We start from the raw sequence: 72,089 nt of genomic DNA, 5'->3' as shown, positions 1-72,089 counted from the left end.
AAATAATATCTCTGCTTGACCAAATGAAATTAAATATTTTGGTCTTTTATTTTTTCAATACGTTAACTATTATTAAATAAGTATATATTCTTAGATATTGATAAGTAAGAAAAAAAGAAAAAAAAGTATATAGAATATAACTATACTATAAGTATTGTTCAATAACAAGTTATTAAAATAATTTTAGTTACTTAAAGTCTCTGTCTTAACTTGTTAAGATTTGAAAACACTTCGAATCAAAAATTTATACGAGATTCATTAAAAAATGTTATATTTAGAAAAGGTTGCAATGACTTATAGAGAGAAAAATATCCCGATTTTTTTTCTCTAAGGTTGAATATCAAAAGTAAACTAAAGTTGAGAGATCTATAGGTTAAAGATAAATATGTTTTATAAATAATGGTTAAAAAAATTAAGCTGACTTCGTTTTTCTATGCTAAACGAATAATACATTTTTACAGAAGTTTTAAATATATAACTACAAAAAAAACTTAAAACTGTTTTAAGCACTAATCAAAGTTAGTTTATCCTTACTATAAACAAAATAAAAATACCTTGAAATCATTAACTAGTGTAAAGTTTTTGTATTAGAGTAAAAATAAAGCGATGTTAGTTATCAAAATAAAATTCTTAAAACATTTTTTTTTTCTTATTTTAAGAATTGATAAAAATTGTTTGTTTTTAAGTTAGTTTATCAATAACATAAATCTCTAAGTGACGTCATTAAATTTTTAAACAAAATACTCTTTATTTTTAAAGCATAAATCAAAAGATACTAAAGTAATATTGTCTAGTATGTAGGAGGTAGTATTTCGAGCCGCTGACATGTGGCAATTTAAAAAGAAGTAAATTATTACAAGAGAAAATAATAAAGAAATTTATTAGACAGAGGTAGACAAACTGCGGCCACTAAGTGTGAATCTGCAGCCTGCGAGCATGTTTTTTGTTTAAATGGAATGCGGACCGCAAAGAAAAAAGCTGCGGCCCTAAAGAGTGTAAATTTTTCAAGCTAAACAAAACAATATTTTAAACTGATTTTTTCAAAAAAAAAAAAGATATATTTTTTAGTTTTACTATTAAGTTCCTGAATATCATATAAAAATCATTTTTTATCTTCACTGCTTATGTTTAAAATTTCTTAAAAAGACATATAGTAGTTCTAGGTATACAAAAGTTTATGTTCCTTGGTTTGAAATGTTACTTAGATTAAGTAAGTTGACAATGAAATAAATAATTTTATTTAGTATAAAAATTTTTATGTGTACAAACACTGTACAATGCAAAAACAATTTTCTACAATATACAAAGATATAAAACACAAATTATTTAGAAAATCAAGCTATAAAAAATATTCTTTAAATATTGAAATTCTGAGTAAATTTTAGGAATTTGGTCACAATCATAATGACGCAAGTCACACATCCTGTTAACAGTTGGTTCATATTTTATTTTATAAACCAATCGCTTATTGTTTATATGCTAGCTATGACTAAAGTTAATTTTAAGTCACAAGAAGTGATTAATCAAAATGTTTGTTTATTTTTTAGAAATTATTTTTTATGGAGAAATTAAGCAACGTAGTCAAAGTATATTTTTTATTATTTCGAAACTATAAAAAGAATCTTAAAAAAAAATAAAGTATTATATTTTATTTTAATAACTTTAATATATAGCTTAAATAAATTATTAAAATTATTTAAAAAACTATAACTATAAATTCATATATCTTTAAAGCAAACAATATGATAGCAACAAAACTATTAAAAAAAATAAGTAAAGTTTAACATTCAAATACTATACATATGTAACACATTTTTGATATAACACTTAACAACTAGTCAATACTTCTTAGCATTAAGTTTGCGATTCCGGTTTTACCTAAATGCTTATTTATTAAAGGTCATACTTAAATTAAACAGTGCTTCATTGATAAACTTTTTAAACTAATTTTTTGATATTTTAACTTTTTTAAATTATCAATTGATAACATTCATTTTTATATAATTTTACAATTTTGGTTGTAATTATGATTAAAAGATTTTTATTATGATGACGTTATGTAATATTGTCCTGCATGTTTTTGATTTGTTAAATATCAACTTTTATTTAAAAAAACAAATTAAAAATGTATTTTTTAATTTTTAACCACTGACTGTTGGAAACTTTAGTTTTTATTTTGAATTTATTAGAATTATCTCCTTTTTTACTATTTATATTTTATAAACATTGCTTCAACTTAATTATTGGGAACTAAAATACTTTTGTTAATACTTATAAAAAAATCTTTAGAAATTAGTACAAAAGAGATGAAGTTCCTAAGGTGAAAATATACGAATGTATTTACTCATTTACTGTAATCACTATTTTGTTGTAAAACTTTCTGAAAATGAGTTTTTAGATCCTTTGTTTTAGATTTATTTTACTTTTTAAATAACAAGTCCTTGATAAGACATAAAACTTTGTTGGTGACTCAACTACTTTCGTTCACAAGATCTTTAAAAAATAAACATTGAGATAACATTTTTGCCGTTTTATAAACAAGTTTAATATCCTGTGTACCGGCTTTGATGTGAAACTCCGTGATTTTTCGTTTGAATTCATAAACCAAAGTTAAGATTCAAAAAGCGCACACCTATTGTAGTGCACCGCAGTAGTATAACAAATATAGTTGATATTTCTACCAGGAAAAATGCTAACACTTTGTAAACAAACCATCAAGCTGAAGCTGTAGTGATAATAATCCAAGAATAAACAAATGCATTAAAAATAGCAATGAACAACTACTAATAAAATAAAAACATACTAGTAATAAAAACTATTGAAAACATGACTTAATAAAATAAATAATATTTAATAACAACAAATAATAAAAAATAAATATATAATAAAACAATTAATAAATAAACAATTCATACTGTAACTACAGTCTAAACCGCACTTTACAGGTTTTATTTATATTCAGTCAACTTAAAATTTTTATCTAAGTAGTTTCTTTTATACTAAGGTAATGAACAAATCAAAGACTGTTATTCTATCAACCATAGAGTTGAAAAATTCATTAACTTTTGTAGCAAATAATTTTTTAAGTTTGTTAAATCAGATCATGAATAATTTTTAAGTAACTTATAGAAACATATCTTTTCTAAATAGTTTTTAATCTAGTAAACGAAACTGATTGATTTTGAATTTATTTAATTTTGAATTACATTTTAATAGTAATAAAACTTTTTTTTTTACAAACTATTTGTAACATTTAAAAGTTGCTATCTTCTAACGATTTTAGATAAACTAATTTTAAGAAAAAGGAAAGGATATATTTTTTGTGAACTTTCAATAAATTAGAAAAAATTTACCGTTAAAAATGCATCCTTTAAACATCCTGTTTTGTATTAAAAACTGTTAGTAAACTTTTTTTTACAAACTTAGGATAACTCAGTATTTATTGGAATTTTGGAAAACTTTAGTATGACTCAGTAGAGCTCAGGATAACTTAAAACATTTTTATTTTTTTTAACTCAGGCTTTTTTAGGATATGTTTGTGTTAAAAAAAAACTAATGTTTTAATGTTTTTAAAAGCTTTCAGGATAGTTGTTTTTTAGATTATGAATGGTGTCTAGTTTGTCAAGTTGCATTATTTGTTGTTATATAACCAATTTTTTTGAAAAGCTCAGTTTTTGTTATTTGAAAAAAAAATTAAAGGAATTTAAGTGATCATGATGACTCAGGACATTTTTTCACAAACTCTAGACAGTTATTTCTCTCTAAAGGTGGCAATAAAATCCTAATATCTACAAGTTTTAGTGATTTTTCTATTTTATAAAATGTGTATAATTATATTCAAAATATAAGAATAAATTACTTTTGATAAACTTTTAGATTGTTACGTAAATTAATATGCAATGTACCAAAAGTAACATTGTAGGGAATGTTGCAAATCTAGATAAATGTCAGATTGAAAAGTTATCTGAAGTTGAATAGCTCATATTGAAAAACATCATAACAACACTAGGTATTACTATTACACAAGCCCACAGTTCAAGCAGTACAAATTTTTTATTTTTACACTCTTTATATTTCAGATTTTCTTTATTTGTTAAGATTTATTTTTACAGTTTTATATTTCGACATAGCTAAAAATATATTAATTAAGACTGAAAAAAAACTAGCATTTTGGATTTATCGTAAAACTTTATTTTGAATTTAATTTAAATACTGAAGATTTTGGGTAGCTGTCTAAATTAGACGAGTGTACAAATTTGCACTAAGGGACAAAATTGCACGGGTTTACAAATCTGCACGAAGGTACTTTTGCACCTGTAGACAAAATTGCACGAAAAAATTTTGCGCGAAAGGTCATTTTTTAACGAAGACACTTTTGCATTAGCGGATAATTTTGCACGGGTTAATTTTTTATTATTCTTATTTAATTTATTTATTATAATATATCTTATTTTATTTGTCTGTTTTTATTTATCACTGTTACCCCTATCCCTTACCCTCGGTCGATAAATTGTTTTACTAGTTGTTTTTTTTACTCTTACTGTTACACCTAACCATTACTTTCGGTCGGTAGATTTTTATTTTTGATATAGTTTTAATAAGATACTCTTTTATTTTCATTTTTACTATCACTGTTATCCCTAACCCTTACTCTCGGTAAGTAACTTTTGTTACTTTTGATTTTTTTTTGTATATTTTACTCTCGTGCAAAATTGACTCTAATTGTAAAATCGTTTTCGTGCAATTTTCTTTTGTCGTGTAATTTTTAATTTTGTAGCGCTTATGCAAATTTGGTTTCGTGCAAGTTTAGATCGTGCGATTTTGTTCTCTCTTACAGTTTATTAACCACGTGCAATTTCATATTTGTGCAGTTTAGACCTGTTGCCGAAGATTTTACATTGCTTAAAAATTTTTAAATAAAGATGAAGATAGTATATTAAAAATTGCGATATTTAAAAGTAAGAGTTTAATACAATTTTATCTTTTTAAAATAAAACAAACATTGATTTTTATTTTGTTATCATCTTTATAACTACCTAGCTATTTAATACAAAATATTCACCTCAAACATTTAACTATAACTTTGTTTTTGTTTTTTAAATTGTTTGCAATTTTAGTTTTTTTATTATAAAAGTGTTTGTATTTTTTTAATTCCTTAAAAATATTTTTCATGTTTTTTCTTGTTTTTTAGATATTATTTTTACTGTCATTAAGTCTTACGTTTTAAACTTGCCATAAAATAGTTTTTTACTATGTCTTGTGTTTTACATATATCATTTTAAATGTTTATTCGCTGACAACTTTTGATTTATTTTTAACCAAAATTTATAAATATCGAAAAAACTAAGTTTATCTTGCTTTAACTTTGTTATAATTCAGATATATTTTGCTAACATTATTACCTAACCTACATTAAATAAGCAAGCAATCTATTCTAATTATGAATTTTCATTTTATTTTGTTCAAAAATAGTTTTATGTAATATATGTATTGTAAAATAAAGTGATGTTATCACTGTTATATTGTATATTAAAAAGATTGGTGTTTTTTTCTTTTATATAAAAGATTTTTTGTTTTCTGCAATATATTGATTGTTATTTTCTGACCCCCTGACCAAAGTACCATGCTACGCTACCGATAACTACATAACTAAACGTTGTACATTTTGCTGTTAAACGATTTTTGAAATTATTTATCCAGTAAACATTTTAAGATTTTAACTTTTCAATGTTAAGATATTTGATATACAATAATTTAGTATGGTTACTTGAAAGCATAAAACTTTTGAGTACTGTTATTTATGTAAATTTTAAATACTATATACAAATATGCCCGATTATAAAATTCAAAGACCCACAACTATCCGACTGTCACTGTAGCAAAAAATAACATTTTTTAATTTACTTATTAACTATTATCTAAAAAAATTTACTTTTTTTGTCTAAACCGTTTTTATGTGAGACATAACTAATGTACGTTTTAATATAATAATCACTTATTAATCATGATATCCCTCATAAAAGAAATGTATTTTAAAATTTACAATTCAGACTAATAGTAGCCACACTTTGTAGCTTAAAATACACACAAAGGTAAAACCATAATAATTTACTAAATCGTTTTGTTTTATAATTTAAGTTATTATTAGCGATTGTTAATGAAACAATATGACGTCACTACTGTAACTTGAAATATAAAATATAATAAAACAAGTGTTGAGCAAAGTATCTTATTATTTTTTCCCAAGACGTTTATGCTATGAATAAAGTTGACGTACTATTAGTTTTAGAGTTTAATTTTTTTTTTTATTTCAAAAAAAAAAACAATCAAATAAACACAGTTTCGACTTATAGGTGTTTTTTGCCACACACTGTAAATTACTTAAATGAACAGAACTAATTAGGTTTAAAAAATGTATTAAACTTGTTTTCGAACAATATTTACCATAAAACCGTAGCTTAACAAGAGTTAAATTATTTGAAAACCGAAAACTAGTCTCTTGCATTTAAATATTATTCACAGTCACAAATTTAAAAATAAAACAAGTCAACTACTTTTAGTTCAAGTTATGAGTTAAATTGTTGAATTCCAATTTTTACAACGGTTATATGCATCGTTTAAGCTGTAAAAACATTTGGATCTACAAAGAATATGAACCGTTTATTAACATTTAATTTAACCAATTTAAAAAGTCGGAGTTTGTGGCGAAATTTAACAAAGTAAAAACTTTAGTTTAGTAGTCATTTTAATAAATGTTTATGTTTTAACTGTAAACTTATTTAAAAATCAAAACAAAGATATAAATATGCCTAAATAGTTTATCAATTCTATTAAACAATTCAATTTTCAAGTAGTAAACTTAGTTTTTTAACTTTACTACAGTGGCATGTTTTATTAAACATATACTATATATACTTATAAAATGTTATATCGTTATCTATTTTAATCTAACCTTTAATGTAAAAAAATACAACTTTTTGCAGAAAGTAAGTAAATTTCAAACGTTTTATTTTGAAAGTTTGTAACTTAAATTAAATTTATATTTCAAACTTCTTTATAGCGTAATGATTTTTTAGGACTCACTATGTAGAAAAATAAGTTGTTTTAAAACGAAATATGTAATTTTATGAGTTAGTGGTTTACTTTCTTATAATACAGAACATAATGTTTTTAAATATTTATTCAATTTTCATAACAGGTTCTATTTATATTTGTTACTTTATTATTTTCTTAACTTTAAAACCAGCTTTTGTCATCTGTTAATAGTTTTATTTTATAATTACTTGAAATAAATTAGATAAATTTACGTAAAAATTGTATTCATTTTTTTGTTCATTAAACAATTGATTAAATTAGCTTTTGACTTATAAAATTTTTTAAATGACTTTTACGTGTAAAAATTGTTTAATAATAAAACTAACTATTAATATATTTTATAGTAATTTATGTGAAAATTTTAGTTACTAAAACAATAAAAGAAATTAGTAAAAAGCTAAAGCTTTTTAATGCTAATTGATAGTTTGCAAATGCATTTTAAAGTACAATATTCACTTAATTTTTCTTTCCGTTAAAACTTTTTCTAGTAAATTTTTCCTCTAGAGTTATAAAAGTCATAAAATAACAAACATTTATATTTGAATTAAAATAAGTTTTCCATTCTAATCAAACAATAATACATTTCTCCTGCTCAATTTTTTTTTCATACCAGTTTATAACTTAATTTTGCTATTAATTTCATAACTTCAGTTATAGTACTCATAACCATGTTATGTTGAAAAGTCTTTTATTTAAGTTTTTTAAGGTATTCTAAATATTCTGTTAAATATCTTATAAATTTATTAAACTAGTATGTAACCATATTTTTTTATAAGTATAGTTTACTTTGTTTTGTGAACATTAAAAAAAAATAAAAGTATTTTACTTAGTTTTTGAAGTGAAATCCGATAAAATAGTTATTTGAAATATTTTTTTAAGTTTAAAGATTAATTTTTACAAAAAGATATAACAACATGTGTGATAAATTATTTTGCTTTGATCATTCAAATAAAGTTATTTAATTTCAAAAATAGAAAAGTTACGCAGCTTATAATTTATTAAACATTCTTTAAGTTAATAGTAAATTTTTATTAAGTATTTTTCTTTTTTATTTAAATAATTTGAGTAAACTGTTATTATTCAAAAGTTGAATGACTAGAAAAATTTTAAAATCAAAAGTAACTCACAACTTCAATTGATAAAAGCTATTCGGCTAAATATTTTTAAAATAATTAAACGCAATTAATTAAATCTTTATAGTTTTATTTTGAGCTACACCAATATAATATTTTTTTTCTCAGTACAAATATTAAAATTGATAAAACAATTTTTTTTTGCAAGAAAATAAGATTTTACATTTAAAGTTTTTAACAAACTTATTTTTTCATGCAAATAATATACAACAAATGTAATGAGTTTAGAATTATTAAGCATTACATAATGTCAATGCATGACAAAAATTATGTTGGTGTAAGTTGTGGAAAATGTTTTAAGTTGAAATCAGCATTGGTTCTTCACGAAAGAGTTCATTCAGGAGAGAAACCCTACAGTTGTGATGTTTGTGACAAGAGTTTTACACAGAAGAGTAATTTGAAATCACATCAACTTACTCATTCTGGTTTGAAAATTTATCAATGTGATGTTTGCAAAACATGTTTTTCTCTAAGAGGTACCTTGAAAAAGCATGCAGTAGTTCAGACTGATGATAAACCTTTTAAGTGTTAACAGTGTGACAAACTTTTTACATTAAATAGTAACTTAAAAAGACACATGTTGATACATAATGATAAAAAAAGTTTTCAGTGTGATGTTTGTCATAAAAATTTACTCGAAACTTTGTCCTAAAACGGCACATGTTGACTCACACAAAAGAAAAATTTCATGAATGTGATGTCTGCAAGAAGAAGTTCCAACGGAAATATCACCTAACCAATTACATTAGAATTCATACTGGAGATAGACCGTTTGGATGTAATGTTTGTGAAAGAAAATTTTCAAAAAAAATCAAATTGAAATACTCACTCAAGAACTCACACTTGAGATAGACCATTTAGATGTGATATTTGTAGAAGGAAATTCACGCAAAGTTCAGGTAGAATCAATCATTTAAAAGTACGTAAACAACGACAAAAGTTCTTACTTTAATGATTTGATATTTGTCTAACGATGGATATAATGTCTGAAAGTTAGTCATTTATTTGACAATTTACATCCTCTATTTGATATAATATTTTGTGAGATTATATATGATTTGTATTGTCTAAGTTAAAATTGATACTTTAATCACATTTGCAAAGCTTTAATTTTTTTTAAAACAAAATGCTTCTTTAAATTAACTTTATACAATACTTTTTTTCATCTGTTTGTTTTTGCCTTTATATTAATACTGATTTATAAAGAACTTATTAAGTGTTAATCAACATTAACATCAGAGTCATTGAAGTTATCTTTATATTTGTTTTTTATGTGTTTGTTTATATAAGTACAGCTTAAACTAATTATAAAAATATTTTAAACGCCATGCTGGTCAATTTTTTAAATATTTTTACATGTGTAAGTGTCAAATTTAAATACTCACTCAAGAACTCACTCTGGAGATAGACCATTTAAATGTGATATTTGTGGAAGGAAATTCACGCAAAGTTCAAGTAGAAACACTCATTTGAAAATTCATGAACAATGACAAAAATTCTTACTTTAATGATTTTATATTTGTGTGATAATGAATATAATGTGTGAAAGTTTGTCATTTATTTGAAAATTTACAAATTTCTACTTGATATAATATTTTATATTGTCTAAGTTTAAAATGATATGTTAAATATGTTTGTAATGTTTTATTGAATTAGTTTAGTAAAACAAAATGCTTCAGTAACTTAACTTTATACAATACTTTTTTTAATCTGTTTTTTTTTTTATCTTTTTAGTAATTCTGATATATAACGAACTTTTTAAATGTTAATCTACGGTAACATTAAAGCCATTGAAGTTATTTATATATTTGTCTTTTAAGTATTTGTTTTTATAAGTACAGCTTAAATTAGTTATAAAAATTCGCCATGCTGGTCAAATTATTAAGTATTTTTTACATGTGTAAATGTCAAAAAAATTAAATAATTATTTTTTTTTATTTTTACTTATGTAACTGTATGTTAGTTTGTAAATTTTTCGGTATTCTATTTAATTGTAAAATATAAAGTATTCATTTTTAGAAAAAATAATTTTCCTTAATCTAATAGAGAAAATAAATACCTAAATTATACTTTAAAGACAATTTTTTAGACTTCTATTATTAATTTTTATTTTAAATATTTTCAAGACAAAAAATATTTTTTAGTTTATTTAAGGATGATTGTATTAATATTTATATTACTATAAGCAATTTGTAAAATCTTCATTGCAGATGCTAAAATACTTATTTCGTTTAGACTTAAGTTCGAAGTTTTTTTTTTACAATTGAAAATCCAAATGCTTTAATTGCTTATTAAATATTTAAAGAAAAGTAAGCTTGTTGTTGCCAGTTTACAGAGGAAATGTTGCTGCAAGTTTATTATGAGTCGAAAAATTCTGCTTAATTAAAATAAATTCAAAGAAGTAGTGTACAAAAAAATCAATTATAATAAACTTGTTGGTTTACAATATATTGGAATTGTATTCAGAAGCTATCAGTAACTTGAGACATAACAAACTAAATGAGTTTCTAGAACTTTTCGTTGATTTAACGAAACCAACTACCTGTAAACTTATACAAATTATTTTAGAAACTAGAAAAAAAAAAGTTGATTTAATCATATCAAAATGGGGCATTAGTTTTAAGCCCTAGTTTGTTTTGAACTTAAACTCTACAGTACTTATGTTTTAACTTTTAGTATAATATAAAACTGAATAAAATAACTATATATTTTTTTAAAAGCACCGTAATTACCAATTAAATATTAAGACAAAGTTTTCATAGTACTGGTTGAAATTTTATAACTAATTTATTCATAACTGTTGAAAAACTTAAGAAAATTTTAAAATCACAGAAGATTCATTTTTCGTATTAACGACATAGCAAAGCTAATAGATAAGTTTTAGTTTTATATTGTTTTGACTGTTTTGTTTATTAGTTTTTAAATATCGATCATTAAAAAAAACTTTGAAATTTTATATAATAAAAACAACAGTCATTCAATACATACTTAGTTGTAATCTTTTATTATTATGATTTATAGAAATACAAAGATAATTGCTAAATTATATATGGTCCTGAGACTTGGTGCACTTAAAAACCTTTCAGTTACAAATCGCACACCAGTTAGATACCTTTTAGCATACCTTGTCCATGACTTTTATGTTTTGCAAAGTTTATTAAAAACGTCAGATTTCAAAAACTTAACAAAATTTAAAATTTATATTGATATTAGTTTTAGCAACACATATTACTTATAATCAAAATTTTAGTATCAATTTTAAATAATATTTTTTGTATACCGTGGTTAAAAACTTTAACAATTTGTAAAAGTGTACAGTCTATGCTAAAGAATTCAATGAAGTATAATTCAACTATACTATAACAATTTTTAATTCATGATATTACATATACATCTGTATCTACCTAACGGGAGTAGATTTTAAGCAGTTTACTTATTTGAAGCATTCAGGGTTAAAAATGAGAAAAGTAGAATAGTGCGTACATACGGGACACGTTCAAAATCCACCCGCAATCAAAATCCACCCGCGATCAAAATCCACCCGATCAAAATCCACCCGATCAAAATCCACCCGAGTCAAAATCCACCCGATCAAAATCCACCCGGGTCAAAATCCACCCGATCAAAATCTACCCGGTTCAAAATCCACCCGAGCAAAATCCATCCGAGGTAAAATCCACCCGAGTCAAAATCCATCCGTTCAAAATCAACCCGGTTCAAAATCCAGCCGATCAAAATCAACCCGGTTCAAAATCCACCCGATTAAAATCAACCCGATCAAAATCAACCCGGTTCAAAATCCACCCGTTCAAAATCAACCCGGTTCAAAATCCACCCGATCAAAATCAACCCGATCAAAATCAACCCGATCAAATTCCACCCGGTTCAAAATCCACCCGGTTCAAAATCCACCCGATCAAAATCAACCCGAGTTCATTTTTTTTCGAAATAAGAATTAATTTCTTATAGAATTTTGTAATATTGAATAGAGTTATATGTTTAAACAACTGTTGGTATAAAAAAGAGTAAGTATTTATAAAGAAAGAAATTTTAATTTATTTAATAAAATAATTAAAAAAATAAGTTAAACAATATAATTAAACAGCATTAAAAAAAAATTCATAGTAGCTTTACAAGTATTTAAAATGTTTATAATTTATTAATGATAGTAGTGTTGGTGTTACTTTTAAAAAAAGAAGTTAAAAAAAAAAAAAAAGAATTACGCTCAGTTTCAATCCATTTAAACTTCCTTCTAATTTAATTTCTAAAAGTCAATCATAATTAAATAAAAATATTTACTAAGGATAACTCATAGTAAATTAAAATATCAAAACTATAGAAGTTTATAAATTAGAAGAATCTTTAATAACATTTATTAAGCTAAAGAAAATTACAAAAATCAAATACCAAATAATGTAAATTTATGGAAAATGTTAATTAAATGTTACAAAAAGAAAATTAAAATATTAATCTAAAATTTTTGAGTTTTTTTTTTTTTGATGTTAAAAGTTTTGTGTTTTGTGCTTTACTTAAATTTCAAAATAGTATTACATACAATATTTTATTATATAAAAAATTTCAACTAACAGTGTTTATAAAAAATAAAATATAGATAAAGAATAATATAAAATTGCTACGTGATAATAAAATAAAAATCCTTTGTTAAATTTGGAAAAACTATCACTTATTAATTATATTTTAAACATTATTGTTTTCGACGTGGAAAAGACGTTAAAAGATATTTTTGGTGTGCGACTCGATAACTTTAAGGTATGTTCGTGCAAGAGGACTTAGGACCAAATATTTTGAGCGCTTTTATTTGTCGTTTAGTAAACAATTTATTGACGTTTCTTTTATTAGTAATTTTTAAAAACATAACATAAATTTTAATATAAAAATACGAAAACTAATTTACTAAAAATATAATTTAGGAATATATAAGAAATCAATAACTGTTTTAAAACAATTTTATTGTTTTCTATCTAATTTTTGTTACAAATATTTTTTAGTTATTTTTTTTAATTTATACAATAATTTTAGCTGCTATTATCGTTTTTTCAAAACGTTTAAGTTAATTGAATTTTATTTTATTAAATGTTTTTTTTATAAACCATCTATATTAAAAAAAACTAAAAATTGTTTCGTCTAAAGTAACTAAAGTTATAAGTTATTTTTAATTAGATAACAACTTAATTTGCTAGTTTTTAACTAATAGTACAAATTAAAAAGCTAAACATTTTTATATGAACTCTAAAGTCCTTTACATAAAACAAATATCGACTCTACAATTCATTGAGTTTGCTCAAATAGCTTGTAAATTGCAACTAAAAAAGTTAGTAGTTAGACTTGAGCTAGGGAAATTATATACTTTAGAATTGTAGTAGTAAACAAACAAGTTGAGTTTTTTAGAAATGACACTATAATTATAACAAATATTACGAAAAAAAAGCTTATAACATTTTTAATTTATTATTAAAATGTTCTATTTTTACATAGGTTCATTAAAAAAAGTATGTATTTCAGACAAGAGAGTTTAAATTCAAGTATAAGTTATTTTTATGAATTTTTGTACCAGACTGTATCAACTTAAACAATCGTATTATTAATTTTGTTAATAGGTTTAGGCCAGTTTTGAAAGTGATTAATTTAGTGGTTTTATAAAATTTAATCTCTTTTGGTTAACGTTTAAATTTTAAATTTAAAATTTTCTAATCTAAAACTTTTAATTTACATGCGATAAATTTTCTTGAATTAATTTCCGACAATTTAAGTTAAAAGCTATAACTGCATGTTTTTAATTAATTAGTTGTAAACGTTTTATGTTTTTTTATAAATATAAAGTTGCATAGAAATTGTAATTAAGTAAGATAAATTATTATTTACTGTTCAATATTATATTGTTAATTGATATTTTTTAATTCATAGAAATGGAAATGTTATTATTTACCACTATTTTTTTAAATATAATCTTCATATAAAAAAAGTCCATTTGTTAAAACTTAAGAAATTATAAGTAATTTAATTAAAAATGAAACAATATTAAAATTAAACAAAATTTTATATTGGTTATAACGAATTTAAACGGTAAAGACAACTATTGTTATAACAAATTGTTTAGTAGACAAATTAACTTTAAAAGCGTGAAAATTTTGTCTAACAAATTAAACCGAAAATTAATAAATATTTAATTTAAAGTTAATATTGAAAAATCTTTAAATGGCAATACAGTAAAGGTAACTATCTAAAGTAAATTAGTGACCTTTTCTTAACAAAGAGAACTTTTATAGATAAATATCTTGTTAAGACCTTTCACATAAAAAAACTATATTAAAAAAAACACAAACTAAATGAATTTTAAACGTTTGCCTTTTACTTTTTTGTACTTAAAAGTAACGAAGATGCAGTTGGATTTAATCAGAGTCGGCAGACAATTGTTTATCTCGGGCCAAATTTCATGTTTCAATTTTTTCCGCGAGCCGTTGTTTTATTCAATTTTTGTTTTTAATCTGTTTTAGTCACGTTTATCTACTTAAAGGGATCAGGCCTGGCATATTTAAAATGTATATTTTTTTCTAAAGTCGAAAACTATTTTTTTTTAAAACTTGTGTCATATTATTATTTCTATCATTATTTACAAGGTGTAGAACATTAAAAACAGGTGTAGATCATTATGTACACTTTTTATAATCAATTTCTATTATTTTATTTGTATTTTCTTTTTAGTAGTTAAAAAAAATCTTTTTTTATTTAATGCACAGCATATCACGTATTTAAAATTTTAGTGATTTTGTTAAACTAGTTAAAATATAAACAAATATTAATACTTTCATTTTAAACAGTGTAAGTTTTTCTTTTAAAACCTTTAAATACCTTAATAATCTATCTAAAGTTTTTCGGGTTGCAACTTTTTGAAACAAAAAAAGTACAACAGTTACTTCAACCCAGTCACCGTGTTTTTAAAAGTTAAAAACATGTAAAATTGCCAGTTAAAAAAACTTTGCAATATTATATAAGTAATTTATCCAAGTACGTAAGCTTTTGTTGTTTAAAAGGAAAAGTAAAGTCTAAACTTTAAAGAAAAACTTCTAGATTTACTATCTGTCTTTTTTCACATCTAAGGCTGAAGCATAATAAATGATTTTTAAATGATATTCAGAAACTTAAAAACAAACTATTATAATTTCTTTTTCTTTTTTGAAAATTTCAATTTAAATTTTGTTTTGTTTAGTTGACCAAATCTACAAGCTCGAGGGCCACATATTTACACTTCGAGGGTCGCAGTTTGCTGACCCCTAAATTAAATGGATTAATTTGTAGTATAAATGGTAGCTTTCACTTGTAATACTCAGTTTTTATAAAAATTATATCGTGTGACGTATTTGTTTAAAAATTACTTAAAAGTTCTAAATTATAAAATTTTATACCTAGAAACAGTAAATTATAATTGATTGTCGTGCAATTGTGATTGAGATAATACAAGATTATTTTTTCTGGCACATCCTTTAGTTTTCTAAAAGTTTTAACATAGTCATATTTGTATAGTAAAACTTTAATTTATTTATCCTGACGTTGTTAAACTTTTATTAGCTCTTATAGCTATACTTATATCAAAAAAAACAGTACCTTTAAAAGCTGCTTGCCGGCTGTAGCTATTCAAAATTATATTCAGTAATCAAAAAAACAAAAATATTTTTGTCAAAAATTCCTTATAATAAGCAAAAATACCAAATAACAACTCAAAAAACCTCACGAAATAAGTTCAATCTGTAGTACAGTTTTCATATTCTTAAGTCAATTTATAAGGGACAAAAATACAAGATTTTATAAGTGTTTTTTAAATAAAACTTGTTTAAGATTGGTACTTTAGAGTGGTGAGATTTGTTTAAATGATGCTTGATTTAAAAAGAAATAAATAAACAAGGTGCTTGTTTCGATTCGGTTGGATTTTGACTTTGGTTGATTTTGTGTCGGTAGGATTTTGACTCGGGTTGATTTTAACTCGGATGAATTGTGATCGGGTGGATTTTGATTGGGTGGATTTTGACTCGGGTTGATTTTGATCGGGTGGATTTTAAACCGGGTGGATTTTGATCGGGTGGATTTTGAAACGGGTGGATTTAGAGTTGGGTTGATTTTGATCGGGTGGATTTTGAACCGGGTGGATTTTGATCGGGTGGATTTTGAACCGGGTGGATTTTGAACCGGGTGGAATTTGATCGGGTGGATTTTGAAACGGGTGGATTTAGAGTCGGGTTGATTTTGAACCGGGTGGATTTTGAAACGGGTGGATTTTAACTCGGGTGGATTTTGATCGGGTGGATTTTGATCGGATGGATTTTGAACCGGGTTGATTTTGATCGGGTGGATTTTGACTCGGGTTGATTTTGATCGGGTAGATTTTGACTCGGGTGGATTTTGATCGGGTGGATTTTGACCCGGGTGGATTTTGATCGGGTGGATTTTGAACCGGGTGGATTTTGATCGGGTGGATTTTGAATGCGGGTGGATTTTGATCGGGTGGATTTTGAACGCGGGTGGATTTTGATAGTATACCCGTACATACATAGGTTTATTAAAATTTTTAGTACACAGCTAAGTTTAATTGAAGCTGAATAAAATTGTTAAGCTTATCTTATAACTTAGTAAAACTAAAAAATAGCTTTATACCAAAACTAATAAACACTTACCAATATTTTGTTCAATGTAACTGGTGAAATAAGACACTTTTTTTAAGCTAAACTAATTTTACTTTAGATAAAAGTTGTCAAAATTAGAAAATTAAATAACATGTTTCTTATCTAGTCTCTTAGTGACGTCACTTAGCTTTAAGTACAAATTTATTATTAAATGTATTGAATCTATTGAATTAATTGTAAATGTATTTAATTAGGTTAGCAAATTGTCAGCTTGAGTACAACATTAAACATTTTGAGCCCAGTTGCAATAACTTATTATAATTGTTTGTGATATGTTATTAATGAATTCGATGTTATTAACTTATAAACCTCACGTAAACAACGTAATCTATAATTAAATACTGTTACTAAAAACTAAATAGCTGTAGTGTTTAAATTGATTTTTTTAATAAAAATTTAGTTAGGGTAGTTTCTATAATTTTACATCAAATAAAAAACACGACATAAAAGTTAAAAACATACGTATTGTAATTAGTTTTACCTAAAGTCTTTACTAAAAATATAGAATTAAACCAAATAGCTAAAATGTTTTGTGTGCTAAAAAACTTATAGTGCCACACTTTTGTGATTAAATTTCAAGTTTTAATTTAGGAATACGTTTTAAATTTTCAAAATGATATAACTAAGATATTTAGAATAGTTTGTGGTAAACCTAAGTGACATTACTAATTTGTAACAGTGTAAACATAATATTTAAGTGATTTTTATTTTAAGCCTAATTAAACTCTATATTGAAAACTGCTTTACTTTATTTTGTGATCATGTATTTTGGTACATAAATAATGAAATTTATTTTTATGTTTCTTATTTAATTTCGACTATTTTATTATTTATTAGTTTGTTGAGTAGTACTTCCTATGAAAAGCTTTTAAATCAGAGGTCATCAAAATGTTTAACTTATTTAAAGTAAATGTTGCTTTCTACCTTAGAATAGGTATTTAAATTAAGTTTAAAAATTTTATATGAACCAAAAGATTAATTTACTGGTAAGTATTATATACTTACTTATTTTTTGTTTAAAACAAAAGCTATCATCTAAAGCTTTAGATTTTAATATGATATATTTTAATTACGCTTTTACTCAAAATTTAAGATACATCTTAAATACTTTTATTAAGTTCGTTTTAGTAATTATCTAATTTTAAAAAAAAAAATTAAAATGAACCTTATCTGAAAGAAACTTGAGCTATTTGAAATAATTCAATATTTATAGAAGATAAACCAAAGTTATTAATTGATATTATTATGTAAAAAGTAATATCATACATTTAAAAATTTTTAATGACGTCTTTTGTTTATATCACAAACTATTTTTAAATCTTTATGTATAAATAAAATTAAAAACAAAAGCCATAGGGTTTTCGTTTGAATCTTTTTTTCCACATAAATGTGACTTACACTCAAACTGTCAGTTTTTAAATGAAAGTTTCTCAAGCTATATATATCAAAAATACTCACAAAACAAACAAACTATACAAAAATGTGTTTTAATCTTTTGTAACGTTGTTAAACAGATTTGTTTTAGTACTGATTTTCATGAGATAACGTTTTTTTAATTATTAGAGTTATATGTACTAATTTTTTCATAATGTAATTACTCCTTAAAAGTTAATAAATTTTATTTAAAATTTTCGTTTAGTACTGATCAGACTTAAAATGCTAAAATGTAACAATAGTACAGTATAAAATTTAATTAAGTATTATTTTTTTACGTTTTTTTTAATAAACCTACGTTGTAAATTGTTAAATTTTAATAATTTACAGTGAATCTAAATATTTTTGTAATTGTTTTTACATATTCAGGCTACTTTATTAACAAATTATTACTCATCATGGAGAATCAAGTATTTTAAATAAATAAAACTAAAGCAAACAAAAGATTTTGTTATTCCTATAATAAACTGTTATATTTTGTTTAAAATGTTATATACAGAAATAACTTACGACAAAACCAAAAACTATAGCTGTTTACAGTTTTGAATGTTTTAAAGCTTGTTAAAAAAATGAAACTTATTTTAAAGTTTAAAAAATTAATAATTAACCACTAAATATATAAAACGTATTTAAAAAATTAAGTATAACCGGATACATTTAAAAGCAAATATAAAATATTGTATTTCATTTTAATCTGACCATTTTCAAAGTTTACCTCCTCAATAATGTACTTTGCTAAAAGTTTTAATGCTTTTAATATATTAAAGTAATTGAGAGAGCAAATAAAGTCTAAAAGTATAACAAATTTAAACTTAACTTAATTAACTTTTTTTTTACTTCTTTTATTGTTATAAAAAACCAACTTTATTTTTTAATTGTAAAGAATAATAAATTCTTTTAAAGAGTTTTCTAAACAAACAAAAACAGTTTACTTTTGTTCATTAATATTTTTTTAACATATTTGCTTTTGATCATTTTTTAGGCCATTAAGTTTGGCTTAAAATGCAAAAACAAACTGAAATAATTTTGTATAAATGGGTTTGTAGAATTTTAGATTTGGTTTACAAAAACTTAGTTAGTTTTTATATAGCAGCTGAATAAAAAGTTTCAAATGGGTTATAGTAATAATAAAATAAGCTTAAACAGGTTATTCGAATAATTCATAGTTTATAAGTCATTTATGATATAACAAACTTTACTTTAGCTACACTAGAGTTGCCTTAATATTAGTTTGAAAAACCAAAAAGTTAAACATGTTTCTTTAACAGTTTCTTGGTGACGTATTTTAGCTTTACCTGAAAATTCTTTATTTACCTTTGTAAGTATATAAATTTAAGTTTTCAAGATTCCATGCAAACCTAAAGCTCAAAGTTTTAGCCCTCAAATGTGGCAGTATTTTTGCTGTTGTTTACGATATAATTAAATCGTTTTATTCAACTGACATTTCTCTCGTTAACACAACATAACATTAAAAAACAATGTAGTAACAAAATACAATTAACCTGTAGTGTTTAAATAGTTTTCCTTAATAAAATTATAAAAAATAAACTTTGTTACTTTTAGAAATATATTAAATTACTGATTAAAAGTTAAAAACATACCTAGTACTCGTACTTAATTTACAGTAAAAGGCTTTATAAAAAATTAGAATCAAACTTTATAACCACAAAAAAAAAGTTATTGTATATGTCAAAAAAATATACCGCCACATTTTTGTGGTTAATTTTTTTAAGTTTTAACATTAGCAAAACATTCTAAACTAAGAAAATAATATATTTAGAAGAGTTACAAAGTTTTAGAATAGATATAGTTGACGTCACTAGATTATACCAGAGTAAATATAACATATTCTTAATTTTTTTATTAAAGTTTTAATTGGATTCTGTTGTTTAAAAAATTCTACAAGTATATGCACGCTCTTTGTAGAAATATTTCTAAAATTATTAACATTATATTTTTAATATCTTGTGCTAATAGTTAATCCATGACCTGGTATAAATTGTGATTACATAATTTTTAGTTAGTAAAAATATTTTAAATATCAATTTATTGACAAGTACTTATTGAAACTTATTAAACTTTAAATTAATTTAGTTTTCCATATACTAAAAACTACTTTTTTTAAGTTAATTATATTAAACAATAATGTTTTCTGTAATAGTTTTTACTTTTTATATGTTTTATGTACTTTTTTGAAGAATAAGTTTAAGCATAAACTTAATTGACATAAAATTCATTTATACACAATTTCCAAAAAAAAAAATTTTAGAATCTTATAAAATGTATTGAACAGTGAGGCAATACAAAACAAGTAAACAATTGAAACGAAAATAAAGGTAAAGTGTTTTAAGACTGTTTGTAGACTGATATTGAGCCACGTTGTAGCTATAACTTTCTTTTCAAAATAGGATATGTTTAAGTAAGGTTGAGTCAAAACTCAATTTGTGAAACTGTTAGACATAAAGAAGTGATATTTCTAGATATTTTTACATTTTTATAAAGTACATATTAAATATGACTGTATTTTAAATATCAAAAAATTATCTATCTTTTAAATCTTATATTGTTTATAATACTATACTTTTTAATACAGATAAAAATTATAATTTTCATTGAACTATTACTTGTTATTTAAATGTAAATACTTAAAGAATTTACTTTATTTTTAGTATAAAAACGAGTCTAAATAAAGTAAAATGAGATCACTATGACGAGAATAAGTTTATTTAAAAAGTTATTTGTTTAAGAATTTAGCCTTTATTACTAAGTGGGCAAAATCTCAAATTTATTCTAAGTCGCAAAATGTGACTAATAAAAGGTTTAAGCCTTTTTATAACTTAATTATATTAAGAAATAAACAACTAAGTAGTAAGGCATTTAGAAAATAGCAAATAATAAGTCAAAATTAGTTTTTAACTAATAGCATAATACTTTAAATCCTTAATTTAGATAGTGTAGTTTTACTTAATAGTATTTTATGAAGGTATACTTAAAACAAAGATACCTTAAAATACTAATTAGTATATAATAAGTTATATTTCAGTACAAAAAAAAAGGAAATAAGCTATGAAAATAAGATTCTAAAAACACAGCATTGTTTATGCTTTTATTAAAATTTAATAATATTAATATTTATTAAAATTTAAAGCTAAGCTAATTATATATTAATTAACAAAAATCTCAATTTTGAGGTCTTGGTTAAGCGTAGGACTGCAAACTTACAAATATAATATAACAAAACTGCTTTAATATTTACTATTTATGTTTGCAATATAAGTATAATCTGACTCACAAAACTGTATAAGCTACTTGTGTGTTTTAAGCTACAACAAAGTGGTTATATATTTATCTTAAATCAACCTTGTAGCACTTTTGAATATTAATAAGAATGTTTATATTGTTTTAACTTTATTAGCTTTACTGTTATAACTTAATGATACTAACGGCTGGTTTAAATTATCTAAAACTCTTTTATAGTAACTTTGCTAGTTAAATAGAAAAATTAATTAAATAGTATTGCAAAATTTAGTTGGCAAGAAATTATGTGACATGTAGCAATTCAAAAAGAAGTATAAACTATAATAACAGAAAATAATTAAGAAGTAGTTGAGAAATGCGATTAAACCAAAATCATTAAAAGTACCAAAATTAATAATATGTTTTGCTGTATTTTGACTATTCAAGTTAAAAAGGGTCAAACACTTGTTAAGCTTAAAACAAAATCAATTTTATAAATGGCTTTATTTAAACCTTTTAGTACATTTTATTTTTGTTTAATGGTTAGTTAAACAAATATAAAAAAATTAACTTTAAAAAATTTACTACTACTTATATATACTAACCACATTTCTTTAAAAAACCCAAACAGTATCTTGATCAGATAGCAACTTTTCGTGAAGATGAAACTTAAAAGCTTGAAGTTAAAATAAAATATTTCATTGTAAGACAGTAATTGAATTTTGAAACTTTCAGAATTCTGATACAATTATAACATTTTATTTAAATTAAAATTAACTTACGAAAATGAATGCGATGTCTTTAAAACTAAACAGTTAAAGAAGCAAAATGTACTCAATTGAAAAATATATTTATATTTGTATTGAATTATATAATCTGATCAAAAAATTGTTAATTCAAAGCGTAAACAAGTTAATTAGTATAAATTTGTGTGTAATTTTGTTATTTTTATTAATCTATAATTTTTTTTTAAAGCCAAGATTTTAAAAATTCAACAATTTTACTTTTAGTTTATTATATTTAGTTTTCACTTTTACCTTATGATTCTTTTACGTATAATGACCAAGGTATCAATGACTGGGTTCAGCGTAGGACAGCAAAACTTTGTTTATAAAATGGTGGATGTAAAAATGGCAATTAAGTGTAAATCTCTATTTGTATTTTCAAATTTTAAAATTTAAGTTGTCTTTCGCTAGTCATTTATTTTTATAACTTATAAACTGTCTGTTCTACTATTAAATCACAATTAAGAAAAAAAAAAGATGAATTTTTTTATGCAGTCTTTTTAGTATTTAGATAGCTGAATTTAATTTTGTAAACTCATTGTAAACTGTACCGGTAACAGGTCAGATATGCACGAAAACTTTTTTCGAAAAACTAATTTCTAGACCAGTAGCTTTTTTATAACAAGTAATTATCCACTTTAATCTGTGACTACTAACATCAAATAATATATATATAACACTAAAGTAAACGCTTTATTTGTACTATTTTGCTGCCATAATACTTTTGAACTTACAACTTTATTTTAAAATCCCCTTAAAAGAAATTAAAAATATATGGCCCCCTCCAACAACATTAATTAAAAAACTACCATTAAAATGATCTAAGAACTTTTTTTTATTCTTTATCACCAAATACAGAATGTAAATTTCAAACTATGGATTAGTAGCCCCCTGTGACTCCTTTACTGCTCATGCATCCCTTTTGGCCCTTTTGCTGCTCATGGCCCTTAAGTTAAAAAGCTAGTACTTTTATAAAATTTATTGTGAATTTGACATAAAGTGTCAAGTAACAATTTGTTTAAGTTTCTTCGAAATTTTCTTTTTTAGTTGTTAGCTTCAATATTGTCATAGTTTAAAACAAATTTACATACACATTATGTTAGAAAAAGTTAAAATTATATTATGTTATGGCATTTATAAATAGCTAAAACTAAAATCTAATGAAAAAAAAAACTATGACAAAAAGTTATCTAATTCAATATCCGACTCGGTTCTGTAACTCGGAAACCGATAAAAATTTGCAGTCAACAATAAGTGCTGCCTTTATAAAGTAATCTACCAAGCAAAAAAGAATCTACATCTGAAACCGATTATTAATCATAAACAGGATCGACCTAAGTATTCAAAATAAGATACTATAAGAACCAAAATCATACATATTTATATGACAAAAATTGCATAACTTGTTTTTACTATTGACTACATTAAATGTTTGATTTAGTTAAATAATATAAATGTTTTTGAGTTAAATTGTGATTTTTTCATATTTTTTTTAATGATGTTTTTTGGGTTTACACAAGTGGCATGACATAAAAAGTCTTAGGGGGTGTGGAGCAAAATAAATTGCCTTGCATACATTCATCACTCGTACCTTAACATTCCACTTTAGATGTATTAACATAACTGCATTTTTTCAGATTGAATTCAATAACATTAGAGGTAGTTTAAATTGCTGTTTTACCGCTAGGACGTGTTATTTCAGATATTTTAATTTTTGCAGATTCGTAACTTTTTTGAGCTAGCTACGTCCCTGGTTTCAAGTATATTAAATAGTTGTTAATTGTTTTGATAAAACACAAAACACTTTTTAGATATAATTTAATTTCTTTATAATGTAAAATTTATTATATACTAAAAATGTAGTTACAATTGTTTTCATAAGTATCTTTACACATTCAAAATGATTCAGTTTACATTATGTTTTTATCATCGTTTTTATAGCTTATTGATGTAATGCAGTTTTTACACACAAACGCAGATGTATTTTTTATTAATTTTATTGAATATACAAGTTTACAATTCGGGTGCGTCAATTGAACCAAAATTTAAACGCTATTCAAAATAGCTTAGTCTTAACTAGAATTATTAATCTTAGTCCAACAATTTCAAACAACTTCGATACCTTTAAGAATAATATTAAAATTTGCATGTACTTATACTGTCCGTTCGAACATTATTTTCTAGAATAAAATATAAAAATCAACGCTCAAGTAGTTTGATAAAAAAACCTGGTGAAAAGAATAATCTTTTTTTTATCACACTGCAAACTAAATGTTTAAGTAATCTATTTTATTATTTAATAATAAAAACAATGTATAACATTTTTATTTTTTTTTAAATATAATTTATAAGCAGAAGAAAAAAAACATGGAAAAAAAAAACTTATAAAAAACTTTTATTTCTTAGTATGTACTTTAATGTCAAAATGAATGGTAGTAAGGAAAGTTATTAAGTTATTATACTAACTCTAAGTATTAGTTACAATCTAAAAAGTTTTGATTTAATTTCTGTTTTTTAATTACGAACTTTAAGACAATAAAAAAAACAATAAAATTAAATTATAACACAAAATATCGTTATGTTATAATGAAAAATTTATAACATGTTTAGTCACTTTAGTGACTTAAAAAATTGCCTAATTTCACAAGTTCATTAATTAAGCTTGTATTCTATATATAAAGTTTTAAGACTAAGTTAGTGTTTGACAGTGAGGTTATCATGACGTTACCCTTGCTCTGTTATAAAATTAAATAAAACTTGAAATTAACTCAATATTTTGTCGTCGTTTTAATAACTTTTATAACTATACAAAAATAAGTCACGGTACAAACAAAACTAAACCCTTGACAAAAAATGTCAATTTTAGATTTTATACAACAATTGTTTTTTTTTTTTACTGTTATTAGTATTAGTACATTAAACAAAAAAAAAAGACGCCAGAATGTTTGGTCTAAGGACCTAATGCAAAAGAACCTCTCAAATATCGAGTCGTACACCACGGATATCTGTTTTCCAGGATATTATTACAACTTCAAAATTTAAAGTTCTTAATAATAAGTTTTTATTTAAACTATAATTTTTAAAGCTATTCTAACTAGTGACTAAACAGTAAAAAGTAATATCGATATGTTAAATTATATGAATTTTATAGATAATACACTTCATGCTATACGAATTGTTAAACGTTAAAAGGTACATTCTCTTTTTTTTTTGAGCATAACTTGTTTTTTTTTTTTTTATTACTCTATAATTAAGCTGATTAATGATTTTAATATATTACTTAGGCATACTTATATTTAACTTTCTTTTAAGCAAATACTTTTAAAAATGATTAATTTAATTATTTTTTTAGACAATTTTTTTAAGCTAAGTTATTTGTTGACACAATAAAATCTACAAAACAACTTGTTTAAGTATAATCCTGTTTTGTTTTATAAAGTTATGTAACAAACTCTGATTTTATAAAATCGATAAAGATAAAAAATTTTCACGGTTTATGTTTGTTGAATCGCCTAAAGTTTTTACAGCTTATTAGCTGAATATACCCGTATTGAAAAAAAGTTCCAAGTTTTAATAATATAACTAAAAATTTATGTTTAATGACTAGTTTGAATTTTGATTTTGTGACTGTGGATAATATTTAATCGTAAGAAAACTAATTTAATCTAGTTTTAGAAAGTTTTAGAAACTAATTTAATCTTTTTGGTAAGCCACAGTTTTGTGCTAAAAATTGTCTAAAAGCAACTAAAAAATTTAAAAATATCTATTTGTTTTTATTTATACAATAAATATTAGAGTTTGTGGTATGAAATATTTTACGACAAAACTATAATTGTTTAAGTATTTTTCGACACTAATTTTTTTTTCAATTTATATAATTGATTAAAGTTTACAAACTCTAACTAATTAAATTGATTAATTATTATTTTTTAACTTCTGTCTTAATTTTTTTCCTGAACCTGAATGAAAAATATAGCTATGATCTAATTAAATTTAACTCAAAGATTAGTTAGGGTGGCTTTTTAATACTACAGTGTAATCATGTCACTTTTTTTAAACTTCTAAGTTTTACTTTAAATTTTGATACATTTTAAAAAGTTAGCCTAATTTATAAATAAATATAACACCGCTTTTAAAACAACCAAATATTTTTTAAAATGTTGCGGTTATAATAGAATAGTTAAATAGAAAAAAAAACTTATATCAACATATTCATTAATTATTTTTAATAAGTAGCATTTATTAATAAAACTTATTTAGTCTTCACTTTAATAGTTTCATTAAAACAGATGTTTTCTGTATTTGTAGCTTTTGTTCTTTTTAAAAACTTAAAATAATTGCTTCTGCGTTTGGTATACTTTCTAAATCAGGATTTTCTAAAGTGGGCGGCACAAAAAAAAAGGTCTTAGGTGTTCTAAATAGTAGTCTTGTTAGAGAAGGCAATAGCCTTTTAAATTTCTTGAAAGGGGGCAATTTGAAAAAAAAAAGTTTGGAAAACCCTGTCTTAATAGAATACTATTTTAACAAAAACAATTTTAAGAAAAAAGTTATATTATTCGAACAGCAAACATATAACAAACCTTTGACCTTGGCTAAGTTTTTGTAATTTATAAAAAACTCAAAGCGTGTGTCACAACATAAAAGCATTAGCAGAAATATGCTGTGCAATTACTCCAAGCTATATGTATAATTGTTTTTTAAGCTCTTTTTGAACCTAATTGTGAGTGAAAAGGTTTTATAGACCTCTGTACATACTCAGTGTTCAATTTTTCTCCAACTTTATTACTTTACTCAAAAAATACCCTTCACATTAATATTAACAAATAACACATTACAAACGTAAGTAAAATGTACTTTAAAAAAAACTTAACATTTTTTTCTTATACAAAATAACAATTTATGTTGTTACCATTTTAAAATATAGCCATAATTAACATTAATAAGTAAAATTTTTATAGAAAAACAGGATATTTTTTTTATTACCCTATAATTTACTTATCTTAAAAATAATTGAAGATTAGTATTACTTAAAACTATAATTAAATACAGTATATGGTAAATGTAAACAGTATAAATTTTAGAAAAAATCTAGTAATAACATAACAGATTTCCACTAAATTGTATTATTTAGCATATATTGTATACATTTTAAAATTAGCAAATTTTTAAACTACGCTGTGCAACAGTTATAACATTAAAAGAAATATATAGAATTTAAAGTTATATAGTTACTATATGTTGCTAAAACTAAATTTATTACTAACTCTTAGTATTAACACGTTTTTTAACTCCTATTCTATCAATAAACTAAAAGGCTGTTTTAAAGCATGTTGTTTTTTTATGTTTTCAAATACTACAACAAAAACTACTTCTTTTTAAAAGTGTTTTTTTTTGAATAAACTTCAAATTTTTATTTCATATTTTTATCTTTTGAACAAATTTTTATTTTTAACATATAATAGTACCGGGTTTATAAAAAAATCGATGATTCAAAAAGAAATTCACAAAATAAATTACTACAAGAGTAGCATTTTTATGTTAGCTTTGTTTCATCATTCATATTATAAAACTGACTACTTCTAAAAAATAAATTAAACAAAATTATTAATTGTTAATAATTAAACTATAAACGAAGATAAATTAACGGTTGCCTAAATGTTTTGTAAGTTTAAAACCAAATTCAGTTGTAGTATGAATTTTTAACCTAAATTATATCAAAAGCTGTCTAAAATGGTAATAACTTAATTTTAATTTTATTACCTTATTTAAAACATACGGTATTAAGCTACATGACATAGTAATGCACATATTTACATTATTTTAGTAAGCTATGAATGAGTTTAGTTTTTTTCTGTTATACTTTTAAAATTTATAATTCTTTTAAGTGTAGTTTTGTAGTGTGTAAGAGAAATTATTAAAATATTAAAATTGTTTATTTATACATAAAACAAGTCTTTTTCAACAACACAAATATATTTCAGGAATTTTCTTCAGTGTGATTACAATTGTAACAAGGTAAAACAAATTTTAAACTTATATAGCCTTTTTAATTATATGAGAAATTATCAATCAATTAGTAAAAAAAAAACCCTAAACTATAACAAAAAATTAAAAACAACAAGGAAAACATAATTAACTGTAACATTTAAAACAAAACAAAATTAGTCTAATTTAAACAAGGATAATGAGTAATCAAACTCTCTTTGTTTGCATAATTCTGGCTTGTCTAAGTGAATATAAATAGCTTCTATTTTAATTAAATCAAAAATGTTCGTGCAACTTCTTAAAACTTTGAACTTTGTCTCACTGTAATTATTACCACATTTAGGATTTTTTACTAAGTGCTCTGAAATTGATGATCTTTTTGTTGCGTTTAAGGTTGCAATACTCATTTTCTTCGGTTGATTTTTGATATGGTCTTTCACGCACTTAGGTACGTGCTCTTTTATTCTTGTTTCTAAATGCCTAGATGTTTGTCCTATATAGCTGTTTGCGCAACAGCATTTATACGTGTATACCACGCAACTTTTGTGTTTGTAGGATATTAGATCTTTACCTCTAGGATTTAGGATAGCAGCAGATGTAAAAATTACTCTTGGTTTAGAAGCATGGTAAACTTTTTCTGTCATATTCTTGATATCTCTTTCAACTTGTTTTGATTTTTCACCCACATAGGGCAAAATTAATAGAACAGGACATTTCTCTGGTCCATAAGGTTTTGTGTACTTTAGTCTTTTCAATTCAGTTTTGAATACCTTATCAATCAACGGTTAGGGTATCCGTTCTTTATTAGTAATTCTTTTATAACCTTAAGTTCATTCTGAAATACTTCTGGCGAACATATTTTATTTGCTCTATGAAATAGGGTTTTAATCAAACCAATTTTTCTTCTTTTACTGCAATATGATTGAAAATTAAGGTATTGACCAGTAAATGGTTTTCTGAAAATAGAAGTTATGAAATTATTATCCTTTCTTTTGATTAAAACATCTAAAAATGATATTTGATCATTTTCTTCATTTTCTTTTGTAAAATGTTAGTATTTAAACATTACCTATTTATTTCATTATTGAACAAAAATATAAGAACCTTTTTAATCATAAAATTAATTAATTATTAATTTATATCATATCTATAAGTCTAAGAGCCCCTTAAAACGTCAAACTATTAATGAAAATACTAGAATATCTTTTTAACCAAAGAGATCGAAATTGTACTAGTTCTTGTGAAAGTTTCCAGTTTGAATGATTATCAAAAAGCTGCAATAAACAACCTAAAAAAAAGTGCTAAATAGATTTGAAATGGAAGCTTTTACAAGTTCTAACATGTAATTATTTTACACAAATATATATACCTACTGGCTGCCTTGCTTATCGTGAATTGTTGCTTTGTTTTGTTCAATTTTTAATGATGTTGTTTTTATATGGGGACAGAAGTAAATTATAAAGTATTTAAAACTGACTAGATACTTACCATGACCATTTTTTGACCATAAAAAGTATTTAGTAAGTTTTATGTATTTGATGATTAATTCTGTCCTCATTTTAAGGTGTTATGTTTTTCTTTTTCTAATGTAATATATGTTACTTCAATTATTGGGCCGCAAATTCTGAAAACACTTTTATAGTCGATTAACAATTTTCTTTTTTTTTGCTATTTTACGTCTTGCTTTGATGACTTCGATTGATACAAGTTTTTAATAAATCTATTGCAAAAATGTAATACAAGTTGTTCAATTATTATATGTAGAAACGCTTTAATAATGTGTTTAAATTTGATAACATAAGGTATTTTAAAATGCAATGTCGCAAAAACTCTCCTACTATACCCTCAAACTGATAACTGTACCTTGGGTAAAATTTGTGACCCAAAAGAATTGTCTATACCAGAATTTCCCGAAGGCAAGTGGGACAATAATTAGTGAGAAATCAAAAAAAGTAAATGGGTAATTAAGGGCAATATTTAGGAGGGTGATTATGAAAATGAGTTATAGGGAAACTCTAGTCTTCAGCATTTTAATCACAACAAAGTATTGTTAATACATATGCTTAATATATCATATCTATATATGTTAAATTATCAATATTATTAAAATGTAGCTTTAAGCGTGTATTACATCTAACTGAAACATTTTTATGAAGTTGGTATCACCAAAATGGTTGCAAAAATTCAATATACTTTACCTGGAATTAATTAAGTAAAAATTCTACAAAAAAATAATATTTTCTAATACATGGATAGCTTTCAAAGTGTATAACTCGAAAAATAGAATTGTGAGATATATTGTAACACTTGTGATAGCTTTTGGCTCAAAAAGTAAATAGTTGTTAACACTTTCAGTATTGCATTGGTATCCCTATGTTGTAATTATTAATCCATTTACTAATTTATCTAGTTCCATAATAACTTCAATTTTACAAATTTCAAGAGCTTAATGAAATTTGTACATACGGAAATGCTTCTAAGTTGGTCTTAGTTAAATGTGGCAGATTTACAATAAAAAATTGCGGGCTGGGTTATAAAAGTCTTCACAGACATACTTAACAAAAAGTCTATAAGCACTACTGCTGATTAGAAACTGAATTAAGAACACACTCCAAAATGTCTGTAACTGAACTGTTTTCGAGTCAAAAAAAGACTCCATGATAGCTAGTTTCTATAAACTTCTGTTGGGTCATACGTTGCCCACTAATGGTCTAAATTATAAGATTTTATAATACTAAAATAAATAGCAAAAAGTTTTTAAAATTAGCATAATTGCTTTTTAATGAAGTATCTGGTTTCTTGTTAAAGAGTAAAATGTTGACATATACTTAATTCTGCCCTATTACATAAAAAAGCTTAAGCTGGTTATAGTTCTAAAAGAGCCTCATTATTTCTTTATGACATACGCGAATGGATGAATTTTTCATCTGGTGTACCAAGTTTAAAAGTTAACATCTGAAAATAAGAATGTCAGCTCTATTTTTTATGCAGTATGTGTTATTGTCAGGGAAATTAAAAGTTTATATTACAAGAGCCATTGGGCTGTGTTGATTTCATTCTCTTCTAGAGTCCTTTACGTTTTCAAAAAGTATCTTAAGGTCTATCATATAAGTCTGAAACTTCGGCAAGCCAAATGTAACAAGACTTTTACATAACTGACCATATTGTTATTTAATAGGATTTTCTGATACAAAAAAAAACACTAAAAAGGAGTTTGCAATTTGTCTTACTCCAAAATAACAAGAATCTAGACATCAAGTCAACAGTAAAGTCATATAATACTTTAAAGTTTTATTCAATCATTTGAGAAAAATTATAATAGATGAGTAAAAAATATTGTAGTTTAGGTTTTTGGTTGGACAAATTTGTTTAATGGGCCTTTAATCTATACTAACTATTAACAATCACAACAAATCAAGTAGTCTTATATTGTAATTGTTAAAAATTAGCTGAGAAAGACTAAAAAAAAAGTAATGCAACAATTCTAGGGGTGGGTTTCTGATTCACCCAAAAAAGTTATAATTTAACTGAAGCTATCTTTGTAAAGGATCTTTAATAATAGTTACATCTTGCTTATTTTATCTAATAATATAAATACTATTTTAGTGAAATGATCTTTTACTTTAATTGACTAACATCTTGTTTATATTTAACATTAATTCTTTATAAGTTTTTATGCTTGAAAAATTTAAATAAATCATTGAAACAGACTGTCTACTTGTATACAGATCTTATATATATAGAAAAGATTACAGCACAATGTAAGTTATAGAAATAAATAATTTAGTTGTTTAACTTGTGATAAATAACTTAATTTATTACAAACTCTAGTCTCTTAGTTCTTTCTAAACTCTTTCTATATACAAAATTTAAGAAAAAAAGTTGCAACAATATTGCTTAACTTTAATAAAATTTGTTTAAATTAATCCAAAAATATTCAAAATAAAAGTTGATTAAAAATTAGATATATGTTGTTGAAAGTTATGTTAATTATTTTTTAACTTAACGTTTCAGTTATGTACATTTTTATTAAATTTATCGTCTGAAAATTTTTTATAGTTGCAATTTCAAACATTCTTTTAATCGAAAACAGTTTTTTATGTCATCTACAAATGCTTTTTTTTTTATAATGAAAATAAATCTCATACTTTTATCTATTGTTTATTGAAAGTATATTTTCTTGTTCTTATAGCAATAGTTAGTGTCAATTGTAGTTACTTTTATTTGTAAAATAATACTTATTTTACAGTACAAATTACTGTAAATGTATTTCAAATTTATATTAATTAGTAGATTTAGATTCTTAAACTGTAAATTGTTTTAAAAACCTAGGCTAATTTATAGTTTTAAAGCTGTAAAAATACCATAATATCTTAGTTTTTATTACCGTTAGTAGATAAACTTTAATTTTTTTGTACTCTTAATTTACAAGAGTCATAAATTAACAAACAATTATATTTAGATTAAAATAAGTTTTTCTTCAGATATGTTGTTGTTCTAATTTAAAAATAGCTTTTTAATCTGCTAACTTTTTGTTTTACAATACCAGATAATAAGCTAATATTGGTATCGAATTTATTATTGTAATTACAATACTTATAACTATTTTATTTTAAAGGGTTGTTTTTAAGTTTTTTAATTTAGTCTAACTACAGTATTGGATAAATTATAAAATAAATAGGCTTTCATCTTTAAGAATTATATACATTTCGCTTAAGAACAGTTGGCCTTAATTCTAAGGTTTTTACTCTGAAAAAACGAAAAAAAAACTTTTTTTTTGTGTAATTAAACTTTGAAATATTTGACACAAAACCATTTTACTATATATCTTTTAATATATACAAAATTACTTTGAAAATGTTTTATTGAATTTGTAACATAGTACTTTTTTATTGACCAAATGATCACTTAAATAAAGTTTTTTAACAAAAAGCCAACAATGCAGTTTTTATAAATGATAAAACAATATCCAAAATTCAATTTTTGTCCTTTTTAAGTATTTTTATTTGTGTTTAAAATATTGTAATAGACTTTTAAAGCAAAAAAAAAAACCATGTAAAATAACTTTAATTAAGTAGTAATGACAAAATCAACTTAATTAATACTATATATACTTTAATTAATGTGTTTGTTTAAATATTAAGTTTAAATTTAAGCTGCATAAATAAAGTATTTTCTGTATGATTTAAGTAGCCTTAATAGTATTGATTTTAATAGTAACTATTACCAGGTTTAGCATTCCAGTTTAGCATTGGTACTTTTTATTACTACTACAATGAGTTTGCATATTTGTTTGACTTGTGGAAAATGTTTTACGTCTAAGTCCAAATTACTTAGTCACAATAGAACTCATACTGGAAGAAAACCTTTTAATTGTTATATTTGTGATAAAAGATTTTCACAAAAAGGTAATTTGAAAACACATCAACTTACTCACTCTGGTTTGAAGATTTATGAATGTGGTGTTTGCAAAAGATGCTTTTCACAAAGAGGTAATTTGAAACGACATACAATAGTTCACACTGATAATAAACCTTTCAAATGTGAACAATGTGACAAATGTTTTACTGTTAAGTCAAGCTTGAATACACACTTGTTAATACATAGTGGTAGAAAACATTTTCAATGTGAAGTTTGTGAGAAGAAGTTTACTCTAAATCATCATCTGAAACGCCACATGTTGACTCACACTAAAGAAAAGCCTTTTAAATGTAATATTTGCATGAAGAAATTTTCTCACAAAAGTAACCTAAATGTTCATAATAGAATTCATACTGGAGATAGACCATTTGCGTGTGATGTTTGTGGAAGAAGATTTATACAAATTTCAAATAGGAATAAACATTTGAAAACTCATAAACAATGATAAATGTTTATACTACAAAAAAAAATAATGACCAAACTTTCTAGTTTTAAAAAATTGTGTAAAGTTTGTATTTTTTTGAAAGATTTATAAATTGACATTATAAGGATCTTTTTAATGAAACGAATTTTTACTTAAGTTAACTAGATTCTTGTATATATATATTAACTCATAAGATTTTTAAATTTTTATTTGTGAAAAAATGAAGTTATACATTAAATCGTTGATTTTATATAACTTTAATAATATTGTAAAAAACTAATTTTACTTACATACTTCTTTTAAGTTTAACAAACCTATCTAAAACCTATAAAGTCTCAATTCTAAAATGACTATATTTAGATGTCTGCTACTTTGGGTTTAAAACAAAAATTGAGCCAACTAACAGGAATAAATCTATCTTGAATGCCATACAATTATAAATAACAGTACAGTTTTAAGTTTTTCTAATCAAATTAAAAAATGCGTTAAATTTTTGCTTGTCAAACTTTTCTTTATAATTTATGATACTTAAGTCCGTTCTATTGATAAATCTTAAATTAAAAAACTTACTTGAAATTTTTCATGCAGTCTACATACAGTGAATTTTTTAGCTAAATATTGCTTTTACACTATGGTTTGAAAATTACATGTTTTTTTAAAGTTGAAGTCACGCTGAATTATAGAATAAGAAAAACATTCTACTTGAACAACTTTTTCAACATAAGAATATCAAATTACGAATTAAGGTATAAATAAAAACATCTAAGAACTGTAAATGTTATTATTTAAAACTACTTCTTGTACTTATAAAATCAAATTGTCATAAAAGTTTTTTGTTTAGTATTTTCAGATGTTTTATTGACATTGGCATTTAAAACATGGTCAACTTTTTATAAGTTTTTATTATTGTTTTATTTAGTTTTAGATTCTTATGTAAAATTATCGGATGTTTTAATGGTATAACTTTGTACCATAATTATATAAAAGCACATAAATTCAGCAACGCTTATGAAAAACGCTTAATTGTGAATAATTCTTTTTAATTAACTTAATTAATAAATAGTTTTGTTTGACGCGCTTCAACAATAGAACTGAAATTAAATAAAATTCTAATCAGCTTTTTATCATGTAAAAAGCATTTTTAAATGTATGTTTACACAAATTTAAGTAGCACAGAATAGCAGCACAAATGCTTATTACATTTAAAAGCAAAACAGTCAAGTATTTCTAAATAACTTTTAGGCATTAATGTTTTAAAGATTCTTGGGATCTGAAAACGGCTGCTTGTTTATTTTGAAAATCTGAAATTTAATTTGAAACAGAAACTAATTAATAGATAATAGTATATTATAGTTATACAAATTAGATCGGTCAAAAAACCTTTTATAACTAAAATTATTTCTCCAAATCTAAATTGAAAAGCTTAAGAAATATTTATCAAAACATAGATATTTTAAATACTTCTACGTTTTTGCTAAAAATCTGATAATTCATTTTTACCTATTTACAGTCATTTATATGTTCAAAAGAGTTATTGTTTGTTGAATGAGAAAAAATACGCTTAAAAGGTTTGGTCCGAGGATCTAGTGAACAAAAAAATTCGGCTTTTAGTATTAGTATATTTAGAGTTGTTGGTAGAATTTCTTGAGATATTATTATAAAAAAATTTTTTTATGTTTGACATCGTTTCGTAACGTTTTGTTTTAAATTTCATCGTAATTTGTGACAAAGACTTCATTATTAAACACATTTTTAAATATAATATGTTCTACAGATTTTTTTCACATTAACTTAAATAAATTTCAAAAAAGTTTAAATCAAATTTTTAATGCTTTAATCAATAGAATGTAGTACGTAAATAAATATGATTAACAATTTTTTCTTTTACTCTGCTATTATACGGTAGTATATTTCTTTTGAAGTAATTTTAATCAAATCAAATTATAAAATATACCCTAATTAAAACTAATGAAGATTTTTTTAAATTATGTATGTGTTCAATTCTAATTTTAAAAGCAGTTTTTATTAAATATGTTTTGCGAATAAGTTCAATGTTTTGAGATAAGCTTACAAAGTAAAAAGTTTTTTTAATGATCAGTATTGAAAAATTTTAGAAATAACATATTTTTGGATAAGCTTAAAGATGACTGTAGTCTTTTTGAAATGAGAAAAATAATCTATAACACATTGAACGCATACACATAAAGCATGACTTTGTAAACACAATTTAGAAAATATCATAATGGAAACACAAAATATATTAGAGCGAGTTATTAGACCGAAATACATTGTATTAATTTAAAATTTGTAAATAAATAAAAGTTTGATTAAATAATTAGCATGTTAATAGTTTATATACTAAATGTTTGCAATTTATATATAAGGACGAAACCAGCCTTGGGTTTTATGGTAAAGTATTTGTCTCATATGGTGCAATCTAGTGTTTCTAAAATGTTAGGAAACTTCACGGCATTTACGTAGGTTCAGTTGTTTAAAGCTTTAAACATTAGGCATTAAAATAGATGAACTATTGCTATTTTTTTATAATCTATTTATTTTTTTCTTGGTTAAACAAAAATCGTTTTATTTTAGATACTTACTATATTAGTATACACGTTTACCAAAATATATATATAGATATTGATAGCCACATGTTAGTGGCTTAAAATAATTCCGTTTGAAAACAAAAACACATATTATCCTTACATTTTATTTACAATTTTATCGTAAACAGTATTTTGTGCGAAAAATATTTTGACGTAATCAAGAGATTTTTATTTATTTTTATTAACTTCAGGGACCAACTCTCAATAAAAATTTATTAACTTTAAAATCTGAAACAGTTTTATTTCATCAAAACAACAAAAAATGGGTAACTCTATTTCCGAAAAAAATCCGTTTTATATGCAATTTAGTTTTTTTAGGTCAAAAATAGTAAGAAATCTAATGTATCCTTATTTTTATTTTTCTTGAATAAAGCGTTAAAATCAATTTATATGTGCTTAAGTATCTTTTATTTACTAATTTATATAGTTGAGTTTTTACATGGTTATTTGTTATAAAGTTTTATTTTATTATCAAAAATTTCTTAACATTTATATTCTTTTTTAGTTCAAGTGATTCACTATATAACTTGTGGACTGTAGCTTGATGTATATAAAATTTATTTTATTTGTTGAAGTATTTCCATTCAGTATTTTTGGTAAAATATTAAAGCATTTTTGTTTAAAACTGATTCGAACTTATATAAACTTAGCGAACACTTAAATAAAAATTTTTATAAATAGAACTTAAATAAATTTTTTATAAATACTTATTATAGGTAATGTTTACCTTTTAGTAATAAACGTATACTAAGCTAATTAAATTATTGTGCATATAAGAGAAGAGCTAAAAATTTATTATTAAAAGGGAAAAATTACATATAAAAAGTATTTAAGTAAAGTATCTTTTACTTTTAAGCAAAAAATATTAGCACCAAAAGCTTAGAGTTTTGAATATATTTAGCAAACTAACAGTGACTATTTAGGCATTTTGTAGGGGCTTCAAAGTTTCTAAAAGTAGACTGTTTTATTTTTATAATATATTTCGAAATATACATAATTTGAAATAAGTTCAACTTTAAAGTGTAAAACTGAATTATGTAGCGAAGGAGACTAAAGAACTAAAAAAGTTCTGATAAAAAAGCAAATTAATTTTGACTTATAACCAAATACTTTATAACAAAAAAACCGTTAATTTTATCTTTATATCTTTGAATTTCTATTTAACTTCAAAATAATTGGTTACTAAAGTACATTTTACTTCAAAGTTTTAAAGCTTGGAGATAATTTAATATCAACCGAAACGTTTTAAATCTTATAATAAGTTTTCTTCATATCCAGACGATACATCATTCTACCTTTTTTTAAGAGTCGATACTTAATTTAATAAAAAACTGAATTTAATTTGGATTTAAAGTACAATAATTAATGTTTTTCTTATTTAATTGAGGGTATGTATAACTTTTAGTTTATGTGTTAACATTATTAAGTATTAATATTTTAATTTTCACATTTATTATTATACTTATAGAATTAAATGAAAATAAAAGTTTGTAAACTAAAAACATTTTATTGATAAAACTTTAATTTCGACTGTCAATTTTTAAAGTAAAACAAAAGTTTTTAACAAAAGTTTTAAAAAGAAATGCGTTTTATAATAAAAGTTAAGAAAAAATCATTGACTCTCATATTGAAAACCAAAACAACAACACAATTAACTAACTAATAATTTCTAATTCTATTAACAATTAAAATAAGTTTACTTTGTTATAAACAAATACTACAACTTTGACATACAACAACTATTTAATTAAAAGCCAATAAACTATTACTAATGATTTTTTTTTATAAAGCTAATCGCATCTAAAAAGCAAAAAAAAAAGTTAACAGACGAGCAGATTTTGTCAAAAACTAAATTATACGGTAAGTTTAGTTAAGTTATTTATTTACAAAAAAAATATACTCTTTATTGAAATTCGCAAAATTAAAAGCAATAAAGCAATCTCACTACAGAAGTATTAACATTTTAAGTATTTAATTTTTAGAAAGTTAAACTTTTTTCTGCTAATTTATTGAATAAAACTGTTTAATTAAACAATATCAATATTTAAGTAAGTTTTTGTTTACTTTGTAAAAACAAAGTTAGAAAATTTTTAAATCTTAACAGTATAACTATGGGTGAACAAATAAATATTTAAATCATACATAATCTACGGAGATTGTGTAAATATATGCGTCACTGTGTCATGTAACTTAAATCACGCTCTAAAATTTAAAGCGGAATTGTTCCTATTATAGGTAGCATTTGAAGTTTTTAAGTTTAAAGCTAACATTATGCCTTGTTTTAAATTTAAAGTCAGAAAACATTTAATTAAGTATTTAAGTAAATTTAATTACAATTCGATACAATTTTCAGCAAGTTTATTAAAAGCATAAACTTTTACTCTAGGTTTAAAATAAGAACAAAAGCTGAATTTAGAGAAAAAAATTGTTTTAACTGAAGTTTTGAGTTTAAGATTCAACTTATATCAACAATATTTACTGTTTTTTATAAAAATCTGAAGTAAAACAAAGATATTTAGGACGAATTGCGTAATATCATTGTAATATTTAAAGCAAACTTTTAATCAATTATAATTACATATTTTTCAAGTTTTATTCATTTAAATCATAGCTATATTTTTTGTTTAGATTCTGTAAAAATATAGAAAAGGGATATAAAATCAGTTTTCTTTTTCTAAAATAATATTTTTATATTAAAAAAAAAAACAAATCAGTTATATTTTTGTCCTTTAAATATTTTTTATAAAATATTGTATATAATTGTATTAACTAATTATAATGAACTAGATTTAACAAATACAGTTTTTCATATAGTGTTCACTATATATCAGTGACTTTTGAAAACACCATACTTATCTTATAATCAATAACTGCTTCCTTACGTTTAAATATTATTCGAAGTAGTTAAATACAAAATTCAAATAAGTCGTTTACCTTAAGTATAAACTATTAGTTACAATAATAAACACGTAAGTATTTATTATTTTACTTATAACCTAACTCTCTATAAAAACCGAGCTTAAAAAAAATTTATGGGTAATTTTTATGCATTTTTTATATTATGAACCACCTTTTCATATTTAAAAAAAATGTTAGTTTTTGAAAATAGTTTTTACGTCATAAACAGTTTGCACTCTTTAGAAAATTTAGTAATTAATAAAGTAAATAAAATTAATACCTATTTATCCTGTAGATAAGCTAAATTAAATTTTTTAACACATTTTTATGCTCGAACACTTTAACAAAATACCTTATTAGATTTACCCTTCGCGGGACGCAGTTTGATAACCATTTGATCAAAAAAAAAATTAAATACTAAAGTGAATGAAATATTATTGTCTATGTAAAAAAATAACACCAAACATATTAAAAAATGTTTCGTAAGCAAAAACTCGTTATATAGAAATATAAAATCAATGAATAAGACAAATGACTCAATATTCAATGTCCTCTTTACTTAGACGATTTTTAATAGATAAACAACTTTTAAGTATATTTAAAGGTCTAAAAGCGTTGTGTTTTGTCCACTCTAAGTACTGAAATATTTTATTTCGATATTATTTTTATGACTATTAGATAATTTTTTCTTATTCTGGTGGTTTTATTAGTGATACCTTGTCCTGTATTTTTAGTATTTAGAACTTTTTCTACCTGCTTAGTTCTAACAGAAGTCATATGTTCACACTTCATATACCATTTAGCTTTTAGAAATAGGCCTTATCTTATTTAAAGCCATATTTGTTTCAAATAGTAATACAGTTATAAGCTTAACAATATTAACTACATTTTAAATAACATACAATAAAGTTTGTGTTATTAAGTTTTAAAACATTTTTACTGAAATTTATTTATATTTATTTTTAGCTTCTGTACAGTAACCTAATCAACCATCATATAGTAATTAAAACTTACATAACATGTCTTTCTACATTTTTTCATTTTTTTAAATTATATTTTTAGTAATCTTGCATAGTTTGTTAGTTCAGTATTTTTTGTTACATAATTGTAGTTTGATATTCCTTTTAGCGGTTAAAATTGAAATTAAAAAACTGTCTAATTCTGAAAAGGTATTTTTAAACTTTTAAATAAGTACCATAATCACTTAGTTGTTATTAGAGTTAAAAATACTCTAGTATAGTTGTGCTCTAGAAATATAAGCATGATAAAATATCAAATAATCACATTCAAACTAAAAGAACTTATAAAATTACAATTATTATTTTCTTTTTTTTGCTAAATTTTTCTTTCACCAAACGATGACAGAAGTTCAATTTAATATCAAATTCAACTTTTAGCTATAGTATTCATAATTTATGTAGAAGGGATATGTAGGTAAGTCTTTTTGAGATAGTATAACTTTTGTTATAAATGTTTTGAGAATTAATTCAATCTATGTCCTTAATAATGTTACATATTTTGGTTAGTGTAATAAAACTTTTGAAAAGAAAAAACTAAATAGTTTTTTAATACAATTAAAAAAAATTGTTTGAAACAAAACTTTACTAATAAATATTTGTAAGTATATGTGTCGTAAAGTAATTTTGTTTTTATGTTGATAAGTTTAATAACATTCTATAATAATACATTTAAACAATAAAATGTTCTGCCTGTTGTGAATATTAAAACAAAATTTTCAATACAACAAATGGTTTACTACTTTGAGTATTAGGATTATTTGATTTATAATAAAATGAAAATGTCATTTGGTGATAAAAAGTACGTTTGTTTAACTTGCGGAAAACTTTTTAAGTTAAAATCAGCATTACTTGTTCACAAGAGAATTCATTCAGGAGAAAAACCTTACAGTTGTGATGTTTGTGATAAGAGATTTACACAAAAAGGTAGTTTAAAATCACATAAACTTACTCATTCTGGTTTGAAAATCTATCAATGCGATGTTTGTAAAAGATGTTTTTCACAAAGAAGTACACTAAAAAAACATACAATAGTTCACACTGATGAAAAACCATTCAAATGTGAACAATGTGACAAATGCTATACTCAGAAGGGTAACTTGACAAGACACATATTGATACATAGTGGTAGAAAAGATTTCCAGTGTAAAGTTTGTGAGAAAAACTTTGCTCAAAAATTTGTCCTTAAACAACACATGTTGACTCACACTAAAGAAAAGCCTCATAATTGTGAAATTTGCAAGAAGAAGTTTTCTCAGAAATCAGGTTTAAACCGTCATGTCAGAATTCACACTGGAGATAGACCATTTGGTTGTAATGTTTGTGGTAGAAGATTTACACAAAGTTCAACTAGGAACAGTCATTTGAAAGTTCATAAACAATGAAAATTTATTATATAACAAAAATCCTTATTTCTTGAGACCAATTTTTCTAGTAATAAAAACAGTATCTTGTGTAACGATTTTAATGTTTTTGAAAGATTTATAAATTAAAATTTTGTGAAATGTTAAATGACCTTATACTTAAATTAACTAACAATATCTTGCTAATAAATTGAATCATGAGTACTTTATATGTTTTTATGTGTGAAAAATAAAGTCCTTTATTCAAACAAATCGTTGAATTTCCTAAAATATTTTTTTTTTAAATAGTTGTTATCGTATTAGATGTCTTATATATACGCTGTATAAAAATAAATTAGACTTCAAGTTTTTTTACTGTTTTAGTTTTTTAAACCTATTAATTTCTGAGATTATCGGTTTATAGAAAAACATATATATTATCGGTTTAAATAGAGATTTGTTTGTGTAAATGTTTAGGATTTGACAACTCAACTGAAATATTGTACATGAATATAGATTTAGGTTTAAATTTTTCGTTTTTATAAAAGTATTTTCTAGTTTTAAAGTAAATGTGTTTTATTATTTGAGCAAATCTTTAATTTTACAAGTGATCTTTAAATAAATCTTTAATTTAAGATGTTAATGAAAAAATGTTTAGTTCATCGTGCAAATTTATAAAAATATATAGAATTATTCAAACTGATTAAATTGCGAAACATATTTATGTTATAAGCGATACAAAAATAAAGAATATTAATTCAATTTACAAAATAATAATAGATGAAATTAGGATTCCAATTCTAAACAGATTTTACGCAAGAAATTAAAATACTAAACAATTTTAAAATTGGGGTTTACAAACACATTGATAATGTTTTTAATTTATCTTATATGTAAAAACACGTGAAATTTTGGAATTTTCAAAGATTAAGAATTGGCTTTATTTGCTTTAATTTAAAGCTAAATAATAATTCTAGCAGCTTAGCTATATAAATATAAATTAATACTAAATTTTACATGTTATAAAACTCTATGAAGTACAGTGCTCAATATAAAAAGCTTAATAATTAAAATATATTTTATTTAACAGTTGTCAACTCAAATACTAATTACTAGATTTTATCAAAATATGTTATCAAAATCATCAAGTTTTCATTTTACTATTCCCTAAAATGGACAGTACTCATAGTTTATAAAAAAAAAAAAAAAGGGAATTGCATAATACTTAGATAAAATGTAATTTAGCCTTTTATTAATTATACGTATTTTTTAAAACTTTAATCTAAAAATGAATACTTTTAGCATAAGAAAAATTTAAAATTTATAATTTCATTATGAAAAATTTAGTCGAACCTATTAATTATCCCTGTTATGACAGCGTCATAACAAAATGGCCGTCGCTAGAAGGTTGTTTTTTTTTGAATTTTCAAATTTTAGCTCTATTATGACGTCTTAGGCGGGAGAGTTAATGAAATTGATGACAACAACATTATGAAATTCATATGAAGTTTGGCGCCTTGAAGACAACAGCTAGTGGAAAAATCGAAGCCCTTAAAATTTATAAACATAAAATCTTAACGATTCTGAATTTTCTATTGAGTTAATAATAAACTAATATGATAAAAATAACTTTCATAAAACGTTTATTAGAACAAAAATGATTTTAGATATGATAAAAACATATTGTTTTTACTTTTGAAATCTTCATACTGACTTTAAAAATTATTTAAGTTTTTTCGCAATTTTTTGTAGTATAAGAAAGTTCAATTATTTTACTACCGTTATGAAAGTTTTTGTTATTTAGTACGTAAAATAAGATTCATTTGCTTTGAAAATTGTTAAATTTTATGTATAAACAATGTTTCTATAACATTAAACATTAAATGAGAGTTGCAATAGAATTAACAACTTTGATTATATATATAAATACTTAGCTAAAACTAATTGATATGGTTTACAGTGACAATCTATTTTGCCAGTCATAATAAATTGACTAACTAAATTTCGACCAATTAATAGTAACTAACTAATTAATAGGCTTTGCTCTATGATAACTAAAATGCAATGAAGCATAAACATTGTATTTAAATACATAAAATTTAGGTTACTGCATTAAACAAAATACACGAACAAGTATAAGTCTAAAAACATAATTCTTAGTATTTTCTAGTAAAAATTAGCTTTAAAATTAAGTTAATTGAAGTCTGTATTTTATTTTTAAACTTATACTTGTATTTACATCATTTAGTTTTATATAAAATCAAGTTTTGTAAACACAAAAAAAGCAATTTTTGTTGACTAACCTCAAGAATAAAATACTTGCTTTTTAATCACAAAGTTTAATATAATTCAGTTAATTAAAAATGATAGAATACTTTTAATGAAAATAAAAATAATTAAAAATGAAATTTACCGCAAGATCAACAACAACAGCATCCGAGACAATCCTAATTGATGATGGCCGAAATAAATATTGGCTAAAATCAAAATAAAAGAAAGAGTTTTATTTTAGTAAACTAACATTAAAGTTTTGTAGCAGAATATCATTTCAAAATAATTTTTTTTATCTAAGTTTTTATATTGCTTATTATTATTATTATTATAAAAACTATAAGTTTTGCAGTTTTAGGATTCGCAAATATTTCAATTGTTTTATAAATATTAATGTATGTATTATTATAAAATACTTTTTTTAATAAAATTAAGTAAAATCTGCTCTACAAATATGTAGAATGCAAATACTGAATAGTCTTAAATTAAGGTATTAGTAGTAATAATTATAATAATTACTAATCGAACAAGAAAACTTTACTTAATAACTAAAAAATTTTTTCAAATATTACTGAAAACAGGAACTAACGTCAGCTCTTTTAAATTTATACAATTTTATATAACAAGTAATTTAAAATAATAGATAAACATTTTTAGTAACTACGTTTGAAGTAATTGTTGTGGCTGAAAGCAATGAAGCTTTAAAAAGATCTTTGAAGCTTAAATATACTCTTGTATCAATATTAAACTTTGAATAATTTTTTAGTATGTTAAAACTACTATTTGTAGATCTATAGTTTTTTACTAAAACTGTTTATTTAGATTTAAAAAATATTTAATTAAAAAATTAGTTTTTGAAATTTACTAAAGAGCTTATTTTGTTTAATTAAACTTTAGTTTATAGACAAAACTATTTTATTTTAGTATGAAATACAAAATATTATACTAAAAATTACGAACTTTACAACTCAATTAATAAACTAGAGTTGATAAATATGGATCATAATTTTATCAAATTTATTAAATTCAGTTCTTCAGTTTAATAATTAAGGCAACACTAATTTTCTAAACTTAAGAGATACTTTGTACAAAAAAGTTACTTGTTGAAGGTACTTTAAAATTTAATTAGAATTTTTTTGTAAAACTTTTATTTAATTATAAGATTGTTCAAATATTTTGTATAGTACGAATGTTTCAAAATACGATTTAATTAACAATTAAGTGATTAAATTGTTTTTTTTGTACCGGAGTGAAAAATGTTTATTACTATATTTAAGGATGTCTTAGTTTTTGATCGTCAAAGAAAATCACAATGTTTACTAAAATGTATAACAAGCAGTATTAAAATAACTTTCTTTCTTTTCAAAAATATAAGTTTCATATTAATGTTTTTTGAGTAACCTGAGCACGTAAACGATTAAACATTCTAGCATAAGTCAACTAACGAAAAAATTATTTAAAACATTTATTATTCAAGTTCAACTTTTTTTAAGTAATTTTTAAAACTATTTTTGCATAAAGAATTAAATATGATACGTCAAATACATACAATATTTAAAAGATTATAAAAATAAAATATTAGTTTTTAAATAAGTTCTAATAGATTAAAAAACTATTTAAGAAATTTTTTTTTAATGTTTTAAAAACTAATGTTCCTTACAATAAAATTGTAAGTTATGATTTTATAAAATATTCAACATAATGAAACAAAACCTATCAAGAAAATCTAGCTATAAAACATTGATTTAAACAATATTAAATTTCTAAGAAATATTTAGCAACTATGTAAGATTCCAATAACGTAATTGAGATACCCTGTTTATATTTAACTTCTATTTTTTATACATAAATCAATTGTTTAGTCTAAAATAAGCATTTAAGGTCTAAGCCTAATTTTAAGTCACAAGAAGTTACCAATCGACAAACTATTTAATTCTATAGTAGATATTTTTATTATATATGTTGTTCAATGCAGTCATAATTTAGGTTTCATGGTTTTCCATACTATTAAAAAGGTTTTAGAATAATAAACAAAACTTGTTGTTAGTTTAATTAATTTCAACTAAAAGCTGATATTAACAAGTAAAATGATATAGAAATCTAAAATTACAAGTTCTTATAAAAAATACAAAGTAAACAATTTACTTACAACAAGACTAATGTACAAACTAAGTAAAGTTTAGCATTTCAACACATTAGTAATGAAATAATAACAAAACAATTAACAACTAGTCTAAACTTCATAATGTGTTAAGTTATCATATCCTAATTTAACTAATTGCTATTATTGAAGGTTATACTATAACTTAACATTGTTTTATAGATAAAATTTTTAATGTAGTTGTTATATTCAATTAGTTTTAAAAGTTATCAAACTATATTTTTTTTACACATTGTACTATTTGTTTTGTAATCTGATATAGCTGTCTTCTCTTTGATGTGCTTTTTTTTTGAGTCATAGTCTTAAGTTGAGCTCAATGTATTATGTTTTTAGTAACAATTTATAAATTTATTTTAAATTTTTTTTATTAGAGCTTCTAATGACGTGAGATAATATTGCCCTGGGTTTGTTTTAATTAATTTTTTTTTATTTAAAGAAGTCGACTTCTTCAGCTTTTATCCTAGTTTTGTACCACTAGTAAGTGAATAAATTTTAGTTTTTATTTTAAAATTAAATATTCTTAAATTATTTTCTAGTTACATATTTTAATCATAATCATAATTAAAAATTATAGAAAATAAAATTCTTGTTTTAAGTATTTACAAAAACTTTAAAAGTTTTATGTTAAATAAGAAAAAAAAATGTTTGACAAAGCATTTTAAAGTACAAAAGCCACTTAATCTTCATTTCCGTTAAAATTTCTTTAGTAAATTTTCTCTCTAGAGTTATAAAATTCATAAAACAACAAACACTCAAATTTGTGTTGATAAAGGTTTTAAATTGTTCCCATATTTTCTCTAAGTTTAGTTTTCTGGTGGATTGAACGCTTTTGAAAAACAACATTTTTTAAGTGAAATAAAGTATTGTTTAAAAAAACCATTTTACTATTACCTCATTATGTACTAAAAAATATCAATAAAATGTTATACAATGTGTCACAAATTACTTAACGGTTGATCAATTAAACAGACATCACACATTTCAAAAAGAAAATCCTGCAGGTTATAATTAACGAAAAACTCTTAAAAATTTAAAGTATTTTTTTTCATTTAGTTGTTTTTGTATTTGACTTATTATTTTTGTTAATATTGTGAATATTCAAAAATTAAATGTTTAGAAAAAATAATAAAAACAAAAGTAACTTACAAATTAAATTGACAAAATCAATTGGCCTAATCAATGTAAAAATTATTAAATGTAATTATTTAAATCTTACTCATTTTATTCGTAGCTTCACCAATATCATTACTTATTTTTATACCAATACTAGTATTGATAATTTTCTAGCATTATATGTTAGTAAACCACATTAAATTATATTTTAAATTAATTATCAGGGATTGTTAGTTAGAGCAGTGTAACATCACTAGTAAAATTATTTTTATATAGTATACTATTATTTATATTTAATAAATGTTAAGTTAAGTAGTGTTTGTATTGTTATGTAAATAAGCAAAATATTAACTTACATTTGCTTAATTTAATCTTTTTTTAAGTATTTAACTTTTTATAAAAAAATCCTAATAGTAAAGTATTTTGTATTAAGTCGAAAGTTTGTACGGTAAATAAACGTTGTATAAGTAAATTTATATTAATACTGTATTCGGAGCTATATCAGCTACAAGAATGTAGTATATAATTATGGATACAAACATTTTAAATTATATATTAAATTATGTTTTATTTTTTAAATATAAACTAAAGATTGTTGCACAAAACAATATGACGTTTATACTATAAGTAGTATATTTGTAATTGTATTTTTCAATCAATGAAACAATGAAGAATGATTTAAAATGGCTTATATCTAAAAATAATATTTTTGTTGCACCACTTAAATTCAACAAAATTAATTACATATAAGTTTAAATGATTTTTATATGTCACTATATAGAAAGTTTCAGTATGCTACACAAAACTTTAATTAACAAACTATTTTATGTGTATATAAGATTAAGTCTTCTTAATGTTTTTTTTTTCTCATTTGTACTACCACTTTTAAGTAAATAACAAAAACAAAACATTTTTTAAAAAAATTCATTTATATAACTTATAATACAAACCTACATTAAAATACCTATGTCACAAGTGTTTATGTAAATTTTACATATAAATAAGCTAAGCCGCGTGAGCAAGGGAAGAGCAATTGCACGAAGTTTATAGCCATAAAGTATGGTTGATACCTGCTGAAAAACAGGACAGATGAATGTAATTGTGACTATGAATTAAAGACTATATTAGTATAATATATCTTCAAATATCAAAAAACTAACCTTAAACCAAGTTAGGTCACAAAATGTGACTAACAAAAATCTAAGCCTTTTACAGAAAGTACTTAAATTAAGAAGTAATGTTTTAACAGTTAAGTAATTTCAAACATGCTAGAAAGTTAAAACATGATTCATACTCTCTAAATTGCAAAATGTTTTATAAACGTAAATGATTAACGTACAGCTCTACTTTTTAAGCTTAAAATACTGACACAGTATGCGCATTTCATTTACATAAGTCGTTTTAGTTTATATTTTAAATATATTACTAGGGATTGTCGGTAAAAACTATATGACATTACTTTTGTAAGTTAAAAATATAAAAAACTTTGTAAACTATTAAGTATGGTATATAACAACTTTTTATTAACTTTTTTTGAAGAAAAAAGGATAGACTGTTTAGATAATAAAAAGTATATATACATATTTTATTTAATTTACTAAAGTTAGTTTTACGTACTTTTGTATAACGTAGTCCTTACAGTAAAGCAATTTAAAACAAGTCAAAGACTTGTATGATAAATATTTTTTATAAGTTTGAGACTTAATAGTGGCCACAAGGTTGTAGCTTAAAATTGTAGAAAAAGAAGCCATGAATAGTTTATTGAAACAAACTGATTTTATTTTTAAAAAATAAATAAAAAATTGTTAGAAAAAATTATATGAAATAGTAGTATGAAATGATTTATGTTCTCAGAGGTTATAAAATTATAATTATTTAAAATAAAATGTATTTATTTAAAGTATTACAATTATTGCACAACTTGAACTTAGTTTAACAAAATCGATTATACACATGTTTTAAATAAAACCTTTTTACCATTATTCAATAATTTTCTAAAAGCTACAAACAACAGTGAATAACAAATTTTTATAAATTAAATTGTTATTAATACTTTTTTTATCGAATTGAACTCACAATTATAAATTAATCTCAACTTAAAGTTTAAATACATAACAAAATTTAAACTATTTGATTTCTAAAATTTACTTACGGAATTAACAAAGTTAAATGTAATACCAAGTGTTTAATGTGATTCATTTAATAAGCTAAACTCGCGAGCAGTGCGCGAAATTTATAGCTAATTATTTGGTTGTAAACTTCCAGGAGTTCAAATACTTACTGAAAACAAGACAAATAATAATGTCACCATGAATACATTTTTTATTATGAACTAAAAACTATTTTACAAAGTAAATTAATACTAACAATAAAAACATAAATTTTTACTACAGAAAATCTTATCGGAATACTAAGCTGTTTTGTTAAAACTTCAGATAATGTATAAACTTATTTAACAAGCTATTTATTGAATTAAATGTCTAGTTTTAGTTTATTATTAATTAATTGATAGTCTAGTTCTAATGCCTGTGAAATAAATATCACAATAAATTATAAATACACTTTTGGAGAAGATTATAAACTTATAGTTATATGGTTAATTATAGTATATACTAAAAGCTTATAAAAAAGGTATGCCTTTAAAAACATTTTTAAAACTTTAAAATTAAGTATTTGTCAAAAATATTTTTTTCAATTTATTTTAATGACGTCAAGTTGGATTACCAGTATACGTTATATTAAAATTTGAAAATAAATAAACTAGATATCGATGCCATATCCTTTTAAACAACAGCGTTATTTTTACTACATTTTTGTGGTCTCTAATAATCAAACTAAAGGACTTCTTGTAAATTCTGGACAATTGATTTTAATAACAGCAATAAGTTATGTTGGAGAAGCAGTCAAAAAATTTTTTAATAAAAACTTCAAATTAAGTTTTATCATAAGAAAATAAAAAAAGAGTATATTCGAAAAATTACTAAAATTACTTTTTTAAAGTAAAAAAATATATAAACACATAAAGTGTTTAAACCTAGTCTATATTGTCTGATAAGCTTAAAAATAAAAAACAAAAACCTAAATTTTATAAAGAGTAAAATAATTTAAATGTCAATTTTAAACCTTTATATTTATCAGTTTAAAAAAAAAACAGTGGTTATTAGCTTTTAATGTTATGCATAAAAAATTTAACATTCACACTATTTATTTTGTTTTATATTAATTAAAGCTTAGTTATGCTTTTTGAAAAAAATATTATTGAACGTTTAATAATTTGTATTGCTTGGTAAATATTACACAATGCGATTTTTTTTAACCTAGTCACAGTTGTTTTTACAGGTTTTCTATAATTTCTAACAAGCTATCATTTCTAACCCGATCATTTCTAACTCGATCACTTCTAATCCGATCATTTCTTACCCGATCACTTATTACCCGATCACTTCTAGCCTGATATTTTTTAACCCATTTTACTTATTTATTTTGTTTTTATTTTTTTATTTGGATTTCATGCAAAAAAAACTAGTCTTAGTAAATTTATATAACAGTTAAGTTTTTTTTAAACTTCTAATAACTTTAAAACATAATGGTTTCAATGTGTTAGGTTAAAAATATAGCTTAAGTTATAATTTTAGTATCAGCTTTACATAATTTTAATTTATTTGTATTACCTAATTTTTTTTATTTCTTATCCTTCACATAATTTCAATTTTTTCTTTATTTTTTATGTTTTTCGTTTATTCAATCTGATTTTACAGACGTTTTTCGTTTATAGATTACAATTTAAAACATCGTTTATTTTACAGTTTTACAAACTCTTCTTTGTAGGATTTTAAATTAAGCAGTTAAAACTATTTTTAAGTTGGATCTTAATGTCATTCACTAACTATAACAATTTAAACATAATCAATTTTAAAAAAGTAAACCTTTACAATTGTAACATTTTTATACAAAACCATTCATATTACGGTCAAAAAACAACATTTAAAGTGCGACATAAATGTTGTATTATTGCTGACTAATGAATTAATGTTTTATAGTAGATAATTTATTTTTTCCTAATAACTTATACAAATTTTAGTACTAACATAGGCCTGTTTAGATTTTTTTGAATAAAACAACATAAAGTTTTGTACAACAACTTTATATTATAAACAACTTTTTTTTATCAGTTAATTATTTAAACACTGTCTTAACTCATAAACCATTTACCTTTGTTATATCTACTTTTTATTTTAAAAAAATATTTAAATAAACCTTATTTTTGTATCTACTGTTTAAATAGATGAATGGTATTCAGGTAGTCTGCCTTTTTTGTATGAGAACAAGACAATTTTGATAATTCGAGATATAAAAAACTTACAAATAAACACTTCGTATTAATTTTTATTTTTCATACCATTGCTAGTTTTAGTTATCGTTATTTCTTTCAAACTATATAAATGAGACTCAATTTTTAGAACAAGATATATTTCATGCTTCTTTCATCAGTTGAATACTAAGCAATAAAAATAAAATTTGAAATTTAACTTATATAGTGGAAATGCAATCAACGTAATTAATAATAATAAAGCAAAGAGTAATTAACAATACATAAGTACTTATAATTACAATGCAACTAAAAAATAATAATAAAACAGAGCAAAGCAACAACTTATAAAACAATTTAAGAAAACAACGAAACAGTATAATCAAAATCTTTATGTTTACATAACTTAGGTTTTCTTAATAAAATACAAATAGCCTCAAGTTTAATTAAATCCGAAATGTGAAAACATTTTTTAACAATTTTAAATCTTTTTAAATTATAATTACTAGCACAATCAAGGTTATTTACTAAGTGTTCAGAAATAGCAGATCTTTTTGAAGCATTTATTACTCTAATAGATTTAATTTTTTCATTACTCTTACAAAATTCGTCAATACTTTTTGGAATATGTTCTTTTATTCTTTTGCCAAATTGTCTTGAGGTCATCCCGACATTAAATTAATTTCGGATTTAATTTAACTTGAGGCTATTTGTATTTTATTAAGAAAACCTAAGTTATGTAAACATTAAGATTTTGATTATACTGTTTCGTTGTTTTCTTAAATTGTTTTATAAGTTGTTACTTTGCTCTGTTTTATTATTATTTTTTAGTTGCATTGTAATTATAAGTACTTATGTATTGTTAATTACTCTTTGCTTTATTATTATTAATTACGTTGATTGCATTTACACTATATAAGTTAAATTTCAAACTTTATTTTTATTGCTTAGTATTCAACTGATGAAAGAAGCATGAAATATATCTTGTTCTAAAAATTGAGTCTCATTTATATAGTTTGAAAGAAATTATTCTAATGTCAAATAATGTTTAATTATCGTTATTTGTTATTTTTTTATAAAAGATAAATGAATATAACTATTTTTAACATATTTTATATTTTGTAATTTCTAGATGCTTAATGAACAGCTTTCTTTCAAAAAACAAGTTTATTGATACTAATATTTAAGTTTAAAAACAACATAATCATTTAGTTCATTATTAATGTTTATATACAAACTTTATCAATTGTGTACTCAAACATATAAAAGTAAAAATTAACAAAAGATCATACTTTATCTCAATTAAAACACTACTAAACTTTTTTTGATATTAAATTAATCTCATTAATTTTTTGTTTACCATGCTATTAAATAGGTTCTTTTAAAATCAAAATTCAGTACTGTCATTATGTTAGTAATAATGCAAAAGAGTTTGTAAGTATGTAAGTGTTTTTAAGATAAAAAGTTTTTTAGATGTTTTACTGATTTATCAAGTATATTTAGTTCACATTTTGTTTAAGTTTAATATCTATTGGTTTTTCTGGATTACACAAACAAACAATTTTTTTAGTAAATTTTAATTAGGGATTATTAAAATTATAACTTTTTCATTACTATACTTTGCTTTTCCTAGATCGCTTGAAATAAGTATAATTAATTGTGTCCTAAAATAATTTATTGATAAATGGTTGAATAAAGTTTTTTTGTAACATAAAAAACTTATGAAGTTTTTACAATTCATGTAAAATATCTTGAAAACTATGAAAGATATTTATTTTTAATTTGTTTTAGAAATATAATTTAAACAAAAATAAAGATTAAATCAGTTTGTTTTATTTTTGGACTGATTTCAAAATGCAATTATTAAAATTTAATTTCTCTGAGTTTTAGCTGCATTAACAATATTCAAACTTTTGTATATTAAAAGTAGCCTTAGTAACTTAAAAGTTATAATTAATCAAAAAGGTTTATATTATTAAACATTTGATCTACAATGAACGTGCAAGATGATTACAAAAAATATATTTGTATAACTTGTGAAAAATGTTTTAAGTCGAAGTCAGGATTGGTTAGACATGAAAGAATTCATACAGGTGAAAAACCTTACAGTTGTGATAAATGTGATAAAAATTTTACACAAAAAGGAAGTTTGAAAAGACATCAGCTTACTCATTCTGGTTTGAAAATCTACCAATGCGATGTTTGTAAAAGATGTTTTTCACAGAGAATTATTTTAAAAAAGCATGCAATAACTCACACTGATGATAAGCCATTTGTATGCAAACAATGTGACAAGCGTTTTAATCTAAAGTCTAATTTGACAAAACACATGTTGACACATAGTGGTAAGAAAGAGTTTCAGTGTGATGTTTGTGAGAAGAAGTTTGCTCAAAATGGTAATCTAAAACAACACATGTTGATACATACTAAAGAAAAGCCTCATGAGTGTGAAGTTTGCAAGAAGATGTTTTCTCATAAATCAAATTTGAACCGTCACTTCAGAATTCACACTGGGGATAGACCTTTTGGATGCGATGTATGTGGAAGAAGATTTACACAAAGTTCAAATCTGAATAAGCATTTGAAAACTCATAAATTTTGATAAGTTCCCAATATATAACTTATTTGTTAAGTTACTTTTATAGAGAAGAAAAATTGTGTTTTGTGTAAAGTGTTTTGTCTGAAAAGTTTATGAATTAACATTATAAAGAATTTTTTGAAATGACATTTTCCTTAAATTGACTAACTTTTAGCTGATATATAAACTTCTGTATACGTTTTGAGTTTTCATGTTTTAAAAATTAAAGCAATTCCCTTAAAGCAAACGTTAATTTTAGCATATTTTTAAAACATTTTGAAGAAAATTATCTTTTCTCGTTTAATTTTTTAGATAAAATATTATTAGAATCTATGTCGTTTCCATTTGTAGTAAATAACCAGAAAAGTATGTGATAACTTTTTTTATAAAAGCAGGTTGAACTAATTAAGCACAAATGCTTAAAAGAAACCGCTAAACTGCTAAACTAAATGTATAAACTGGTGGATGTATAAATAGAAATTAAAAATAAGATATTAATTTTTATTTTTAAGTTTGAAACTAAGGTTTAATTTTTCTAGTCATTCATTTTATTGACTTACAAACTGTCCGTTCTAATATCAAATCTCAATCAAAAAAAAAATTAGATGAACATTTTTATGCAGTCTTTAACAGTATTCTAATAGTTGAATTTAATTTTGTAAATTGACCATTTTTACCGGTAACAGGTCAGATATCAAGAAGACAGTTTTGTGAAAAAATAATTTCTAGACCGATAGCTTTTTTATATCAAGTAATTAGCTACCTTATTTGTGTCTACTAACATAAAATAATTTTTTTATATACACTAAAGTAAACGCTTTATAGGTACTTTTTACGTATCTATTTTAATTGTTTAAAAATATTTTTCTATTAATCTTGTAAATTTTTTTAGTATGTTATACTGAAGAAGGACGTTTACTTATATATCTTGGATGAATTTATATTAAGATCTGTAGATAGCTCCCTGTCAGAAAGCTGTAAAAGTAAATCAACACTTAACATTAACATGGTTTCTGCTTATTAGTCACTAGAAGTTCCATACAAGTACTTTTACACAATGTATTTTGTTCAACTAACAAAACAAACTTGGTTAGCTTCTTTTACGATCATTAAAGTTTAAAACAGGGTTTTTCAAACTTTATTTCAAAAGTCCCACTTTAAAGAAATTAAATAATATCATATAGCCCCTCAAAAATGTATTACCTAAAAACTACCATTAAAATCACCTAAGACCTTTTTTTTATACTTTATCAGCAACTCAAGAATATCTAGTGTAAACTCAAAATTATGGCTTAGTAGCTCCCAAGTGACTCCTTTACTGCTCATGCACTCTTTTTGTTGCTCATGGCCACTTGATATCTGTAGTACGATTATTCTGTAAAGTAGTAGGAAGCTTTAATTTAAAAACGTAAATAAAAAAGTAATATGTAATCCATTGTGAACGAAAAGTAAAACAATAAACACTAATTGTTAAATTAAAAAACTAAACAACAGTAAAGTTAATAAAAGCCACAAAAACTTGGTATAATGTATATTGAATGTTTAAAATGGTTAAATCTAAATAAAAGTTAAATACATCAAAAAATCAGATTAAATTTAAATTTAAAGTTTAAGATTTAATTATTTTTGAAATAAGATTTTTTTTATCAATAAGCTAAACCACAATAAATTATTTAATAATTTTTTTGGTTGTTTTCAAACGTGTAAAGAAACCTACCAAATAAAATATTTTAAAGACTTTTAGAATTGATCAATTTAAAATAAATAAATAAAAATTGTAAAAAGAAACTAATGAAAAATTTTAGTTCTGAATTTGGTTTTAAACCTTTTAATTTTTACTAAAGTATTTAAAAAAAAAATAACCTACTTTATATTTTACAAAATAATGAAAAAGCTATATTTTTACTCACATTAAATAAATTAAAATTTTGCTTTTATAAATGTTTAAAATTATGTAATTTTGAGCTAGTAATATTTATTATAATCCTTTTTAACCAACAATCAAAACTTACTAAAGATTTAAATTAAAGTAAAACTTAATTTTTTACATTGATTTAACGAAATTATATGTGGCTATAGTAACTGATTAGTTTATGTAGTATTTTTTAATCATTTTTATAATACACTTAAAATAAGTTAAAACTAATTAATATAATTAGTCAGAGAAGTATTATAACGTTAGTTATGATTATTTTGTGTTGCCATAACATTTTTACTTAAAACAGTTTTATTAACCGTCCTTTTATTTTTAACTTAAGCTAAAATTGTGATTAGAATTTTTCTTGGTGCAGCCATCGTAAGAACAAAAGATTCTATTGCTATTCACTTAATGGCGTCATTCACCTTACCCAACAATTGTTAGTTTTATAAAACTGTAATTATAAAGAAACACAATTAGTGATTAAACTTTTTCACACTTAATTGTTGTGCAATCTGATTTTCAGCAAATTTTGAAGCCATTGTTAAGATTGCAAAAATAAATATACTAACAAAAAATCTACTCAAAAAAATTATTATAGGTAATAACTTTACAGTACAAATTGAAAGTTTTACTAAAAATAATAAACTTGCATATATGTATTTTATAAAACTCTCTCTTTTACTTATAAAAACACTAGAATTTTTTTTTGTTGTTATATATTATAAACAAACATAGGCTGGTCAAACTTTATCAACTTAGTAAACAAGGATTTAAAAAAAAAATTATCAGATTGTCATGTAAATAAATTTAGTTTATTTAGCATAAGTACCCTCAAACAGAAAAAAAATACTTTATTTTTAAGCCTGTCAAAAGCCTTAAGATTGAAAATTTCTTGAAAGTTAGAGCATATACTTAATATGAAATTGATGATATAAAATATATAAGAAAAATTAATTATTATTAAAGCTTTAGTTTTAATAAATTTGAGAATTTTGAAGAACTTTAAATTTCACATTGCAATATTGCATATCATTCTTATAAAATAAATAACACTAATGAAGCGAGGAACTTATAAGAGTTAAGAGTTGATCACAAGTTTTAATGCAATCTCTTCAGTACTCCTATAATTTAATTAACTTTATTAGGTATAAAATTGATATCTAGATTTTTTAACCAAAATCTTTTGTTGCCACTAAATGATAAACTCACAAATTCCACAAGCGCAAAGTTACCACCAATTTTTTTATTTATTTATTCATTTTTTATTATTCTTTTTATTTTGTTTTTAGTTTTACTTACAAACTTATGTGTATACTTTACCTGTTTATAACTTTTTCAAAGTTGTTTAATTTTGTTAAATAAGTTATTAGAGAGGTACAGTGCTTCCTCGCTAATCCGGCCAAGTTGGGCAAGAATTTTTTGAAAATACGACCGGATTTGACTCTGGCCGGATAAGAACAAAATATCGCTATTACTACAAATTACCTCCATCTACTTTTTTTTTTGCCGTTTTAGCAGCTCCAATTAGTCCCAGCTCCTCCTTTTCGGCTTTAAACTTTTTGAACTTTTCTTCGCCTCTCAAAATGTCATTTAAAGTTGACTTACTAATGTAAACTGGCTCATTATAACAGCTTTAGGCACATCATTGTTTGCCATTTCGCAAACTTTTAACTTGTTTTCAATTGTTAGTTAAACGCGTTTTCGCTTCTTTGCTGTCTTATCCATTTTTTAACCAGATATGTTGATTGTAGTATATTAAAGTGTAACTTGCTTAGCAAAGACAGAAAAATTGCAAATGAATAATAAACAAGTTTGTTACAACTGAGCGGGATAAGTATGAAAAAAAACTTAAAATTATACAAATGATACTTTATTATGACGTAACAATATATTGCTTGCATACTTATAAAACGTAAATTGAATACTTTTTCGAAGTAAAATGAAATTAAAAGCTAAAACCTCTAAAGTAAATAAGTCGACTTCTCGACTAAAACGGGCCGGATTAGCGAGGAACCGGATTAGCGAGGAAGCACTGTATATGCAAAATTAAGTTTACTTAATGTTTGTTTTTTTGTAGAGTAACTAAAATTTTTAAATAAATAAGAGTTTTAATTGTAAAAGTTTCTTATATGTCATATGAATAAGTTTATGCTAGGAAATGCTAAAAAGTTGTTTTTTTTTTTTCAGACAAGCTGTGTTTATAAAGTAATAATACAAGTATTTTGCTGATAGAGCTGTTTATTGCAAATACATCAATCATACACATATGGTTCAAGTGATGTAATGGAAGTTTGATGATTGAATTCAGCAAAAAACTGTTGTTTTAACCTGTATTAAAATTATATTGAAAGCTTAATATAGTTTCAAGTGTTATTTTATGAATTTTAAAATAAGTTCAAAATAAGAGTTCGATTTAGAAAAGTCCGGAAAATGTTGGTAAAAAGTCGGGAAATTTTTCTCAGCTTGATCTGTGGCAACCATTATTTATATATTATATTATCAATATTAATTAAATATAGCTAGAGCGTGCATTTCATCTCACTGTAACATTTTTATGAGTTGGTACCACTAAAATAGTTACAAAAGTTCAATACACTTTTCCTGGAATTAAGTAAAAGTTCTACAAAAAAAATTATGTTTCATAATACATGAATTGCTTTCAAAGTGTTTTACTTAAAAAGTAGAATTGTAAAATGCAATGTAACACTTGTGATAGCTTTTGGTTCAAAAAGTAAATGGTTGTTCACAGTTTCAGCATTGGTATCCCTATGTTATAATTTGTAATGCAATTACTAATTTAGCAAACTCCTTAACTGTATAAATTGTACAAGTTTCAAGAGCTTAATGAAATTAGCATAAAAGTAATTGCTTCCAAGTTGATCTTTATTAAATGTGGGAAGCAGATCAGAATTAGATGTGGTTTTCTACAATAAATTGCTGGTTGGATTGAAAAAGACATACTTAACAATAAGTCTTTTATTAAGCTTTACTGTTAATTAAAAACTAAATTAAGAGCACACTCCAAAGTATCTACCAATGGAAAACTCATATTTGTTGTTATGAATAAACTGTTTTCAAGCCAAAAAAAAACTCCATGATAGCTACAGTTTCTATTGAGCCATACGTTGCCCACTACTAATCTTAATTATAAAATTTTATTATACTAAAATGGATAGCAAAAAGTTTTTAAATGTTTTAAAATTGGCACAATTACTTTTTAATGTAAATATATGGTTTCTTGTAAAATGTTAAAGAGTAAAATGATGACAAGTTTATAATTTTATCCTATTATATTAAAAAGCTTAAGCTAGTGTAGTTCTAAAAGAGCCTCAATAATCCCTTAGAAATATGAAAAAAGCGAATTGATGAATTATTCGTCTGGTGTACCAAATTAAAAAATTAACATCTGAAAATAAGAATGTCAGTTCTATTTTCTATGCAGTATATGTTGTTGTCAGGGAAATTAAAAGTTTTTATTTTGGCTGTGTTGATTTCATTTTCTTTTGAAGTCCTTACGTTTTCAAAAAGTATCTTGAAGTCTTTCATAAAAGTTTGAAGCTTCGGCGAGCCAAATGTAACAGGACTTTTACATAACTGACCATATTGTTTTTGTTAGGGTTTTCTAATTTAAAAAACTTACACTAAAAAGGATTTTGCAATTTGTCTTACTCCCAATTAACAAAGATCTAGACATCAAGTTAACAGCGAGTTTTTTTTCAGTTAAGTCAAATTATACTTGAATATTTTATTCAATTTTTTGCGAAAAGTTGTAATAGATGAGTAGAAAATTTTATAGTTTAGGTTTTTGGTTGGACAAATTTGTTTAATGGGCCCACCTCAAGTCTATACTAACCATTCAGAATCACAACAAATTAAATAGTCTTATATTATAATTCTTTAACTATAAGAGAGACTATAAAAGAATAAGTATAGCAATAATTCTAGGGGTAGGTTTCTGATTCACCCTAAATAGTTATAATTTTACCGAAATTATCTTTGTAAAGGAGCTTTTATAATAGTTACATCTTGCTTATTTTATCTAATAATATAAATACTATTTTAGTGAAATGAACTTTTACTTTAATTGACTTATATCTTGCTTATATTTAACAAGAATTCTTTATAAGTTTTTATGCTTGAAAAATTTAAATAAATCATTGAAACAGACTGTTTACTTATATATATATCTTATATATATACAAAAGATTACAGCACAATGTAAGCTATAGGTATAAACAATTTAGTTGTTTATATTGTGATTAATAACTTAATTTATTACAAACTCTTTCTTTATACAAAATTGAAAAAAAAAGTTGCAGCAATATTGCTTAACTTTAATAGAATTTGTTTAAATTAATCAAAAAACATTCAAAATAAAAGTTGATTGAAAATTAGATACACGTTGTTGAAAGTTATGTTAATAATTTTTAACTTAACGTTTCAGTTATGTTCATTTTTATTAGAATTATCGTCTGAAATTTTTTATAGTTGTTATTTTAAACATTCTTTAATCGAAAACAGTTTTTTATGTCATCTACGAATGCTTTTTTTTATAATGGAAATAAATCTCATACTTGTATCTATTGTTTATTGAAAGTATATTTTCTTGTTCTTATAGCAATAGTTAGTGTCAATTGTAGTTACTTTTATTTGTAAATATAATACTTATTTTACAGTACAAATTACTATAAATGTATTTCAAATTTATCTTAATATAGTAGATTTAGATTCTTAAACAGTAAATTGTTTTAAAAACTTAGGCTAATTTATAGTTTTAAAGCTGTAAAAATACCACAATCACTTAGTTTTTATTACCATTAGTAGATATACTTTAATTTTTTTGTACTCTTATTTTACAAGAGTCATAAATTAACAAACAATTATATTTAGATTAAAATAAGTTTTTCTTCAGATATGTTGTTGTTCTAATTTAAAAATAGCTTTTTAATCTGCTAACTTTTTGTTTTACAATACCAGATAATAAGCTAATATTGGTATCGAATTTATTATTGTAATTACAATACTTATAACTATTTTATTTTAAAGGGTTGTTTTTAAGTTTTTTAATTTAGTCTAACTACAGTATTGGATAAATTATAAAATAAATAGGCTTTCATCTTTAAGAATTATATACATTTCGCTTAAGAACAGTTGGCCTTAATTCTAAGGTTTTTACTCTGAAAAAACGAAAAAAAAACTTTTTTTTGTGTAATTAAACTTTGAAATATTTGACACAAAACCATTTTACTATATATCTTTTAATATATACAAAATTACTTTGAAAATGTTTTATTGAATTTGTAACATAGTACTTTTTTATTGACCAAATGATCACTTAAATAAAGTTTTTTAACAAAAAGCCAACAATGCAGTTTTTATAAATGATAAAACAATATCCAAAATTCAATTTTTGTCCTTTTTAAGTATTTTTATTTGTGTTTAAAATATTGTAATAGACTTTTAAAGCAAAAAAAAAAACCATGTAAAATAACTTTAATTAAGTAGTAATGACAAAATCAACTTAATTAATACTATATATACTTTAATTAATGTGTTTGTTTAAATATTAAGTTTAAATTTAAGCTGCATAAATAAAGTATTTTCTGTATGATTTAAGTAGCCTTAATAGTATTGATTTTAATAGTAACTATTACCAGGTTTAGCATTCCAGTTTAGCATTGGTACTTTTTATTACTACTACAATGAGTTTGCATATTTGTTTGACTTGTGGAAAATGTTTTACGTCTAAGTCCAAATTACTTAGTCACAATAGAACTCATACTGGAAGAAAACCTTTTAATTGTTATATTTGTGATAAAAGATTTTCACAAAAAGGTAATTTGAAAACACATCAACTTACTCACTCTGGTTTGAAGATTTATGAATGTGGTGTTTGCAAAAGATGCTTTTCACAAAGAGGTAATTTGAAACGACATACAATAGTTCACACTGATAATAAACCTTTCAAATGTGAACAATGTGACAAATGTTTTACTGTTAAGTCAAGCTTGAATACACACTTGTTAATACATAGTGGTAGAAAACATTTTCAATGTGAAGTTTGTGAGAAGAAGTTTACTCTAAATCATCATCTGAAACGCCACATGTTGACTCACACTAAAGAAAAGCCTTTTAAATGTAATATTTGCATGAAGAAATTTTCTCACAAAAGTAACCTAAATGTTCATAATAGAATTCATACTGGAGATAGACCATTTGCGTGTGATGTTTGTGGAAGAAGATTTATACAAATTTCAAATAGGAATAAACATTTGAAAACTCATAAACAATGATAAATGTTTATACTACAAAAAAAAATAATGACCAAACTTTCTAGTTTTAAAAAATTGTGTAAAGTTTGTATTTTTTTGAAAGATTTATAAATTGACATTATAAGGATCTTTTTAATGAAACGAATTTTTACTTAAGTTAACTAGATTCTTGTATATATATATTAACTCATAAGATTTTTAAATTTTTATTTGTGAAAAAATGAAGTTATACATTAAATCGTTGATTTTATATAACTTTAATAATATTGTAAAAAACTAATTTTACTTACATACTTCTTTTAAGTTTAACAAACCTATCTAAAACCTATAAAGTCTCAATTCTAAAATGACTATATTTAGATGTCTGCTACTTTGGGTTTAAAACAAAAATTGAGCCAACTAACAGGAATAAATCTATCTTGAATGCCATACAATTATAAATAACAGTACAGTTTTAAGTTTTTCTAATCAAATTAAAAAATGCGTTAAATTTTTGCTTGTCAAACTTTTCTTTATAATTTATGATACTTAAGTCCGTTCTATTGATAAATCTTAAATTAAAAAACTTACTTGAAATTTTTCATGCAGTCTACATACAGTGAATTTTTTAGCTAAATATTGCTTTTACACTATGGTTTGAAAATTACATGTTTTTTTTAATGTTGTTTAAGTCATGCTGGTGTGTCAGAAACAAACAAATTATAGAATAACATAAACATTCTACTTGAACAATTTTTTCAACATAAAAATATCAAGCTACGAATTTAAGGTATAAACAAAAACATCTAAGAACTGTAAATGTTATTATTTAAAACTACTTCTTGTACTTATAAAATCAAATTGTCAAAAGTTTTTTGTTTAGTATTTTCAGATGTTTTATTGACATTTGCATTTAAATTATGGTCAACTTTTTATAAGTTTTTATTAATGTTTTATTTAGTTTTAAATTCTTATGTAAAGTTAACGGATTTTTTAATGGTTTAACTTTGTACCATAATTATATAAAAGCACATAAATTCAGCAACGCTTATGAAAAACAGCTTAGTTGAGAACAATTACTTTTAATTAACTTATTTGATAAATAGTTTTGTTTGACGCCTTTCAACAATTGAAATGAAATTGAATAAAATTCTAATCAGCTTTTTATCATGTAAAAAGCATTTTTTAATTGTATGTTTACACAAATTTAAGTAGCACAGAATACCAGCACAAATACTTATTACATTTAAAAGCAAAACAATCAAGTATTTCTAAATAACTTCTAGGTATTAATGTTTTAAAGATTCTTTGGATCTGAACAGGGCTGCTTATTTATTTAAAAAAAGCTGAAATTTAATTTAAAACAGAAACTAGTTAATAGATAGGAATAGCAGGTTATAATTGTACAAATTAGATCAGTTAAAAACCTTTTATAACTAAAATTATTTCTTCAAATCTAAATTGAAAAGCATAAGAAATATTTATCAAAACATAGATATTTTAGATACTTTTACGTTTTTGCTAAAAATCTGATAATTCATTTTTACCTATTTACAGTCATTTATATGTTCAAAAGAATTATTGTTTGTTGAATGAGAAAAAATACGCTTAAAAGGTTTGGTCCGAGAATCTAGTGAACAAAAAAAAAATCGGCTTTTAGTATTAGTAATCTAGAGTCGTTGGTAGAACTTCTAGAGATATTATTATAAAAAATACTTTTATGTCTGACATCGTTTCGTAACGTTTTTTTTTTAAATTTCATCGTAATTTATGACAAAGACTTCATTGTTAAACACATTTTTACAATATAATATGTTCGACAGATTTTTTTCACATCAACTCAAATAAATTTCAAAAAAGTTTAAATCAAGTTTGTAATGCTTTAATCAATAGAATGTATTAAGTACATAGATATGATTAACACTTTTTTCTTTTACTCTGATATTATACGGTAGTAAATTTCTTTTGAAGTAATTTTAATCAAATCAAATTGTGAAATATAAACTAATTAAAACTAATGAAGATTTTTTTCAATTATGTATGTGTTCAATTTTAATTTTAAAAGCAGTTTTTATTAAATATGTTTTGAGAATAAGTTCAATGTTTTGAGATAAGCTTACAAAGTAAAAAGTTTTTTTAACGATCAGTATTGAAACATTTTATAAATAAAATATTTTTGGATAAGCTTAAAGAAGATTGTAGTCTTTTTGAAATGTGAAAAATAATCTATAACACATTGAACACATACACATAAAGCATTGATAGATGAAATATATTGACATTGTAAATACAATTTAGAAAATATCATAATGGAAACACAAAATATATTAGATTGAGTTATTAGATTGAAATACATTGTATTAATTTAAAATTTGTAAATAAATAAAAGCTTGATTAAATAATTAGCATGTTAATAGTTTATATACTAAATGTTTGCAATTTATACATAAGCACGAAACCAGCCTTGGGTTCTATGGTAAAGTATTTGTCTCATATTGTGCAATCTAGTGTTTTTAAAATGTTAGGAAACTTCACGGCATTTACATAGGTTCAGTTCTTTAAAGCTTTAAATATTAGGCATTAAAATAGATGAATTATTGCTACTTTTTTATAATCTATTCATTTAATTTCTTAGTTAAACAGAAATCGTTTTATTTCAGATACTTACTATATTATTATACACGTTTACTAAAATATATATAGATATTGATAGCCACATGTTAGTGGCTTAAAATAATTCCGTTTGAAAACAAAAATATTTATTGTTCTTACATTTTATATATAATTTTACCGTAAATAATATTTTGTGCAAAAAATATTGTGACGTAACCTAGAGATTTTATTTTAATTTAAATAACTTCAGTGACCAACCCTCAATTAAAATTTATTAACTTTAAAATCTTGAAACAAATTTATTTCATCAAAACAAAAAAATGAGAAAACTTTCATATTTCCGAAAAAAAAATTTTAATATGCAAGTTAGTTTTTATAGGTCAAAAATAGTTAGAGATCTAAAATAATTTTTTTGAGTAAAACGTTTTAAATCAATTTATATGTGCTTAAGTATTTTTTATTTTGCTAATTTATACAGTTGAGTTTAACTCATGGTTATTTGTAATAAAGTTTTTATTTACTATTTAAAATTTCTTATTATTTATAGTCTGATATTATTCAAAGTGATTTATTATATAACTTGTGGACTGTAGCTTGATGTATATTACGTTTATTTTATTTGTTGAAGTATTTCCATCAAATGTTTTTGGTTAAATATTAAAGCATATTTTTTAAAACTGATTCGAACTTATATAAATTTATTGAGCACTTAAATAATAGTTTTTATAAATTAAATTTTAATAAATTTATAGCTCTTCACTTATACACACAAAAATTCAGTTAGCTTAGTATACGTTTATTACTAAAAGGGAAAAGTTAACTAAAATAAATATTTTATTAGAATATTTGTTACTTTCAAGCATAAAATATAAGTATCAAAAGCTTAAAATTTGGCATATAATTTTCAATTTAACAGTGACTATTTAGGCATTTTGTAGGGGTTTCAAAGTTTCTAAAAGTAGACTGTTTTATTTTTAATACTCATTCCAAAAATATATAGTTTGATATAAGTTCAACTTTAAAGAGTAAAACAGAACTATGTCACGAAGGAGACTAAAGAACTAAAAAAGTTCTGATAAAAGAGAAAATTAATTTTGATTTATAACTAAATACTTTATTACAAAAAAACCGTTAATTTTATCTTTATATCTTTGAATTTTAGTTTAACTTCAAACTTATTGGTTACTAAAGTAAATTTTACTTCAAAGTTTTAAAGCTTGGAGATAATTTATTCTCAACCAAAACTTTTTTTATTTAGTTATAAGTTTTGTTCATATCCAGACGGTACATCATTCAAACTTTTTTTAAGAGTCGATACTTATTTAAATAAAAAACTGAATTTAATTTGAATTTAAAGTACAATAATTAATGTTTTTCTTATTTAATTGAGGGTATGTATAACTTTTAGTTTATGTGTTAACATTATTAAGTATTAGTATTTTAATTTGCATATTTATTATTATACTTATAGAATTAAATGAAAATAAAAGTTTGTAAACTAAAAACATTTTATTGATAAAACTTTAATTTCGACTGTCAATTTTTAAAGTAAAACAAAAGTTTTTAACAAAAGTTTTAAACAGAAATGTGTTTTATAATAAAAGCTAAGAAAAAATCATTGACTCTCATATTGAAAACCAAAGCAACAACACAATTAACTAACTAATAATTTTTAATTCTATTAACAATTCAAAATAAGTTTACTTTGTTTTTCATAAACTAATATTTTTTGTTGCGTATACAAAATTTTTCACTTTAAATTAGTGTTTTTACTTCTTATTACTTTTATATACAGCTTGTAAAATTTTCTAATAATTTTTTTAAACTCTTAATGACGTAATGTTGACGAATAATTTTTTTATTTGTATGCTATAATAAATAGCAACATATGTTAATTGATAATTTTTAGGATAAAAACACAAACTTAATACTTTTTGTTAAAAGTTGTTTTATTCTTATACTATTTACAACACTTAAATTTAAATGTTTAAACTTTGATATAATTAGCAAAAGCTAATAAATTTAAAGCCTTTATACAAAAGTAGTATAAACAAATACTACAACTTTGACATACAACAACTATTTAGTTAAAAGCCAATAAACTATTACTAATGATTTTTTTTTATAAAGCTAATCGCATCTAAAAAGCAAAAAAAAAATTAAAAGCAATACAGAATTATTAACACTTTAAGTATTTAATTTTTAGAAAATTAAACTTTTTTCTGCTAATTTACTGAATAAAACTGATTAATTAAACAATATTAATATTTAAGTAAGTTTTTTTTTACTTTGTAAAAACATAGTTACAAAATTTTTAAATCTTGACAGTATAACTATGTGTGAACAAATAAATATTTAAATCATACATAATCTACGGAGATTGTGTAAATATATGCGTCACTGTGTCATGTAACTTAAATCACGCTCTAAAATTTAAAGCGGAATTGTTCCTATTATAGGTAGCATTTGAAGTTTTTAAGTTTAAAGCTAACATTATGCCTTGTTTTACTTTTAAAGTCAGAAAACATTTAATTAAGTATTCAAGTAAATTTAGTTACAATTCAATACAATTTTCAGCAAGTTTATTAAAAGCATAAACTTTTACTTTAAGTTTAAAATAAGAACAAAAGCTGAATGTAGAGAAAAAAAATGTTTTAACTGAAGTTTAGAGTTTAAGATTCAACTTATATCAACACTATTTACTGTTTTTTAAAAAAATCTGAAGTAAAACAAAGATATTTAGGACGAATTGCATAATATCTTTGTAATATTTAAAGCAAACTTTTAATCAATTATAATTACATATTTTTTAAGTTTTGTTCATTTAAATTATAGCTATATTTTTTGTTTAGATTCTGTAAAAACATAGAAAAGGGATATTAAGTCAGTTTTCTTTTTCTAAAATAATATTTTTATATTAAAAAAAAACATATCAGTTATTTTTTTGTCCTTTAAATATTTTTTATAAAATATTGTATATAATTGCATTAACTGAATATAATGAACTAGATTTAACAAATACAGTTTTTTATATAGTGTTCACCATATATCAGTTACTTTTGAAAACACCATACTTATCTTCTAATCAATAACTGCTTCCTTACGTTTAAATATTATTCGAAGTAGTTAAATACAAAATTCAAATAAGTCGTTTACCTTAAGTATAAACTATCAGATACATTAATAAACATGTAAGTGTTTATTATTTTACTTACATCCTAACTCTCTATAAAAACCGAGATTTAAAAAAATTTATGGGTCATTTTTATGCATTTTTTATATTATGAACCACCTTTTCATATTTAAAAAAATGTTAGTTTTTGAAAATAGTTTTTGCGTCTTAAACAGTTTGCACTCTTTAGAAAATTTAGTAATTAATAAAGTAAATAAAATTAATACCTATTTATCCTGTAGATAAGCTAAATTAAAATTTTTAACACATTTTTATGCTCGAACACTTTAACAAAATACCTTATTAGATTTACCCTTCGCGGGCCGCAGTTTGCCGACCATTTGATCTAAACAAAAAGAATATTAAATACTAAAGTGAATGAAATATCATTGTATTTGTAAAATATAACACCAAACATATTAAAAAATGTTTCTTAAGCAAAAACTCGTTATATAGAAATATAAAATCAATGAATAAGACAAATGACTCATTATTCAATGTCCGCTTTACTTAAACGATTATTAATAGATAAACAATTTTTAAGTATATTTAAAGGTCTAAAAGCGTTGTGTTTTATCCACTCTAAGTACTGAAAAATTTTAATTCGATATTATTTTTATGACTATTAGATTATTTTTTCTTATTCTGGTGGTTTTATTAGTGATACCTTATCCTGTATTTTTAGTATTTAGAACTTTTTCTACCTGCTTAGTTCTAACAAAAGTCATATGTTCACACTTCATATACCATTTAGCTTTTAGAAATAGGCCTTATCTTATTTAAAGCCATATTTGTTTTAAATAGTAATACAGATATAAGCTTAACAGTATTAACTAGGTTTTTAATAACATACAATAAAGTTTGTGTTATTAAATTTTTTTTAAATTTTTACTGAAAATTACTTATATTTTTTTTTAGCTTCTGTACAGTAACCTAATTAACCATCATATAGTAATTAAAACTTACATAATATGTTTTTCTATATTTTCTAATTCTTTAAATTATATTTTTAGTAATCTTTCATAGTTTGTAAGTTCAGTATTTTTTGTTACATAATTGTGATTTGATATTCCTTTTAGCGGCTAAAATTAAAATTAAAAAACTGTCTAATTCTAAAAAGGTATTTTTAAACTCCTAAAAAAGTACCATAATCACTTAGTTGTTATTAGAGTAATAAATACTCTAGTATAGTTGTGTTCTAGAAATGTAAGCATCATAAAATATCAAACAATCATATTCAAACTAAAAGAATTTATACAATTATTTTTTTCTTTTTTATGCAAAATTTTTATTTCACCAAACGATGACAGAAGTTCAATTCGAAATCAAATTCAACTTTTAGCTATAGTATTCATAATTTATGTAGAAGGGATATGTAGGTAAGTCTTTTTGAGATAGTATAAATTTTGTAATAAATGTTTTAAGAATTAATTCAATCTGTGTCCTTAATAATGTTACATATTTTGGTTAGTGTAATAAAACTTTTAAAAAGGAAAAACTAAATAGTTTTTTAATACAATTAAAAAGAAATTGTTTGAAACAAAACTTTACTAATAAATACTTGTAAGTATATGTGTCGTAAAGTAATATTGTTTTTATGTTGATAAGTTTAATAACATTCTATAATAATAAATTTAAACAACAAAATATTCTGCCTGTTGTGAATATTAAAACAAAATTTTCAATACAATAAATGGTTTACTACTTTGAGTATTAGTTGCATAAACAATATTTTTGTTTTAAGTAGTCTTTATTTAGATTTAGGATTATTTGATTGATAATAAAATGAAAATATCAGTTGGTGATAAAAAGTACGTTTGTGTAACTTGCGGAAAACTTTTTAAGTTAAAATCAGCATTACTTGTTCACAAAAGAATTCATTCAGGAGAAAAACCTTACAGTTGTGATGTTTGTGATAGAAGATTTACACAAAAAAGTAATTTAAAAAGACATCAGCTTACTCATTCTGGTTTGAAAATCTATCAATGCGATGTTTGTAAAAGATGTTTTTCACAAAGAAGTACACTAAAAAAACATACAATAGTTCACACTGATGAAAAACCATTTAAATGTGAACAATGTGACTAATGCTTTACTCAGAAGGGTAACTTGACAAGACACATATTGATACATAGTGGTAGAAAAGATTTCCAGTGTAAAAGTTGTGAGAAAAACTTTGCTCAAAAATTTGTCCTTAAACAACACATGTTGACTCACACTAAAGAAAAGCCTCATGATTGTGAAATTTGCAAGAAGAAGTTTTCTCAGAAATCAGGTTTAAACCGTCATGTCAGAATTCACACTGGTGATAGACCATTTGGATGTAATGTTTGTGGTAGAAGATTTACACAAAGTTCAACTAGGAACAATCATTTGAAAGTTCATAAACAATAAAAATTTATTATATAACAAAAATCCTTATTTCTTGAGACCGATTTTTCTAGTAATAAAAACAGTATCTTGTTTAACGATTTTAATTTTTTTTAAAAGTTTATAAATTAAAATTTTGTGAAATATTATTTTTAAAACATCTTGCTAATAAATTGAATCATGAGTACTTTATATGTTTTTATGTGTTTAAATTAAGTCCTTTATTGAAACGAATCGTTGAATTTCCTAAAATATATTTTTTTAAATATATAGTTGTTATCGCATTAGATGTCTTATATATACGGTGTATAAAAATAAATTAAACCTCAAGTTGTTTTTACTGTTTTATTTTTTAAACTTATCAAATTCTGAGATTATTGTTTTACAGAAAAAAAAAAAGATTTGTTTGTGTAAATGTTTAGGCTTTGACAATTCAACTGAAATAATTTACATGAGTATAGATTTTTGTTTAAATTTTCATCGTTTTTTAAAAGTATTTTCCAGTTTTAAAGTAAATGTGTTTTAATATATGAAAAAATCTTTAGTTTTACAAGTGATCTTCAAAAAAATCTTTAATTTAAAATATTTCTAAAAAAATTTTTAGTTTATCGTGCAAATTTATAGAAATATATAGAATTAATCCAACTGTTTAATTGGGAAACATATTTATAATAAAAGCGATACAAAAATAAAGAATATTAATTTAGTTTACAAAATACTAATAGATGGAATTAGAATTTCAATTTTAATAAGTTTTTACGCAAGAAATTAAAATAGTAATAGTTTTAAAATTAGGGTTAACAAACACATTGAATAATGTTTTTAATATATCTAAAATGTAGAAATACGTGAAATTTTGGAATTTCAAAGATTAACACTCGGTTTTAATTGTTTTAATTTAGAGGTTGAATATTAATTCAGGCAGCTTAGCTATATAATGATAATTTATTACTAAATTTTACATATGTTATAAAACTCTATGAATTACAGTGCTCCATATAAAGAGCTTAATAGTTAAAATATATTTTGTTTAACAATGGTCAACTTAAGCTTTAATTACTAGATTTTATCAAAACATTTAAACAAAATTATCAAGTTTTCGTTTTACTATTCCTTAAAATTGACAGTACTTATAGTTTTTAAATTCAAATAAACAAAAAAAGAATTGCATAATGCTTAGATAAAATGTAATTTAGCCTTTTATTAATTATACATATTTTTTTAAAACTTCACTTTATAAATGAATGTTTTTAAAAT

General features: G+C 23.1%; 1 protein-coding gene across 1 annotated transcript; it reads left to right on the top strand.

The window, feature by feature from the left end:
* Positions 1–41,512: 41,512 nt before the first annotated feature.
* On the top strand, positions 41,513–70,856 carry LOC145832072 (uncharacterized). Its single transcript, XM_082939434.1, has 5 exons — positions 41,513–42,089; positions 53,991–54,488; positions 62,346–62,672; positions 70,261–70,505; positions 70,563–70,856. Exons 1-5 carry the CDS (start codon positions 41,513–41,515, stop codon positions 70,854–70,856), a joined length of 1,941 nt encoding a protein of 646 aa, XP_082795560.1.
* Positions 70,857–72,089: the final 1,233 nt, after the last annotated feature.

This window comes from Thalia democratica, chromosome 3, assembly GCF_965202585.1.
Source record: "Thalia democratica chromosome 3, ktThaDemo2.hap1.1, whole genome shotgun sequence".
Classification (NCBI taxonomy): domain Eukaryota; kingdom Metazoa; phylum Chordata; class Thaliacea; order Salpida; family Salpidae; genus Thalia; species Thalia democratica.
The sequence above is the reverse complement of the archived record's forward strand: the minus strand, read 5'-3'. Positions and strand labels throughout refer to the sequence as shown.

Excerpts from the sequence above, each read along its gene's own strand:
- LOC145832072 (XM_082939434.1), top strand. The coding sequence starts at position 41,513 with ATGTCATTTGGTGATAAAAAGTACGTTTGTTTAACTTGCGGAAAACTT. Across the intron at positions 42,090-53,990 it reads ACAAAGTTCAACTAGGAACA|GATTGGTTAGACATGAAAGA; the intron begins GTCATTTGAAAG and ends AGTCGAAGTCAG. Across the intron at positions 62,673-70,260 it reads TGTTTGTGGAAGAAGATTTA|TTGGTGATAAAAAGTACGTT; the intron begins TACAAATTTCAA and ends TGAAAATATCAG.